Source organism: Lactuca saligna, chromosome 3 (assembly GCF_052625555.1).
Source record: "Lactuca saligna cultivar CGN05327 chromosome 3, ASM5262555v1, whole genome shotgun sequence".
Taxonomy (NCBI): Eukaryota; Viridiplantae; Streptophyta; class Magnoliopsida; order Asterales; family Asteraceae; genus Lactuca; species Lactuca saligna.
In genome coordinates this window covers 218,431,785-218,503,873 of record NC_136419.1, presented here as the reverse complement: position 1 = coordinate 218,503,873, position 72,089 = coordinate 218,431,785, and the positions used below count along the sequence as shown (strand labels likewise).

Sequence of the window (72,089 nt, the reverse complement as noted above, 5' to 3'; positions counted from 1 at the left end):
TTTATAGGGCCACAATTGCAAGGATCCTCACTCACATTTCTAGAGTATACCTTCGTATATAACATGATCATCTTCATGAAAATGGCTGCCACCGTTGCTTGATTCGGCTCAAGCTACGATCGACAATCGGAGCTCAAAGCTTTCGACCAAACAAAAACCAGCGTCAAAGGCCTCGTCGATGCCGGAATCCGAAAAATCCCTCCCATCTTCTTCCACCCACGGGACACCACTCCCAAAATAGCCACCGTTGCTGTCAAGATTTAAGTCATAGACCTTCAATCGAACCATAGAGCATTGATGGTGGAGATGATTCGTAAAGCCTCCACGAACCTAGGTATTTTTCAAGTGGTGAATCATGGGATTCTTGTGAGTGTTATGGATGAGGCAGTTCAAGGAGTTCGTAGATTTCACGAACAAGATGACGAGGTGAAGAAAGGGTTTTACACGAGGGATCTTTTGAGTACATTAGTGTATAATAGCAATTACAATATGTATTGTTCCCATGCCTTGAACTAGAGAGACACCTTCTTTTCATTTATGGCTCTGTCACCTCCGCCGCCTGAGGAATTACCGAAGGTTTGCAGAGACATTCAAATCGAGTACTCAAATCAAGTCATGAAATTCGGAGGCATACTTTTCAGATTATTCTCAGAGGCATTGGGGTTGAACATGAATCAGCGGAGGTTTGCAGAGACATTCAAATCGACTAGGGTTTTTTTCATACATCTGGTTCGAGATCAATTTCTCCATTTCCCTCTCTCTCTCTCTCTCTCTCAAAACATCAAACAATTTCTCAATTTCTCTTAGGTTTCCATCTTTCATCTTGTTTTCATTTGTGACTCCTTGATCACCTCCTTCTCTCCTCAGCGTTTCATCTGCCACCATCTGGGAAATTTTTACTTTTCTTGTTCCCTTTAATTTTAGTTTTAGCTTAAGTGATGTACTATTCATTAACTTGTGCTATTTCATGCAACTTGATATGCTACAAGAAGAGAATGACAATGTCCTTGAGAATGTGGGTTCTAATTATGGTATTCTTTATATATATATATGGTTTTTATTGTTGAATTTATATTGTGCAGCTCAGGTTTGCTGAAGAAAGTTGTCATGATACAGAGATGAGGGTTAAGGAGCTTGAGAAGCAGGTGCTCACCCATTTTCTTCTTATTTTGTGTCTGTCATATATTGGGATCTAAAAGGTTACATACTTTCTATTCCCACTAAAATAATAAATATGATCTAATCTATTCGTTTCACTATTTTGAACTTAAGAGTTATGACACTCATATCCCAATTTGTTATTTAAATCTAAGCCCATTCTTTTATTCACTTCACTAGCTATTAGTTTTTCTGTTCCATTTTCAACTATTTTTTTTGGAGATCCATGTGAGTTGTAATTGGAATCTGGAGATCTTGTTGTGTGTAGGTTATAGGCTTGCTGAAGTGAGTGCGATTTGTTAAATTTGGGAGATGATGGTTCTTGTAAGGTGGAATCTTTTTCAATTTGGAATGTTGAGGTCTCGTTGTGGGTTCTTGAAGGCATACTAAAATGATATGAAATAAACTCATTAATTGTTTTTTCATAAATTAAAAATTACTCATAAGAAGTAAACTATAACTTTGTAATTTACTTGCTCTAATATAAGAGTTTAAGAGCATCTCGATTTACCTTTTTGGTAGCTTAGCTGCTTCTTCACATCTTAAAAGCTCTGCATACAACCCATCTGAAGTCATAAGTTCATCATGTGTCCCAATCTCCATTAACTGACCTTCCTCCATCACAGCTATAAAATCAACATTTTTAATTAACAAAAGCCTTCTACAATTATAATGGTTGAACGACCCAACATTAACAAATCCAAAGCCTCTTGTGTTCTTTCAGCTTCAAAATCAAGTCCACCTGTCACCTCATCAAGAAGAAGAATACAAGGATTCGAAAGCACTGCCCTTGCAACCGAAAGTCTTATCTTTTGTTCTTCTGTTAAAGATAAACCAGCCCTACCTACCTGAAAGCAACACATGTTTTCTCATTAGGTTAAAAGGGTAAAACTGTAATTTCATATACTCTTTTGGTTTTTAGTTACTTGTGTATCGTATCCTTTTTCAAGTGAGCTGATGAATGTATGTGCATGAGTTGTTTTAGCTGCATCTTCAATTTGAAGTGATGTGGCATCTCTCCCAAAGGCGATATTGTCCCTAATACTTAAGGTTAGTAATGAAGGCTCTTGAGTGACTAAACCAATTTGGCTCATTAGCCATTCCAGTTTCAGGTTCTTGATGTTCTCTCCATCTAGAAGAACTTCCCCTGAAAAAGAAAACAATAAAGAAAAAGAATATAAAGAAAACAATAGATGATTAGGGAGTTAAACTGCAGAATGGTGATATTTCATTAATCCAAAGAAATAGTGTGAAGATAGAAAGAAGTAACATATTACATACCTGATGTAGGATCATAAAAACTTTTCCATAAGTGGAATAATGCTTGTTGATTCTGCTGGTTTGTATTCTCGGAAAGCATCAAACTGGATTGTAGAAGATTCATGTCTTGATTACATGTTGAAGGTATATTCCATTATTGCCACTCCTCTTGGTTATAATTAATGTTGTTGGTATAGGGGATGTTCCTTTTTTTCCATTAAGAACTGTATTTCCATTATGGTTATTAATTACAATAAAAACTTTTATATACATAAATTGTCTAACTTTTAAAGGATGTTAAAAGCAAGGTTGTCAAGATCGGGATCCTACCTAGGATCGATTTTGGGTTTGCAAGATCGGGATCGAGATACTAAGATCCCACAAAATAGAATATAATTTTAATTTATAATATTTAATCATAAAAACTATTTCAAACATTTAGTTTTTCATTCAAAAGTTATAAAAACTTCAAAATATTAGTCATAAGTCATAATAAAAAATGATAAATGGTAGATTGGTAAAGGGTAAAAGGCATAAAGTGGTAAAAAAATTTTATTTGTAAAAAAAAAAAAAAAAAAAAAAAAAAAAAAAAAAAAAAAAAAATCAAAGGAAGGTAGGATCGGATCGGATCTCGATCCTACGATCCTACCTACGATCTTACGATCTTACCTGCGATCCTACCCCAAATACGATCCTTTTACGATCCGGATCGTTTTTCATACCTAGGATCGTAGGATCGTACGATCCTACGATCAGGATCGCGATTTTGACAACTATGGTTAAAAGGGTTAAAAAGACCACCCTGTCCCTATACATTAATCACTTTTTTTGCTTTTTTGTAGGTTGTTTGACTTCAACATGTGGGTATATGTTCTAACTCGGGTAAAAACCTTTATGAATTAGTTTAATTTCTTCCTTTAAAAAATCAACTGGTCATAAGCCACATAGGTTACCGGTTTTCGATTATTGTTGAGTAACTAACTTGAAGGAGAAATATTGACAGCAATGAAAAGACTTCAAGGGATGGGTGTCTCGTTCTTCTTTCTTGATCTTAGAGATAATCTTGGTGGATTAGTGCAGGTAAACTTGCATAAATCTAATGAATTTTTGTTTGTAAATCATCTGGTTGTATTGTTATTTCTTTTAGTAATGCTCATTGTTCGGTTTGAAACCGTGAAACCGGTCAAACCGGACATCGGTTTGGTTTCACGGTTTGTATTTATATTTACGGTTTGGCTCGTGATTTCAAACTTTTGAAATCGTAGTGAACGGTTTGGCTTGCGGTTTCAAAAGTTTTAAACCGTATAAAAACCGGACCGGATCGTGTGTATATATATATATATATATATATATATATATATATATATATATATATATATATATATAATTTTTCTTATATGTTTTTGTATATAGTTTTATTATATATAAAATTCAAAAACCCACATATCTTATGATTCATGACTTGAGAATAAGAACAATTAAGCATTGTGTTATTTTTAATGTTAAAAATATGGTATATACATGGAATAGTGAGCACTAATATTACCATACTATGTGTTCAATTTTTTTTTTTCATTAAAGTAGTGATAAGAGTCTAATCGGTGATAGTTTGAATAAGTTGCTACTGCACTACATGACAACTGTAGAGCCATTCTTGTTGGTGAAAAGTCCTATGGAAAGGTTTGTATAACATTGTTATCAATTAAAAAAATGAAATGTTATTGTGGGTTCTTTTTATTCATTAATTAATCTGGATAACTTTCTTGATTATTACTGTAGGGTTTGATATAGTCTGTATTTAAACTTCATGATGGATCGGGGGTAGTGGTGATTGTTGCGAAATATGTCACACCAAATCATTTGGACATAAATGGAAATGGAATTGATCCTGATTATAAACAAGCAAATATCACCATTCCTGAAAATCAACTTTGGTTTTGCTAAAGCCATGGGATTGGTATGTATGGAATTACCAAAATACCTCTGTGAAGTAAACTAAGTCCATTTCAATTTCTTTTCAAGTTGCAGCATCCCACTTGGATACTGTGTTAGACAAACTTAAAGACATTCTTGACAACATTGGAAAAAGTGTTCTCCGGAGGTATATATTTATAATATATAATTTTTATTTATTGTTTATGCTTATTTTATGTTTAGTCTTCTTGACAACAAAAGACTGTTTGAAATGCAGATTTCTATCCTTCTTCTCAGATAAAACTAAGATTAAAGATTCTGATGACATTCATGCTGCATTAGCTCTCATGTATGGATATGCTTCAAGATATGCTCCTTCAACTGTAATTGAAGCCAAAAGATGGAAGAAGTCGTGCAGAGCAACTGTTACATATCTTGAAACAAATCGATCACATTGTTTCTACACAAGTAATAAAGATCCATATTTCCAAAATAGTTTGTGTTTTTTTTGTTGTTATTTGGATTAGGAAGATTTGTTTTTCTACTTTGACTCATGTTAATAAAATAACAATTAAATGTGATTTATTTTGAATATTAGTACAATTATTTCATGATACGCAATGCAAGTCATAAAATTCGTAATGTTACAACACGCAAATGTGTGTCGTGTTCTTTATGACACGGCCTTCCCTGTCACGCATTGCGTGTCATAAGCGCGCGTCGTAAATGCGCATCGTAAAGAGACAACGCGCAAATGTGTGGCCTTCCTTGACACGCATTTGTGCGTCATCTAAGCGTTTTACAACACGCATTGCGCATCGTAAAAGGCTATTTTTCTAGTAGTGGTTGTCCTTTCAGACGTTTTGAGGTGCTTAAAAGAATAAAAATGTGGTCTTGATCATTTATTCCCTTCCATACATGTGTTACAAGGTCTTAATGGGTTAAGTAGTTAAGGTTTTTAGTGTTAAACACTTTTTTGCCATGCAAGACCTTAAAGTTGGAAACTTTATGGTCAAGGACGTCTTGGGGATTAGATTTGACTTTATACGTCAGGACTTCATGTATTAATGTAACAACCCGAAGATTCGTATCATTGCTTGTAAACCTTTTCGTAACTCATTTCGATAATCCAAACGTTGTTTCCAATTTCGTTTCCGATTTCGTCATTTAATTAGGTCATAATTGTGGTACTTCTATTATGAATTAATGAGTGTCTAAACATGTATAGAACTCACATTAGCACTTCATTTTAAAAATCGGAAACATTTTAGAATCGACCATATCGGGTTACGGTAACTCAATCGGGTGCGACCAAAAGCACCGTATAATGCAGGTATCGGGTAGAATTCCACCGTGTCCAAAACTTAGACACTATTTAAAGATGTTTAAGCTTCCATTTGAAGCTTTTGCTTCATCTCACTACTCTCTCTCTCTAACCTCTCTCCTCAACCAAAGATTCAAGGTCCAAAACATTGATTTAAGGCTCCAAATCTTTGAGGTAACATCCCTAGCTTGTTGTATAACCTCTTAGGCCTTCAAATTCGTGTTTAAGCTATCATTTTGGACCTGGAACATGTGTTTATGGCCAAGGAGCATGCTTGGGCCGTAAACACATAATAATGAGGTTTTTAAGCACTTTAACCCTTCCAAACCATCATTGGGACTTAGATATGACCTTAAGGCTTACAAACCCGGACTTAGAACACCCTAGACATGGATTTGAGGGACAAATAAGAGTTTACTGCCAAGGAATGTGCTTGGCCCGTAAACCCCTCAAGCATGGGGAGTAAACTCATTTAAACATGTTAGAAAGCCATGTAACTTCACCAAAAGCCTTGGAATAAATCCTAGAATCATCTAAAAATAGTTTAAGGACCTTAAACATGTTAAACACCCTCCAATTAGGTGTTTACGGCCAAGACACCCCCAAGAACATATTCATGGGCCGTAAACTCCTTTATACATGTCAAATGGTACCCTAAATTCATACCAAGGCTTGGAAAATTAGTTTGAATCACATGTGATTGTCCTTAGCATCACAAAATAATTATGGAATGAGCTTGGGGGAGTTTACAGCCATAAACTCCATGTTTACAGCCGTGAACTCCCATAAATGGTATATATGTTGATACAATACATTCCAAGGCATTAGAAAAATCCATTGTAGCATTCCCCATGTCCATTTAAGCCATTTAGCACTCAAAATCATCCAATCATGAGTTCACGGCCGTGAACTCATGTATGTAGGGGATATATGGCCAATAACTCATTAGGGAGTTTACTCTTGAGGAGTAAACTCAATTCCCAAGTCCCTCGCATCATTACACGTCCGTAGATGTCACCAGGGTCACTCCAAACACTCGTTTTGAAGTGTTTTCGCTCATTGGAGTGTAATATCATATCTAATTAGAGTTTATAAATCTAATTAGATATATTTGTACATCATTTCATAATCCATAGGAATCTTGTGCGTTCGCGAATCCAGAACTGACGTTTAGGATCCAAACTGACACGCTTCTCGACCGGTGAGTTCATACCCTTACCCTTTTGCAATGGTTTTTAAATGTTTTCAGGGGGAAATACAAGCAAAAGTACAAGAAATACTTGTACTCAAAACTTGTTTTACATACATTGTGTTTTATATATATGCTTTTGAAACTGACAGTCATAACAAACAACAGTTTGAGCCTACAGAACACATTATCATGTTATTTGTGAAGCACATTATAAATTGTTATATTTATATTTTCACAAATGTTTTCCCACAATATACCAATTAAAAGCATAACATTTAAACATGATTTTGTCCTCGGTGAACACTCCACAGACATCAGAAAACATAAAACATTTGTAATGTCCTTAATAAAACACCCTAGGCTCGAGTGTAAAGGACAGACACCATTAGAAAACATAAAACATTTGTAATGTCCTTGATAAAACACCCTAGGCTCGAGTGTAAAGGACAGGACCCATTAGAACTTAGATAGTCATAGACACTACTTCCCGTAGGCACGAGAAGTAAAGGGAAATCTTAAAGATTGGAGACACGCCCTCTGTAACACTTCCTTGGTACGAGAGAGTGGAGGACTACCCCTGTCACCAGAATCTCCGAGCAGAGGAGAGCGTGACTTGAGTGTATAGATCTATACAGGACTGACAATCCCGCACCTGGCTGCTAGCTATAGCCGAACCGAAAGATTCAAGGGTGACGAAAGTCATAAAAAGGATACTGGCCATGACCAGAGTCATATCTAGTCTAAAGTATGGTTAAGGACTCGCAATCAAGATTATTAACACTTTACACTTATTTATTAGTTTTATGTACGTAATAAAACTAATGTACTTTAAGGATAATCGGACTTTCAGGAGACTTCAAACACATTCAGGGAAACATGGGGTTTTCCTGGGGATAACATTGAACATAATAGGAATCGGTAACAGTTCGCACACACAGAATCGGTAACAGTTCACACACACACACACACATGTAGGAAAATATAGGATTTTCCTGAGTAACAATAGTACGTAACCAGAAAAGTGTAACAAGTTAGATAATTAAACTTTTCAATTCACAAGAACAATTATGATTTCAGTATACATCTTTTACATTACATTTTGGATTTGGTAAACATTACGTTTAAGAAAATATGAGATTTTCTTGGATAAACGCTTTTTCAGGAAACCAAAGGAACTCATACATTTTCAGAAAACTAACCGCTTATGAACTCACCAGCTTTATGCTGATTTTCAAACCGCTTGTATTCTCAGGTCCGCATTAGATAGGTACCCGACGATCACTTTTGGTGAAGATGGAGTGCGTAGAAGACTCATCTCATTTTGTTCATATATACTATGTATCACAAATATACAACTTTTCTTTCAAACAGATGTAAACAATTCTATGTAATGGAATGTTTTGTGTTTACTGTGTTACTATGTACAATGGATTTGATACTCAACGTGGAGTCCGCTCCGGGAACGTTTATGCCTTCGATTTTCGGGGTGTGACAGATTGGTATCAGAGCCCTTGTTTATAGTGAACTAAGTATACCAAAACTTACATGGTATAAAACTATAAACACTAAAGGGCCTAAGTGCTCTGAACTAAAAGTATCCTTCAAAGTATAAGTATTTTTAAAAGTATACAAGTATACCTAACCATCGAGATCTGGAACTACAAGTAGAACAAAACATAAGTAAATGTGTCACACCCCCGAACCAGACGGCGGAAACGTCCGGGGGCTGTCGTGACTCAATTGAATACCATCACAATGAATATACATGAAACATAACATTATACATCACCAACATTTGGAATGATACAACTGGTAGCGTTTACATCCATTACATTGTTCCAAAACATTACATTCTCAAAAGTAATTGTTCGATACTAAATTAAACCACAGCAAAACGTCATAGAGTACAATTCATCCTTCACTTTATCTTTTACCTGAGAATACAAGTATTTTAAAAAAAACGTCAACATATGAAATGTTGGTGAGTTCATAAGTAATGTTTGAAATCCAATGTTTGTAATGTTTTGAAAAAAAAATCACCAGAAAATCCGATATTTTCTGAAAATAGAATAACGTAAAAATATGTGAAGATCCGTGAGTATGCTTGTTTGAATTCTATAGATGTAAGCGTAAGAGTTGTGAAATTCGACATGTAGTTCGTAAGTGTACTTGTTGAAAACCCTAGGAAAACCCGACGTTTTCCTATCACTTTGCTTTAGTTATTTTGGGTACTGTTATTTCGTTACGTTAGAGGTATTCGTTGAGCTCCGGAGGCATTGAGTATACAGAGGGTGGTGAATTGTTGTATCGTACGTTAATGAAAACGTCCAATTGGCAACCGTGCTAGTGATCCCTTAGGCGTCACTCGCACTTATTCACACAACTCAATCCTCCCGGACTTGTGTAGTCCCACGACCGGAGAGAAAAAGTGAAGGTGCGAAACCCTCGGTATTTCCCTGCGTCGTTCAAGACCATTGCAATTGCGAAGGGCCCGAAGCCCAACCCGCAATCGTGAGTTACCGACTTTACTAGCAGCACTGAAGGACCCTTGGGGACCAGCAGCATGTTTGCCATTGAAAGTCCTTTTACACGCGGTCGAGTCGCATTAGACCCAACTACATGTAAGCAAGTGTCCTTTGGGCCTAAAGATCATGTCATCGGGCTAGCTAGGCTCGACAAGCATGATTTGAAACTTTTGGGCCTAAGGAGTGTACGTGGACGTATTGAGTAATTCCACGAGAGTAAAGAGTTCCAAGAGTTTCATATGTGTATTGAGCGTTATAGTGTTAGTAGTTTTGGATTTGTTATTGATTCGAGACTGAATCAATTCGTTTGATAACGATTGTTGGTGATATTGTGTATTGTAATTTATCGAGAGTCGTAGTGTCAATCTTTGTTCACAACGAGTGTATTGAATTACCCTTGAAAATTTTATGTTTACAACCCCCCTTAATTTTGTAAATTTACTTTTTCACCCCTTTAGGTAAAATAATTTCCGGTTTAGTCCTTAAACCATTTTTCTTGACATTTTACCACCAAATATTATTGAAATTAATATTTTTCAGCATATTTTTCATTTAAAACAGTTTAAGTCCCTGAAATTGCAGTTTTCTCGGTTATAACCCCTCTTTTTCGCAATTTTTACATTTTTGGCCCAATTTGGAAAATTTTTGCAACTTTGGTCCTTTTTAAATTTGAAAAGCGTTTTAAACCTTTGAAAAGTACATGTAACACTAATAGTCCACTGTTTTACAGGAAAACACAGTTTTGGCCCTCCAAAACAGAAAATTTCGCATAATGGGCCCTATTGGGCCGAAATTGTCATTTTTAGCCCATTAAGCTTGAAATTTATGTTTTTGATCTTCCAAAAGAGTATATTTTCAGAAAATACATTATGGAATCTGTTTTGACTCATCTCACCCATCAGATTTCGAAATATTTCATTTTGGGCCCTTTAACTTTGTATTTTTAACATTTATGTCAAAAAAATGAGTTTTTAGCCCAAAGTATGTATTGTTAAGCCAATTAGCTATTTTTCCTGGTATACTTTGTATGTAGTAGTATATTTCATGCTAGTATAAGATATATCTCGGTTTTTAGCAATTCATAACTAGATCTAGCATCAAAATCATACAAAACATACATATAAGCATAGAAACCAACCAAAACATACACATAATGATGGATCTACACCTTTACTTGTATTCTCCCCCACAAAAACTTATAAAAACCGAAAATAAGGGGGTATGAAGCTCACCTTGAGTTGTAGTTTCGGTTTTGAAGAGAGAAAAGAAGAAAATTTCGATCCTAGCAAGTCTCCTTGGTAGATCTCGAGTTTAGTGACTTCTAAGGTGCATGATCACGAGTTGGAATAGATTTAGAAGAGATTTTTGATGAAATGAAGTAGCTAGATCATGGATTAGTCATCAACTTACCTTAGATGATGTGTTTGTGGGAAAAACCTCCTTGAAAAGCTCTTGATTCTCGAAATTTTTGAAGAAGGAGGAAGGAGATGTCCTTCAAGACTTAGAGAGAATGAAATGAATTTTTGTGAGTGTGTGTGTGTTGTGTTCGACCGAGAGCAAGAAGAAAGAGGAGAGGAGTGTGGTTCTTGAATTGATTTGCATGAAAACATGAGATGGTGCATGGGAGTCCTATGGATAATTATGAGGTGGCATAGGAAAGTCAACTCTCTTTCTTTGGTTGGGCTTGGGCCGAGATTTGGAGAGAAAAAGATGAGTATTGGGCCTTGTATGCTTAAGCCCATTTCATGGTTATGTTAAGTGATGTTTGGCCCCAATTAATTATAAATGTGATTTTTATGAGCTATTAAGGCTAAATTAGGTTAATTATGGTCCAAAATAGTTCATAATATTTGATTTATTTCATTCTAGGCCCAATATGGCCCAATATGTTGAAATAAATGAAAGTGGGTCCAATTAGAGCCCATTTAAGAGTTCTAAACCCAAGATAGTCAAATTGGAAGTTTATTGGTCCATTAGGCCCAATAAGGAAGTTCTAGTCCAAAATGGACCTAAATAAGAACTTCTAGGGTTTCCAATTGCTTGTTGACTATTTGTAATGCTTGTATGGTGTATTTGATTGCAATTTTGTTGTCACAGAGTAAGCATCATACATGCCCTTATGTTTTTGGATTCATAATCCGACTTAAGTGTTGTAGTTACAAGGCACAAAATTTCTAGTTGTGACAAAATGGGTGTTGTATGCTGCGATTAAACCTGGGCAGTTATATAGTCGTGTCTAGGATCAATATAGTCTGGCCAAATATATTCATTCGATACATGGCCAACATGTGCTTGGGAGTGACTGTGGTATGCGGCATGCCTAAAACTTACCCTGATGCCACAAACGTCGAGCCAGTGTCGTAAGAAAACCATGAAATACTATAGGAGTATTTATCGAGCCAATCCTTAGTAGAAATCCTCATTCAAGCGATGTTCCGCGATCATTCCCTAGCGATAAAATTTTGTGTTTTGATAACTCTTTCCTGCTTTATCGCTTATTCAGAATATATCTGTCATATCTCTTGATTCAATCCAGAGGACTTACCATCCTCTCTTTCCTGATCTTATTAGATCAAGATGCCTCCAAGAAAGAGACCTAGCTCAAAGACCAATAACCCTCCGCCACAACCTTCTCTTCAAATCGATCTTACAACACTTCAGGCAGCTGTTACTGCAGCAATGACGGTCGCCATGTCACAAAGAAACCCCGGTAGTTCAGGAGGTGGTCCCCAGCTCCAAAACCTAGAAGATAGTCAGGGACACCAAAGAGGGGGTTCCTATAAAGACTTCATGAACGCAAAACCTACATCCTTTGATGGCACTGGAGGTGTCATTTACTCACTTGATGGTTCAAGAAGATCGAATCCATCTTTGAAATTTGCACCTGCTCCGAATCTGACAAGGTGAAGTTTGCCTCCTGCACCTTTATCAACAAAGCCCTGACTTGGTGGAACAGCCGAGTCAAATCCCTAACTTTACCCGTAGCCAATGCCATGGGTTGGGAGGCCATGAAGGAACTTCTGCTGGCTGAGCACTGCCCTCGGGGTGAAATGCAGAAGTTAGAACACGAACTATGGAACTTGAAGATGAAGGGTTCCGATATTGTCGCTTACACTTCCAGGTTCGATGACCTGGCACTACTCTGTTCGGGAATGGTTACCCCAGAGAGTAAAAAGATAGAGAGATTCATCTGGGGGCTGACCCAGCCAACAAAAGGGAATGTCATAGCAGCGAGACCAGACACATACGACAGCGCAAAATGTTTAGCACGAATCCTAATCGACCATAGTGATGACTTTGAAGAAGCAGCTACCACTCCTGAACCGACAGAGAGGAGTGGTGAGAAAAGAAAAATTGGGAAGAAGAAGGGAAGTCAGATATCGCAGGAGTCTTCGAAGAGACAACAAACTGTGGCAGTTCGTGCTGCCACTTCCCCTGCCGCCATTTCTGTTGTTGGATCCTCAACTCGAAAACCCGCCAGTAGGTATGTTGGAACCCTTCCTAATTGTGATAAGTGCAACTATCATCACCTTCCTTCCGGTCCATGTATAGAAGTATTTTGCAACAGTTGTGGCGTAAAGGGTCACATGGCGAAAAACTGTAAGACACCAACCCAATCAACCAGTCAAGCTTCCGGAGCGGGCATCGGTCGGGCCTGCTATGGATGTGGAGAAGTCGGACATTACAAGCAAAACTTCCCCAAGGCATTAACATCTGGAAACACCGGAAGAGTTCTATCGATAGGACAAGAGGAGACAGCCACCGATCCCACCGTTGCCACAGGTATATTTCCCCTCGATAAATTTTATGCCTGTGATTCTTTCCAGCTCTAATGCTGAAAGAAATTTGTCAACCACCCATTCAAACATCTTTTTAAATTCTGTTGTTCGTTAGTAATCGAAAACATGTACCGTCGAAATGATTAACAAGTGAGAAGGAGAACGCTAACTCCATATCCATAGATTGTACCCTCAATTCGGACAATTACTCTTTTCCATTCAATATAATGCAAAACTTTTCATGAAATGCTTTAATGCCATCTTTGGCATGAAATGACCGAGCCTCATTCATGCTGTTATTCTTGGTTTCGAGAAAGCCATTCATCTTAACTTTTCTCTGACCCGAATCTCATGATCTTCATGCATCAAAGTTTAGAAAGTTTCCCATGTATTTCTCGTCCGTGTGATCAATGAGAAACGAGAAGTCTACAACTCTTTCTCCGATGGCTTTTCCGAAGAATTCTTGAGAATTCTTTCCGAACGTGTAGTCAAGTCTCGCATCGACCTAATCTCTGCAATTATCTCGTAGCCAAAATCTTAGTGAAGATGATGTGTCTAAGACAGCAACAGGGCCTTGATATGATCTATGAGGTAGTAGTGGTGCCCTTCAGTCAAACCATTTTCCTGGTCATGTAGATAAGCAAAGCAGTCATACTCATGGACCTTTCCAAAAGTGAAGGTAATAAAGAATTAGTCGGCACCGGGGGTACCCATAGAAACCCGTCAACTCTTGGGTCCCGCCGACTATTATTGCAAAACCTCCTAGAAATTTCCTTTAGGACCATCGGACCCTTAGCTACTATGCTGTGTGAAAATGTACCCACTTGTTGTAAGTTTTACTCTGGAAAGACATATTACACCTTTGAGAAATGCGGAAAACTTAACTCGTGGAACATTAGACCCTTCGAGATCCTCGTTAGGAATCGATTCCATAGCCCTCTCCGAGTTATCTTCAGAACTCAACAACAACCGTTTGGAAATTTCACGTCGTTATTCGTAAGGAGTGCCGACCTAACGAAAACCTAGTAATCCTTTTGATGAGATCAAAATCATCGGAAGGCCAAACCTACATGAATAAAACAATTGGAATCATGGATTGATAGGTTGACCATACGAAACAAAGCCGCATCCCGACAGTGAGGGTTCACTGGAATGTCAAGCGGAGACCCGATTCCACTTGGAAACATGAAGACCCGTAGCAGTAGATTCATCCTCATATCTCTTTACACTTCGCGATCTGTGTTCAAATATTAGAATTTCGGGACGAAATTCCCTCTAACGGGGGGATAATGTAACAACCCGAAGATTCGTATCATTGCTTGTAAACCTTTTCGTAACTCATTTCGATAATCCAAACGCCGTTTCCAATTTCATTTCCGATTTCGTCATTTAATTAGGTCATAATTGTGGGACTTCTATTATGACTTAATGAGTGTCTAAACATGTATAGAACTCATATTAGCACTTCATTTTAATAATCGGAAACATTTTAGAATCGACCATATCGGGTTACGGTAACTCAATCGGGTGCGACCAAAAGCACCGTATAACGTCGGTATCGGGTAGAATTCCACCGTGTCCAAAACTTAGACACTATTTAAAGATGTTTAAGCTTCCATTTGAAGCTTTTTCTTCATCTCACTACTCTCTCTCTCTCTCTCTTTAACCTCTCTCCTCAACCAAAGATTCAAGGTCCAAAACATTGATTTAAGGCTCCAAATCTTTGAGGTAACATCCCTAGCTTGTTGTATAACCTCTTAGGCCTTCAAATTCGTGTTTAAGCTATCATTTTGGACCTGGAACATGTGTTTATGGGCAAGGAGCATGCTTGGGCCGTAAACACATAATAATGGAGTTTTTAAGCACTTTAACCCTTCCAAACCATCATTGGGACTTAGATATGACCTTAAGGCTTACAAACCCGGACTTAGAACACCCTAGACATGGATTTGAGGGAAAAATAAGAGTTTACTACCAAGGAATGTGCTTGGCCCGTAAACCCCTCAAGCATGGGGAGTAAACTCATTTAAACATGTTAGAAAGCCATGTAACTTCACCAAAAGCCTTGGAATAAATCCTAGAATCATCTAAAAATAGTTTAATGACCTTAAACATGTTAAACACCCTCCAATTAGGTGTTTACGGCCAAGACACCCACGAGAACATATTCATGGGCCGTAAACTCCTTTATACATGTCAAATGGTACCCTAAATTCATACCAAGGCTTGGAAAATTAGTTAGAATCACATGTGATTGTCCTTAGCATCACAAAATAATTATGGAATGAGCTTGGGGGAGTTTACGGCCGTAAACTCCATGTTTACAGCCGTGAACTCCCATAAATTGTATATATGTTGATACAATACATTCCAAGGCATTAGAAAAATCCATTGTAGCATTCCCCATGTCCATTTAAGCCATTTAGCACTCAAAATCACCCAATCATGAGTTCACGGCCGTGAACTCATGTATGTAGGGGATATATGGCCAATAACTCATTAGGGAGTTTACTCTTGAGGAGTAAACTCAATTCCCAAGTCCCTCGCATCATTACACGTCCGTAGATGTCACCAGGGTCACTCCAAACACTCGTTTTGAAGTGTTTTCGCTCATTGGAGTGTAATATCATATCTAATTAGAGTTTATAAATCTAATTAGATATATTTGTACATCATTTCATAATCCATAGGAATCTTGTGCGTTTGCGAATCCAGAACTGACGTTTAGGATCCAAACTGACACGCTTCTCGACCGGTGAGTTCATACCCCTACCCTATTGCAATGGTTTTTAAATGTTTTCAGGGGGAAATACAAGCAAAAGTACAAGAAATACTTGTACTCAAAACTTGTTTTACATACATTGTGTTATTTATATATATATATATATATATATATATATATATATATATATGCTTTTGAAACTGACAGTCATAACAAACAACAGTTTGAGCCTACAGAACACATTATCATGTTATTTGTGAAGCACATTATAAATTGTTATATTTATATTTTCACAAATGTTTTCCCACAATATACCAGTTAAAAGCATAACATTTAAACATGGTTTTGTCCTCGGTGAACACTCCACAGACATCAAAAAACATAAAACATTTGTAATGTCCTTAATAAAACACCCTAGGCTCGAGTTTAAAGGATAGACACCATTAGAGAACATAAAACATTTGTAATGTCCTTGATAAAACACCCTAGGATCGAGTGTAAAGGACAGGACCCATTAGAACTTAGATAGTCATAAATACTACTTCCCGTAGGCACGAGAAGTAAAGGGAAATCTTAAAGATTGGAGACACGTCCTCTGTAACACTTCCTTGGCACGAGAGAGTGGAGGACTACCCCTGTAACCAGAATCTCCGAGCAGAGGAGAGCATGACTTGAGTGTATAGATCTATAAGGGACTGACAATCCCGCACCTGGCTGCTAGCTACAGCCAAACCGAAAGGTTCAAGGGTGACGAAAGTCATAAAAAGGATACTGGCCACGACCCGAGTCATATCTAGTCTGAAGTATGGTTAAGGACTCGTAATCTAGATTATTAACACTTTACACTTATTTATTAGTTTTATGTATGTAATAAAACTAATGTACTTTAAGGATAAACGGACTTTCAGGAGACTTCACACACATTCAGGGAAACATGGGGTTTTCCTGGGGATAACATTGAACATAATCGGAATCGGTAACAGTTCGCACACACTGAATCGGTAACAATTCACACACACACACATGTAGGAAAATATAGGATTTTCCTGAGTAACAATAGTACGTAACCAGAAAAGTGTAACAAGTTAGATAACTAAACTTTGCAATTCACAAGAACAATTATGATTTCAGTATACATCTTTTACATTACATTTTGGATTTGGTAAACATTACTTTTAAGAAAAGATGAGATTTTCTTGGATAACCGCTTTTTCAGGAAACCAAAGGAACTCATACATTTTCAGAAAACTAACCGCTTATGAACCCACCAGCTTTATGTTGATTTTCAAACCGCTTGTATTCTCAGGTCCGCATTAGACAAGTACCCGACGATCACTTTTGGCGAAGACGGAGTGCGTAGAAGAGTCGTCTCATTTTGTTCATATATACTATGTATCACAAATGTACAACTTTTCTTTCAAACAGATGTAAACAATTCTATGTAATGTAATGTTTTGTGTTTACTGTGTTACTATGTACAATGGATTTGATACTCAACATGGAGTCCTCCCCGGGAACGTTTCTGCCTTCGGTTTTTGGGGTGTGACAATTAAGCTCTTAATGGGAAGAAGGATTGACCATGTGGTTACGTTGGTTGTACCAAGTGGTACGCTGCGTGTACGCGGTCAAGGGCCCGACTTCTAGGTCAATCGGAGTACGCCCACGTACAAATAAGTACGTCCAACATACTCAGCTAGGTTGACTCAATTAGGTTGACTCGGCTGGTTTGTTGACTTTGACCTTTGAACAAGTTTGACCTAAGGGTATTTTAGGTAATTTGAGTGGTTTTAAGATTGGTCATTATTTGGTGTTTAGGTGACTAGTGGAGTCATCATTTGGAGTTGTGTTTGGTCAGATACCTTTTTCAGACTGAGATGTGACTTTTCCTTACCGTACACGTGGGTCGAAGGCACCAATATCGGCTCATTGGAGTATGTATATTGGTTATAGGATAATACTATGATAGTATATGACTGATTAGTAGATATGTATGATTATCTATATTTTTTGGTTATGTGTTTATGTTTATATGTTACATATGTTGACATATTGTGTTTGGGTTGAGGTGGTCCGGCTTTGTGCTGAAGGCCAGGACACCCAGGGACGTCTAAATAGGCTACAGGCCATGCGAGGCGGTCCAGTCAGACCGATAGCTCGTAGAGCGGTCCGGATAGGCTGTATATCCTGCGAGGCAGTCCAGTCAGGCCGGCAGCCCGTAAAGCGGTATGGATAGGCTATAGGCCCTACAAGGTGGTCCAGTCATATCAAAGGCTCGTAGAGTGTTCCAGATAGGTTGTAGGTCCTATGAGGTGGTCAATTCAGGTTGAAGGCTCATTTGTGCATCCTTTGTTTGTTATATATTGTGTTGGTACTTTGTGGGAACTCACTAAGCTTTGGCTTACAATTTTAGTTTATTGTTTCTAATACTTCTAAGGATTGTGGGAAAGCAAAGGTGTGATTGTGCACATCTTCCTGTTTTATGTTTCTTGGTCTTGGGAAAAGCTGATATTGAATAATGGTTTGGAAACAATGACACTTTTTGTAAACAATGTTGGTTAATGTTTGATTTAAAATTTTTAAATTTCTTTGAGTTTTGGATTATTACAAGTTAGTATCAGAGCCTTGGTTTGAGAGAATTGGATGAACATTCGTGTGAATCCAGACTCAAACTAGGGAACTGCAAAAGTTTTCTTAAACTATTTTCAAAATAGTTTTCAAAAGTAACCAAGGAAGGGTGTGATGATGTGTATGATCAGGCAGATCAAGAAATTATACCCCAAGTTACCCACACTCTTATTGATATTTGTTTATATTAGAGCAACATGCTAGTGGTAGGCTAGGGATCTTCTAGAATTGCATGATAGAATTGCCTGCTATGTGATACATGATAGCCTAGTATTATTTTTGTACAGAATTGACATCATTACTATAGTTGCTTAGTTTATGCATCATAGTTGTACATAACTAAGATTCTATAGCTTAAGAATGTTTGGTCTAGCCTTATTTCTTGTTCTTATTTGATGAAGGACTTAGGGTAGAATCAAGTATTCAACTATCTATAGGATCCAATGTTATGTATGATTAACATATGCAAGTATTGCAGGGTTAGTGGAAGTTTCATGGATGGGTTATGTGTGACCAGTCGGCCAATTGAGGAATGTCTAGCCTTTCTTTAGGGACTGAGAATAGGATGTTTGCATATTCTAGTGTGTGTTGTTAGGGTTGTTGTGATGATCTTCTAAGACAACTAGGGTAGGTGTGGAAGGTAGTATGGGCCCATACAACCGGAAGCACATGATCCGTACGCGTAGCAGGGAAGTCACAACCCGCAGGGTTTCGTTATTTAGAATAGCTCGTGTGGTATGAAATGCATCTTGTTTGATATTTTTTGGTTTATTTTCAGTATGGTGCTCACGAGGGGATCAGGTTAAGGAGCTGGAGCGGGCTGTCAGGATAGGCCAAGGTTGATTGAGGATCAAATTAGGGAGTTGATTTCTGCTAAGGTTGTTACTGTTGTCTGGGGATCGATACCGAAGTTGTTTGAGTCTATCAGGATCACCATAAATGAGCTTTTCGATGATAGTTATGCGGCACTTTATGAGGTTATTGTTGCTGTAGCTATAACGGCTTTTTTAACCGTTGGGGTTCGTGGAGAGAGAGCCTTCCAGTACCTGGAATTCGATAATACGAAGGCTTAGGTTTTTGATGGAGTTCAGGATCTGATGATTGCGATGAGGTGTTTAGCCGATGTCAAGGGGTGTTTCTTTATGTTCTCCTGCCATGCTTACCAGAAGGTCAAGTGCGCCCTTAACCTTCTTCGGTCAGGATCAAAGGACTAGTGGAGATTGGTGATCAGTTCGTACTCCCCTGAGCAGAGGGCTATTGTGACACGGGAGCAGTTTTCTGAGATGTTTCGCATAAGATATGTTCCATTAGTGTAGAGGGAAAGGATGGCCCAAGAGTATTTGGATTTGATTTAGGGGACTGATTTGGTGACTGAGATCACCAAGATGTTTACTTAGAGGGCTATGTTTTATCTTGAGTTTGTTGCTTCTGAGCAAGCTCAGATGACCCAGTACTTGAGCATGCTCAATATGGACATCCGCCAGTTTGTGTCCACTCAGCTCTATGGTACACTTGTGGAGCTTCAGAATGATGCGAGGAGGCAGGAGATTTAGATGGAGCTCCAAGCTAGGAAGAGGAGGCAGGCTACAGTGAAGGCGTATCCTGTAGTAAAGCGATTCAAGGTCACTGATGTGAGACCTGGGGGTCAGAGGGGCCTCACTTGTGGCAAGTGCGGAAAGGTTCATGATGGTTCTTGTTGATCTTCTTATGGGTTCCACAAATGTGGGAAGGAAGGGAATTATGCCAAGGATTATCGCCAGCAGGTTCCAGTACCGAGCACTAGGATCTGTTATCACTGTGATCAGGTTGGCCATATTAAGGCCAACTGTCCTTTGCTCACTGTGGGATCATCATAGGCTCCAGTTCCAGCTACGATGAGGATCACATATGGGTGCCAAGGTAGGGCGGAGCCCCCGAGGGCTCGAGGTTGCGCTTTCAAGCTCACAGCAGAAGCGGCAAGGGCAGCTTCAGATGTCGTTACTGGTATGTTTACATTTATCATTATGTCGATTATTTTATGTCATGCTTATATTTATGCTTCTAATAGATACCTTCTTAGTGAATTCTTTGCCTTCTCTTGTGTTATTTGACTCGGGTACGAGTCGGTCCTTTGTATCTCAATCTTTTAGTAGGGTTTTGATATGACACTTGGAGAGATGGAGCATCCGTTGCAAGTTTCTATTTCCAACGAACACAAGATTTTTGCATCAAGTGTTTTTCGGGATTGTGTTTTGGAGATTTTTGGGGTGCCTTACTCGATTGATTTGATCCTTATTCCCATGGGAAATGTGTTTGTAATATTAGGGATGGACTGGTTGGGTATATTTGGGGATTTGATCGATTATGAGGGTCAGCGGGTGATAGTTCAAACCTCAAGTGGGGAGAACTGGTTATTTATGGAAAGGGTACTAGATTGGGATCAACCTTTTTTCTGTTCCCATAGGTTGATAGTATATTCAACACGGGTGTATGGGTTATCTTGCTTATGTGGTTGATGCTTATGTGGGGAAGCAGGTTTTGATTTCAGAGGTGCCAATAGTTAGAGACTTCGTTGATATGTTCCTGAAGGAGTTGCCCAGCATGCCTCCGGAGAGGCAGGTCGAGTTCAGGATTGATTTAGTTTCGGGTGCAGCTATTATTGTTAAGGAGTCGTACCGTTTGGCACCACATGAGATTAAAGAGTTTTTCTCTCAAATGTAGGAGCTACTAGGCAAGAAGTTTATTAGATGGAGCAATTAGTCATGGGGAACGCTGCTTTCATTCGTTAAGAAGAAGGATGGTTCATACCGGATGTGCATTGATTACCAGGAGTTGAACAAGTTAATGGTGAAGAACGGTTATCCCCTTCCACGGATTGATGACCTCTTCGATCAGTTGCAGGGTGCATCTTGGTTCTCCAAGATCGTCTTGAGGTCAGGGTATCATCAGATGACAGTCAGAGCGGAGGATGTGGAGAAGACCGAATTCTGGACTCTTTATTGTCATTTCAAGTTCATGGTGATGCCATTTAGGCTCACCAATGTTCCTTGTCTTCTTCATCTCCTCATCTGCGGAATACTGCAGAACCAAAAGAGCTCTCTTCCTAAACTTGGTAATGATCCCTGCTACAGTCTCAATCGTCTGGCGAAGGTCCTGAAACTCCCTCGCCAACTGTTGCACCTGGATAGCTAGTGCAAACTCTACCCTAAAACAGGTCACAAACTCATCCTAAGTCATCGCCTCAATGGATTCACCTCCCAAAGCGAAATCTATCTCCTCACACTGATCTCGAGCTTTTCCTTTCAAAAGACAAGAAGCAAATCTGACCTTCGACCCCTCGGGGCAGAAACACGTCCAGAAGGCATTGACCATATCTGCTAACACCTCCTACTAGCAATGGATTCCTTCTCCCCAAAGAACTTCGGAGTTCCACAAGAACGGAACTCACAGAAGGAAAGAGTGTGAGCCCCCCACAATAGCCATAATCTCAGTGCGGAATGTGCCCGGATGCTTTACGGTCATACCCTCAGGCTCCAAAGTACCAACCGAACTCTCAGATAACCTAATCCAAATTACCCACATCCAAATGGGACTAAATCTCTCTTTAGCCCAAGGCACGAAGCCTTATGATAACTAATCTTCGGACATGGCCCCGAATTATGAAATGTTCAAAACAGGGTGTTGCATGAGAAGAAAGACTGGTGCAAAGTCCTAGTAGAAAATGAGATGACCTTATGTAATATAGAGATGATAAGTTATAAAAATTGGGAGTGTGATTTGTCAATGTAAGAAAAGAGTATGTATATGAAAATGCATCTTTTAGATATATCAAGTATAGAGTAAGTAAGAAGAAATGAGAAAGTTATAGCAGCTGGCTTGCGAGCAGTTGAGGACTAAGGAAGATGAATACCCAAGAAATTTTCATAATTGAAACTTTTGGGTCGTCGGAAAGAAGATAGAGTAATTGTAAATCAGGTGATGAAGTGGTAATATTAAAACAGGTTTAGTATGATGTGCATGTAGTGTATGGGCACTGCAAACAAATGGTATTTATTGTGATTCAATGGAACCATCAAGTTGTCTGAGGATCAAGTGGCATGGTAAGTTAAGAATAATTTACCATGTAAGAGATAGAAAATATACTTTTGAACCAGGGAGTATAATTGTAAGCTTAAAACTATGTAAGTATAGTGTGCATGTAGAAGTATGGGCTATGCATACACATTGCACTTATTGTGATTTAATTGAATCATTAATGTAACATCCATAAAATTTGAGCCAATTTGAAACTTTTTAACCAATTAAAAACCATTAATTATTACAAAGTGTTTTCAAAATAGATTGGGTCGACAGCTCTACAAACTAGATTACCCCTCAGCCTACAGTATAATTATGGCTTGCCCTACAGGCCCACAACTCATATCTGGCTTTCTCCCTCAATCATTGGACTGTAACAAAATGACTAGCCCTCAGTTCGAGTCTGGTATGCTCTCCTGGCCCTCAGCTTGCATCTGGAATGCTTAGGACTCCTCAGTATGAGTCTGGCAGTATGAGTCTGGCATACTCTCCCTAGCCCTAACTCATATCTGGCATACTCCAGGGTTTGTTGGTCACCGTCGGAGCAGTGCAACCTCAACCCTACCCACATAACATGTCGACATATAATAATAACTATGCATACAGATAATCAGGCCATATCATAGGTAGTCCTCAAGATCTACCAAACTATTATAACAACTAGCGTGCATAACCACTCTTAGACTATCATAACAACTAGCATGCAATACTAACTCATACCCGACATATCATCAACTACTAGAATATCAAATCTAATGGTCCGTCCTTGGTGCCTTAGACCCCTTAGTATAGTGAGGAGAACTCACCTCACAAATGCCGAACTGAAGTGATAAGCTCAAACTATCGAATCACAGCCACGAACTCCACTACCTATATTTACCATAAGACCACTTCCATAAATTTCCAATTTAATAAAATACCCCTCTAGAAGTCTAACTGGTCAAAGTCAAAGTCAAAGTCAACGGTCAAGGTCAACAGTATATGTTGACCCTGTTGGGTTTTGAGCAATCTAACACTTCCTAAGTGTGCATGCAAGCCTAATAAACCTTGGATCTATGTTTTCTTCTAAAATTCATGCAAATAATAACTTCCAAGGTTTCTTCCTAACTAGCATAGCATAAGGATTATTAATCATAAAACTACTAGTAGAAATACATACCTTTTGATGATGGTTGATTGTTTGGAGTTTAAGAGCCAAGCACCAATAGTGTGAATGCCTCAAATGGAATCACAAATCACCACAAACGTTTGGAAAACTTTGAGAGAGTAGTATACTTTCTTGTGGAATCGTCCACCACTAAGTCTCACACAACTTGTGTCTACCCCTAGAGCCATATTTCTTGCATCATATGCTTCTTTATATAGTGTGCATGGTTAGGGTGAAACCCTAATAACCCATGTCTTTTCCTTTCCAAGGATCCATGGGTTAAAAGCTCCATGGATCATCCATGGACTTCCATATTAGCTTAGCCCATTAACAAATGAGTATTAGCCCACACTATATAAAATATAATAGCCCATAATTTAATCAGTCTTCTTTTTAATCTCTAAATTAATTCATAATTAATTTAAGACTAAAACTAATTAAATAACATGACTTCATATTAATATATTATAACTTATAATATATTAATAAATCGTAAGTATACAATTCTCATAAAATTACCCATAAATCGTTTGGATGAAATGCAACCCAAATGGACCATGCCGGGTCGGGTCAAGTATGTACCAAATAAGTTATGGACTTAGACACCTTATCCAACAGACCCAACTCATCTAGTGCAGCTTACTGACTCGTCGAGTCTTTCCAGAACTCTAGAAATCCTAAAAACTCTAGTTGACTCACTGAGTTTCCTGACAACTCATCGAGTCCATGCGCATCCAAAAGTCGGGAAAACCCTAACTGACTCATTGAGTCATCTTACTGACTCTCCGAGTCCATGCAGAAACTAACCACGATCAATCTTTATCATATTCATCAATTCATCTGTGCAACTCATCGAGTTCATGCAGTCCATTTCTTATCCAAACGTTTTAAGCCACCCTAAAGCTCCATATTGCAAATCTAACCTCCTATGGCGTGGTTTCCACATAAATTTGCAATGCATCATGGTCCTAAATGCCAAACCAAGCTAAAGGAATGGTTTAACCCAAGGAGAAATACCCAAGCTTGCTAAATTAGATAACTTTATGGCTATAGGGACCAAGAGGAGTCCAGATCTGAAGTTAAAACTTCAGATCATGCCCAATACACGAAATGACTCCCAAAAATGTTAAAGATGGCCCTAAACCTAAACATAAAAAGATCTAGCTAAAGATAAGACAAGGTAACAACTTGTTACCTTCAAAATGACTCCAAGATGAAGTAGAGTCAGATCCACAAGATCCTCTTTGCTCTAAGCTTCTTATACTTCACACCTTCTTCACAAAATGCACCAAAATCTCTCTGTAAGCCTCACAAACACTCAAGAACAAGGTTAATAGCGATTAGGGTTTCTTCTGGACGCCAAGAGGTGGTAAGGGACTGGAGGTAAGGACTTAAGGTCCTTTAAATAGGGTGCAAACCCTAAAAATTAGGGTTTCATCTTCCAATTCCTACTCGTCGAGTATGGGTCCTCCGACTCATCGAGTAGGTCCAATAATCCATGTGGGCTAACCCACCTCTACACGACGAGTTGGGGAAACCAACTCGTTGAGTAGGTCCATAAACGTGTACATAATGCTTTAAAAATTATACCTGGGAGTCAGGGTGTTACAATTAAGCTACTAGGAATCAAGTGGTTGAATAAGAAAATATATATAATACTTATGAATCGGGGAATGTAATGGTGAGGTTGAATTTATATACGTATAGTGTGTATGTAGTGTATGGGCACTGCAAACACATTACACTTATGGCAATTTAATGGAACCATTAAGTTACTTGAGGATCGAGTGGTAGGACAAGAAGATGAAAATAGTACTTAGAAGAAATTCCCATGTATAGATTGAGACTCAGAAAGAAAGTCAAGTGATTCTATGTAATACTTCACTAAGAGTTAGAAGAGAGTTAGAAAAGTGGTGAGAAGTTACCTATATAGAGTGAGAATATCACGGTAGAAGCGGATGGGAAATGGTAACTTACCTAGGAGTAAAAGATTAAGAAGTGTGTTGTTACACTTATGAGAAAAATAATGAAAGATGATAAATTCATGCATACGGTTGAGAAAAAATAGGACAAAAGATAAGAAATGGTGCTAAGTATACAATGTGATTGGATAAGAGTAGATAGAGTAGTATATGTCCTAAAACAACCATTTTGAGTAAAAAAATGAAAAGAGTTTGGCCATTGCATTAAAAATGCAAAGAATTCGAAAGTACAATGATAATTTGGGTTAAGAGGTTAAAGAAGGGAATAACCTCAAAAATGAGTCATTAAGTGAGAAATTGACCAATATAGTAAGAAAATATTTTGAGGATGAAATATCTTTAAGGAGGGTAGATTGTAAGAACCCAAAAATTAGAGAGATTTGACTTTTAGTTAAATAATGAACAAAATGGCAAAATGGTCATTTATGAGAATTGTGTAGATTTAAAAAGTTGTGACTTCATGAAAATGGCCAAGATGAGTTTAATTCACTTAGATGAGTAAGTTCAAGAGAAGAAATGCATGAGAATATGAATTTTGGTCAAAAATGTAAAATGGTTAATTTTATGCTTTTTGGGCCAACTTTGTGAATTAATAGATTAAGACCCGCATTAATTCAGTGAGAAGTGACATAATGCAATTGTAGAACTTATCCTCCCCTTTTTTTGGATATAAGATTTGTGGAAAATGGAGATAAGATGAAGAAAATATGTATATATATGTATGAATATGCCTATGAGTAAGAAGATGGATCAACAATGCATCATTTGAAGAAAGGAGCCAAGAAGGGTAGTTGGTCCTCGCTAACTAACAAGGTGAATTATTACTCTCTCTCTCTCTCTCTCTCTCTCTCTTTCTGTCTCTAGATTATGTTACATATTTAATTATATATTTGTATGTACATTGAATTTGGGGTGCTAAGTGAAGAGAAGAAGAAAGATTATGGATCCATAAGGGATGATAAGAGAGCGAGAGAAGTAAGACTTGGAGATAGTATCCGGTAATGATATTGGTTTTTTGTTACCCTTAGAGTATAGCGTGAGATGTGAACGTTGAGTCTAGATGAGAACATGATGTTGAGGCATTAGAGTAGAGAAGAGATAAAGTAGAGAAGAGACAAAGTAGAGAAGAGATGGAGTAGAGAAGATAAGAGACAGAGTAGAGAATGGATAAAGGTAGAGACAAAGATAGAGTATGTGTAGAGTATGATAAGATCCTGAGAAAAGGCTAAGGAGAGTATGAGAAACAGAGTAGATGACATAGAAAGAGATAGATAACATGGGAAAGAGTAGAAAGGAAGATTAAAGAAGAGAAGAAGAGATAGATGAAAGAAGAAAGAATAGCATCGCATGTTATTCGAGAAAGATCTAGATGATAAAGTATAGGAAAGAGAAGGAAAAGAAATATAAGAAAAGTAGAAAGTATAACCCACCAGACACATAGTGTATGATGTTGTAGATATATTTTATTTTTCGCAGGTTCATGTAGCAGCAGGCGTGGTACCAGAGGAGAAGATAGAGGCACAAGGACATTACTTAGATAGTAGGATGCTATTTATTGTATATCCTTATTGTTCATGTAAATAGATAGATTTTTATTGTAAAACCGTGATTTGTCCTGGGAAGTAAAGTGTTTTAATTTTAGTAGAATTTCGCATTTGTTAGATAAATCTCTGATATTTCCCATAGATATTTGTATCAAAAATCTGGGTCGTTACATATCGGTTCCAAGTTTCAAAGACAAGTGCAAAGTTCAACATAAAGGATCTAACAATCAAAATATCATAACATAGTTTAATAACCACACATGACGTGTTATTCTTAAAGTCCTTGCTACTCCAATCCTCGTTTCTAAAGTATTCTATCTAAGAACAAGTAAAAATAAGTTAGGCAATGGAATGCCTAGTGAGAATATCCAAGGTTATTCATTTTCAGTAATAAGATAGCAATCTACTTGCTCAAATCAAACATCCAAAATCAAGAAAACCTCATAAATATATTTAGGGTTCTTATGACGCAAAACAACCGAAAAGGGGTAATATGTAACCCTAATTTCTAAATATAATCAAGGTGTAACACTCAATTCTAGGTAAGCATTGCTTTTGAGTTATTAATTAAATTTCCAAGATTTAAACCTTAGTCACAATGTGAGTAATTTGTGTCACGACGTGACCTTGCTTGAGAAGATGCTTATCCTATTTGATTGTCATGACGTGACCACTTGTGGGTCACGAGGTGACTGCCCCTGCATGCCAAAACCCTAATTTCGGGGATCATCCCCCTATTTAAGGGAAGTGAGGGATAGGGTTTGCTTACCCTTAGCCTCCATCACCTCCCTTCACCCTCTAAAAACTCTAATCTTCCATTATTGATCGTTGAGCTCCATTTTTGGTGATTTAAAGCCTTAAAGAAGATATAATGCATTTGGTGCATCATTTCAGCTTGCTAGCCACTCCCTCGTCATCTTGAGTTGCATTAGGACTCTTGTAAGTCCTCAACTTCCTACCTTTTTAGTTCAAGCTTATTAGATCTAGTGTTTGGTTCACTTTTCTCATTATTTATGGAGGTTTTAGTGTTGGGATATCATAAAGTTGGCAACTTTATGAGTTCTCAAACTTCTTTGATACAATTTGTCCCAGATTTGGAATATTATTGAGTTTTGGGTTTCATGCATAGGAATGGAGCTCATTTTCCATTCATATTTACCTAGCTTGTGTTTGGGACATGCATGTCTAAAAAGCTATGATGTTTATGATATTCTGATATGGATAAAGCCTTATCAAAGTTTTGGTTGTGTAGCTTAAAGGGTTAAGAGCTTAAGGTATTAGTCTGCCCATAGCATTCGTCACAACGTGATACTTTGGTGTCATGACGCGACGAGGGCTCACCCCGTGATTATTTTTTCATCAGTATGCCACAATGTGACCAATGGGTGATCACGACGTGGCAACCAACCGGATGACTCTTGGATTGTTGACTTTGACTTGACCGTTGACTTTTTGACCAAATTTGATTTTAGGTTAAATTTAGGGTTTTAAGCTACAGTTTGACTTTGAGATTTGGTCTCTGTTTGTTGTATAGGTGATTTGTAGTACTGGTTATTGGATCTGTGATCAATGTTGTTATATTCTAGACTGCGAGGTGAGTTTCGTCACTATACTTTGTATTGCAGTATGTGACCTTGTATGTGGGATGGTAGTATATTGTAGTGATCTGTTAGATTTGGTAGATCTGTATGATTACCTATACTTGCTGGTATTAATTATTGTTTTCATATGTCGACATGGTATGGTTGGGTTGAGATGATACTGCTTTGTGTTATAGGCCAAAAAACCCAGAAATGGTCCACCTTTATGTTACAGGCTCGGGAGCGATCCAGCTTTATGATGTAGGCTCGAGGGCAGTTCAGTCTTGTGATATAGGCCCAATGTCCATGCATTGTATATATATTGTTGTATGGGGTATTTTGGGGAAACTCATTAGGCGTTGGCTTATAGTTGTTGATTTCAATGTTTTCAGGTACAATAGATCATCGAGGCAAGGCGAAGGCATGATCATACACATGAAAAGGTTAGGAAAAAATGATCTTTCGGGGTCAGAGAAGTACATGGCTCGTGTGAATTAAGCCTTCAGATTCACACAGTATGTATGCATCCTGCACACAACCCAAACATGCTAATTGTTTTCGTTAGCCTATTATTCTTTCGTATGGATGCTTTTGGTCCTTTGTTTATCAACTTGTACCAACTTTTATGGACAATAACATGTTTACTATGCATTAAGGACTTAATCATTCCATTCTCTTTATACATTAAGTCCATTTAAAACCAATCCAAATGTTTAATTTTTTACTAAAATCTTTGTTAGAGAGTCATGAATCTTTTTGCACAAGTGTTCATATTTGGCTAAGTGAATCATTGTGAAATAAATTAGAACCATGTGAAGCACAATGAAATAGACTAGAAAAAAACCAAAACTGAAACTACTCAATAAAATTGGATTTAGGGTTTGACACCCAAACACTAATTCAAATCTAAGCAGTTTTAGGGGAGAGAATTACCTTGAAATCACTAGAAAACTTCCAGTCTAATTTTGATTTGACCAAAACTCCTTGAATCCAAGCTTAATGGATGAATTCCTTCAAAACCGCCATCATTCTCTCCTTTAGCTCCCAAATACGTGATAAGGAAGAAATAGGAAGGAGGATGGAGAGTTGAGGTCTTAATACAAGTATCTCGTATTCTAAATTAGCCACCAAGCTTCTAGTTTTTGCAATTTTGCCAAAATTTTCTTGCAACTAGACTTTTGTTATTTATACATTTTGTCCTTCTCCACCATTTTTATGACATTACTAGTACCAAGTTCCACTTAAGTGAGTCAACTCTTGGTTAAACTAAACTTTTTCCACTTTATCAAATTTCAGCCTTATTTATAAGATATGTTAATTTTGACTTTTAACTTCTATTTACTAATGATATGATTTCAATTTTATTATTTATTTATTTATTAAAGTTTTAGTTATCTTTATTTACTTAATTAAAGTGAAATTTTCCAGCCATAAAAATAGGATATTACAGATTTTGGTCAATAGAACCCTAGAGAGAATATTGCTCTTTCTATTACTTTGGAGCATTTGAAAGGGAATGTTTGGAAATTTGGGTTATCTAAACACCCTTTGAGTTGATTTGGGTCATCACTTCCACCCTAGGTAGACAGGTTGCTACCTTCGTATGTCAAACTCAAGTATTTTGATGTGTACTTAGATTAAATACCTTAGCTTGGGTTAGAGGTTAGTTTGGACATTTAAAAGACCATAGATTTTGTGGATTTGGTGAACTCTGTTATGATATTTGAATTGTTACAACCTCGACGATTCTAAAACTACAACTTTTAGAGTAGCAATTGGGACTGTTATCTCCGCTTTTAAACTTTGAACTTTTTCATGGTAATTGAAAATTATTTTTAAAGCGTTAATCCAAATTACCTTGGCCATGGGTGATTCACAATAGGGGTGAAACTCCTTCCGTACACCATAGACCATGAACAAGATAACGTCGAAGATGATTTTCACTCACCCAATCTTCAGGGTCTGAAATTTCGAAGCGCAAACTCTTGACTTTCAAAAAAAATCTCCTATTGAATATTTTCATTAGGTAGTAGCAACTAGTTCATTTTCAAGGTATTATAGCCTAGGCCTGTCGAAAAAAACCGAAACTTGTTCTACGCATCCGACCCGTTCCGAATTCGGGTAGAATGGGTCAGGTAGAGCGGGTAATGGGTATGAACACCCGGGTAATAGGTTAACCCGATAATAGTATAGGTCGGGTTTAAGGTATGAATATTTATTTTCGGGTATACCCGAATACCCAAATTCGTTTTTTAAATAATACTAATATGTATATTATATACATGACTTGGGTGGTAATAGGCACGCTTAAAAAAACCTTCAATATCTTCTTATGATCGATGCATACGACGCAAAGCTAAACCTCGAAGACGCAAAGCTAAACAGACGACACAATCGTTAAACCCTCACCAACTCTAGTTTCTTATTCCGGTCCTCAAACACGCAATTCTCAACCTCCATCTTCATTAATCGTTATACCAGTCTCCTTGATCGATCAAAATCCCAAGTCTCCTGCCTTAAACAGTTTTGTTCGAGTATGCAATCACAATCACAAGTTAAAAATTATGCATCCTCTTTGATTTCTTTGTTGTGTTTTTGTTAATCACAGGTTAAAATATGTTGGTTTTGATTCACACTTTGTTTAGCTTAGGCATAACTCTAGAGAAAATTATGCTGGCTTTGATTTCTTTGTTGTCTAGCTTGTTGAATCTGTTTAGAAAAATCAAAAATATAAGTTGATTTGTTGTAGAAAAATCAAAAAAATAGATGTTTGATGTATAAAGTTGTCAAATGTTTGATGTATAAAGTTGTCAAATGTTTGATGTATATGTTCTGGAATTAAGTTTACAAAAAATGGAATGTAATTGAATTCCTTTGTATAGATGTTTGTTGTATAAAGCTCTCAAATGATTTAGAATTTAGATATTGACAATGAGAAGTGTTATTTGTTACTTTCTTGTCCATGAAGAGATTTAGAAATTGACATATTACATGTTTGTTTTTTTTATAACTTTTTTTTTGTTGTTTTCTTTTTGTTAACTGTTTTTGTTTATATTTTCTTAACTTTTTTTATATATACTTTTGGGTAAATTACACCAATCATCCCTCATGCTTATGCTAGAAAGCGTGTTTAGTCCTTATTTTCAAAAATTAACTCGGGTGGTCCCTTGTTTGTTTTAAATTTGCACAATTCATCCCTATTGACTTGAAATGACTATTTTGCCCTTAATAACTTCTTTTTCCTTTTTCTTTTATTTGTTTATTAGATTTAAATTAAAATAAAAAAACAACTAATCCCCACTCTTCCCCAAATCCTAGCTCCTTCTACCTAAATTCGTCTCCCTCTTTCTCACCTTCCCTTCACCAACGCCGGCAAAAACCCCAACACAAATAGACAAGATCATCAAGTCGTATGAAATCAAACTCATGCAAAAACCCATCAAAATCAAACTCAAATGAAATCAGCTTAATTTTCTGAAATCGGCTTAACCTAAGAACAGATTCTTCGTCGGAAGTGGAAAGGAGATAACAGAGATCGAAAATGCTTCTTTGGATGCACAGATGAAAACGAAACCAACACATATTTTAGAACACCTGAAACATCAAAAGGCATTACAGATGAAGAAAGTGAAAACGATTGGAAGTTTATAAATTTAGAAGTCAGAAAGTGTAAAGAATCGATCTTAGAAGAATGGGTGGAACCTTTAATCGGGAAAACTTCATTTAAAAGACCTAAATAAAAGAAAATGAAAATCAGTAATACAAAATCTTTAGAAGAAGCATTGTGTGCATCAATAGCGAACCAAGAATTAGGAAAATGGAGGTCGCATTAGAGCTTGCTCACAAATATTATCAAAGACACAAGATGGTTTTATGGGTCGGAGGGGAAGCTTGTTATTTCTAATCGTCGTGAACCCACCACCGATATCCTTCTCCGGCTCTCTTTTCTAATTTTCATAACCCACCACAACCTATCTCCTCCTAGAAAACCCATCCTAAACCACAACCATCGATCTACAACTAGTGTATTTCTGGTTTTCTCAATAAGTAACACAATAAAAAGTGGTGGGGAAGTTTCATCAGAGGATGGTCATCGGTGATTGGACGATGAGTTGAATGTCTCCGTTTTCCCTTTGATCGTCGATTATGTATGTGTGGTTGTATCTCTCCGATTGTGGATGAGTTGGGGGGATGAAGGGGAGGGTCCTTTTATTATTTAGTTTTTAATTAAAAATCATAATAAAAGCATTAAATTAATTTAAAATAAAAATACAAGGGTATTTTGGTCATTTCAAATTTGGTATGGACTAAGTTTGCAACAAAATCGTCTTTCATGGACGAAGTGTGCAAGTTTTAAGAAAAAGAGGGACGATCCGAGTTAATTTTTGAAAATAGGGACTAAACACACTTTCTGGCATATGTACGAGTGACGACTAGTGTAATTTACCCTATACTTTTAGATGTCTGAAATGAATGAGTATATTAAAGATGAGATGATTAACCTTGAAAACCCAACCAGTGATTTAGTTTCGGTAGTAAATGAGACACAACCAAAAAAGTACAAACCAAGATCCAAAGTTTGGGATGAATTCGAAAGATTTACGGACAAAGAGGATGTTGAAAGATCGAAATGTACGCATTGTGGTTCTGGGCGATACAAGTGTGAAGGGAAAGGGTATGGTATCAAAAATCTTTGAACTCATTTAAACAAATGTGTGCCTTACTTAGCTAAAGTAAATGTCGGTCAAACACAAATAGCTTTTGGTGATGAAAACAAATTAACATCTTGGAAATTTGATAAAAAAAAAGAGAGTAGGAAGGCTTTGGCACACATGTTAGTTGTTGATGAACTTCCATTTAGTTTTGTGGAAGGCACGGGCTTTAAATATTACAATAGTATTACTCAACCAATGTTTAAAATTTCATGTAGAAGTACAAGTACAACAGATACCTACTAATTGTTTCAAGAAGAAAAAGAAAAACTTCGAAGTTTTATTAAAACACATTGGTAGAATTTGTTTGACCACCAATACTTGGACTTCTACACAGAAATCAAGTTATATGTATCTCACCGCCCACTTTGTAGACAATGAATGGAAATTGAAAAAAAAAATGTTGAGTTTTTGTCCTCAGGAGAGTCATCATGGGGTTGATATTGGATTAATGGTTGAGAAATGTTTAATAAATTGTGGAATAAAAAATGTTTTAATAATTTCCATTAACAACGCAAGTGTTAATGACGTGGCAATTGAGTTTTTTTTTTAAAATCTTTCAAAATGTCAACAAGTGTCTCTTAAATGGGAAATGGACACACATGAGATGTGTTGCCCACATTTTAAACTTGGTGGTACAAGATGGTATTAAAAAGGTTGATAAGCCGGTTGAGATAATTAGATGGGCGGTAAAGTGGATTAGACAATCACCTTCAAGAATTGGCAAATTCACCAAGTTTGTTAAGCTTGTTAATTCGGGTACAACGAAACACTTGGTAAGAGATGTTCCAACAAGATGGAACTCTACTTATCGTATGTTAAATATTTCTCAAGCTTATGAAAAAACTTTTGAGAGATACGATCCGGAGGAATATGAGTTTCGTTCCGACATTGAAAACGCGGGTTTATCGATTCCTTCACCGAGAAATTGGCAACATGTTAGGCATTTGTGTCATTTTTTAAAACCGTTTTGTGATGTTACTGAAAGGATTTCCGGGACACTATACGTGAAATCAAACACGTGCATTGAAGATATTTATTCCATTCGTACTCTCTTGGATGATGCTATTTCCGATGCTAGCCTTTGTGATATTGCATTGGCAATGAGAGTAAAGTTTGATAAGTATTTTGGCGACGTGGAAAAAATGAATTTATTGCTCTACTTTGCTTTGATTTTTGACCCGATGAATAAAGTAAAGTATTTGGTTATACTACTTGAGGATCGTTATGGAAAAGAAAAGATGGAGGAGAAAAAGAAATATATTATGGATTCTATGTATGAATTATATAATGATTACATTAGAATTCATTCTCCAAGTACTACTGGGTCTAGTAATTCATCGTCGAGTTTAGGGAAACGCCAAAATCCGGATGCTACGACACCAAAACCACCATTGAGAAATAAAATAAGAGAAAAGATGAAAACAAACATAGTTGAATCAATTGGCGAGTTAGAAAAGTATTTGAAAGAAAGTTTTGAAGAAGATTCGTCAATGTTTAACATTTTAGAGTGGTGGAAAGTGAATAGTCTAAGATTTCTGATTCTATCCTTGATGGCTAAAGATTTGTTTGCCATTCACGTCTCAATTGTGGCTTCAGAATCTGTTTTTAGCACTAGCGGGAGGGTTTTGGATCCGTATTGGAGTTCTTTGACTCCTAAGATTGGCTTCAGGATGGTATAAGTGACAACATCGATTTTGAACAAGATTGAAAAAACCTACAAGAAATTGATAAAGATGGTTGTTTATCTTAAATATTTTTTAATATTTTGACATGTTATGTTTTATCCTTTTAATGCTTATACTATTTGTATAGGATTCGGAGAAGTTGATACGTATAATTAGAATTTGGATTGGATATGGAAATGAATATGACAACGTGAAGATGCAAGACTTTTTTTGTTATGTTTAGATTTTTATGTTTTGAGTTGGGTTATGACTTTTGAATTTTACTCTTTTGTTATGTTTAGACTTTTATTGTTTAGTTGGGTTATGTTTAGACTTTTTTTGTTGTGTTTAGACTTCAATTATTTAGATTTTTTTTGTTGTGTTTAGACCTATTATTCCATGCTAATCATATTCATGGCTTTTCCTTTTCTTTTTTTATCAAAATTTGGAATGGAATTAAAAAATTACATAACATATTATAATGACTTGTATTGTTATTATATATGTACTTGTTAATTGTATTTGTTAATTGTATGAAGTATTTTCCTACCCAATTCTTTATTAATCCAACCAACATGTAAAAAAAAAATCTATCAATAAGTGACACTTAATAAGTTTTCGAGTATACCCGATAATTACCCGACCCAACCTCAAACCCGAATACCCGAAACCTGAAAACCTGAATTACAATATAGGTCGGGTATCATGTATTATTTTCTTAAGGAGATACCAGTTCTACCCGACCCGTTCTACTCGAAACCCGAAAATTTTACCCGATGGACACCCCTAATAAGCCGAGGGGTATTCTTCTTAGTAAATAGCACCGGTTAGCTTGTCTACTGTGGCACAAGAAAAGGGCACCTCAATCGTTCATCTTTGTTTGGTAGTAAAATCAAACCTCAGTTTGATACCTTGCAACAATTTATGGTAAATGAAGATGACAGGATATCAAGCAAAAGAGGATATTATTAGTCAGTAGAATGGCAAAAGAAACAAACGTGAATAAGTGTTGCTTAACAAGCTAATGGAAGCTACTATTTATAGTAAAGAAAAAATCTCTAAAAGTAATCAACTGAACTTGACTCTGAGAAGCTATCAAAGCTCCTACAGTAGTTTTTATGGATGGAACGAGAGTTAGGTTAAAAGGAAATGCGTGGAAGTGTTTAAACTTGCTCCAAGTATTAGTCAGCTGTTTACAATATGCTAAATCGTTATATTCAAAAAGAAAAAATATATGCATGATTAGAGTAATAGTAGTTTTTGTAAGGCAAACATTGTCATTAGCTAGAAACCATCGATGCATATGAAGGAAGGTTCAAGGGGTCGGTGTTTCCTGTACGGACGTTATATCCTTGAAGTACTCATGCTCCAGTGCAGCCTTTGCTGAAATTCTTCTGTTGGGGTCCACGTACAGCATTTTCTGAAACAAAATGCCAATAAAATAGAGCTTTTAATTATATGAAAAAAAAAAAATACAATACAAAATAGAGAATAAATAAAAATGAAAATATTGTGTAGCTAACCTAACCCTAGCCCTAGTTAAACCAAATGAGAATTCATTGACTGACGAACATAGTAACTAGTGTGAACTTACACGCAGGAGATCCAGGCCTGATTTATCAAGCTTCGGAACTATGGTTACAAGGTCCTGAAAATAATCAATGCTCGGTCAGTTCTTTTGCGACTGATGTCAATTGTAATTTTTTGTCCTTATCCAAAAGGATAGAAGGAAAAAGACGTAAATGTCCCCGTCATCCTCATCATCAAAAATAGGCCTAGAGTACGTGTGTGGTCGTATATAGTCGTGTCCCATCCTAGGTAACGCAGTGCATTTGTTACACAAGACAGGATTAGACCAGACTGCACAAGCTTTGTAAGGCTATTTTTTATAATGAGGATAGGAGGGCGTTCACGTCTTTTGCACTGACAAGATGAATCTCGGTCAGACCTTGTTCCACCTTTGTGAGTGGGACAAAAAATTGCAATTTTTATGTGAAACACAGTGCAACTTGTCATGTCATGTGTAATAAAAACAAACTGTAAAAAGTAATTACCTTTGGTTGCCACTTTGGAAAAGTGGACTTAAAGTCAGGCAGAGAAGTGACTCCAGGCCATGTAAATTCTGTTGGAGTTCCCATTATTCTATATATATGAAAAAAGAAAATTATTATATATTATATGTTAATGGAAAAACTAATTAATATTAGGAATTTATTACTTGAAAATCTTGAACAACTGGTCAATCTCAGAGTCTCCACGAAAGAGAGGAAGTCGATTCACCATCTCAGCAAATATGCAACCAACCGCCCATACATCAAGAGGAGTAGAATACTGCTCACATCCAAGAAGAAGTTCTGGTGCCCTATACCACAATGTCACCACCTAAAAAGAAAAAAATATATTTTTTTTTTTAGTTGATGCAAAATAAAACGATTTAATAGTATAAATTATTGAGAGAATTTAAGTTACCTCATGTGTCAATGTGGTGACAGGAACAGCAAAGGCCCTTGCCAATCCGAAGTCTGCAAGCTTGACAACATTTTTAGTGAGATCTATCAACAGGTTCTGAGGCTTTAAGTCTCTATGGAGAATTCGACGAGAATGACAATATGAAAGGCCACTTAGTATTTGATAAACGAACATCTGAAAGTATAAAAAGATAACAAAAAGTTATAAAATGCAGGCTTTAAATATCTAAAGTAGTCTGATGGAATCACGGCAGCTGGAATGGAATGGAATGAAAAAGTTTGTTTGTTTTGCAAGATGACATGGAACAGACCATGATGATGATTCCTTTCATTTTGTTGATTTTCATTCCATTCCTACAAGTCTACCAAACATGATCATGGAATGTAATGACTCATTCCTTTATCTTTTGCTTGTATCCATTCTATTCCTTCATCACTCCATTCCAGTCCATCCAACCAAAGTACCAAACAGAGTTGTGGTATGATGGAATGGAATCACAAAGGAATGGAAGGAGCACCAGCCTCTAAAAGGCAAAAAGATATTTACTCACTTTTACAAGATCTTGTGAGAACTCGGGACAAGATTCCATGTGTTTCATCAAGTCTAAGTCTAGATACTCAAAAACCATATACAAGCTTTTCTCAGTATGCACCACATCATATAACCTGTCACCAAACAGTTATCGTTCAATAGATAATCTAATTGAAGCACATTAACCAAAAAAAATGCATGATGTATAGTTGTGTACAATTAATCATCAACTAAGTTACATCTCCAAAAGATTGAGTAGTCCTCAATATAAACAAGTAAAATACTCAAAATGAGAGCAGATGAAGAAAGGAACAAAAAGTAAGAGGTACATATTGTACAAAAGACACAGACAGATAACAAAGAACTTCAAATTACCTTGATCATAAGCCTCCACACTCTTTAAGTTATTACTGTTAAAGACAAAAAAAAATGGCAAAGTGCTTCCACTGATTTCTTTATAATAGCATTCTATTTTTATTTCTACATAATATAGCATCCAAACATAATGCCCTAATAAGAAAAAAGATGGGTTACAATGCTATAATCGGGTGGATATTTCAAAGTACAATATCTTAATAAGAAATAATTAAAAGTACAATGTTGTAATTAAAAGAAACAGAAGTGTCATGCTAAATTACACAAATAAATGGAAGTATGTTGTTATTTCTTGCATTTAACCATACGTAATTAAGCAAAACTAACAGAAACATTGGTCCTCAATCTATATAATCAGGTAAAGTATAATTAAATTCATACAGAGTGTTGTAAAATTGAAATTTACCTGACAATATTTTCATGATTCATCTCTTTCAACAGGGAGATTTCTCTTATAGCTGTGCTAGGCACTCCCTCATCTGGTTTCTCTAAAGGAATCTTTTTCAAAGCAATAGTTTCATTGGTCATTTTGTCAAGAGCCTTGTAGACCACACCATATGTTCCTTCACCAATCTTTTCAATTTTTTCATACTACAAGGGTAGAAAATAACAAATTTAGTAGAAGAAAATTTCACTTTAAAGGTCCTGAAATGTCTTTTACTCATACCTGCTCCATTATGTCAACTGGAAAGGAACTCCTTGCTCATGAAATGGTCTACATCAGTGCAACACACGCAAAGAAGACTAAAGTCAGAGATGAAATCATACATAGATGCAAGGAATATGATATAACTATGTCAGAGTGCCCTAATTAATCAAGGGATAAACACCTTAGACCCCAGAGCAATTTAATTTTAATAACTCTTTCCAACATTTGGTGTTGTTTTGGGAATTGGAATTGGAACTAAACTTGTTGAGTTCATAAATTGGACTTGCTCTGCTGAATTCTGATTCCAATTTGTTGAATTAGTGTCAAAACAAACCCTTACATAACAACCATGATAAATCTGTAAAATTAAGGACTCTTTTAACTAATATTATCAATTAAATTGGTGGAATTATGTGAGTGTAGGAAACTACCTAGAATCTAATCACTTGCATATATCACAATCAAGTTAAACCGAAGTCAAACATCATAGATAACAATTTGCATATGTACATCGTACCTACAGCTTTTGCTGTTACGATTATTGAAGCAAAGTAAAACGTAATGTGGTGCAAGTTTTATCAGTAAGGTCGTCTCTATTAGAAGAATCAGTTAAAACTAGATTGCAATTCATGATCATGCATGTTATTGAAGAAGCAAATCCGGAGCACCGACATACTATACTACAATCTCGAAAATCCAGCATCATAAAAGTTTCAAAAACCTCATCAATTACAGCATAAAGTTCTTCAGCAATGAAATCTAAGCTTATCACACGTCAATTGCAGTTCTAACAGCATTTCTCTATATTCATTAACACAACATTCAACAAATGAAGCGATCCTTGTAGAAATAAAGTACTCGTACAAGCATCTTCCTCAATCACTTGCTTCAATCAACAGTACCAGTAAAAAATCTCTCAATTAAACGATCTCGAAGTTACAGAAATAGAACACGTACAATCTACATAACTCAAACTACTAATCTACATAACTCAGTTACTCAAACTACTCTATAATCAAGTGAAACGCGTTATAAACTAACACTTTTGCTGGCATTTTCAACGTAAGATGAAACGAGATGTATTCGGTCAATGCAAGTTCTGTACCTAATGTTTTAGCTAAAAAATTATCTACAAATAGAATGATGATGAGCTTAGATTGAAGTAAAACATGGAAACCCTAATTTGCAGAAACTAAAGTGAGAATCGGTGTAGCATACTGACCTGTGGGGAGGAACGAAAGCTTTTTGCAGGGAGGGAAGAGAAGTTACATTTATAGAGGTGTGATATGATTATTAATCTAAGAAGAAGGGCAAAATGGTAAAATGGAAAAGTAAGTCGATTTGAATGAATACCTATTGGTCATCAAGGAGCCTAGAAAGGTGCTCATGGTCAAAACAAGGTCAAAGACAGCTTCAGAAATGCGTGATCCGAGCGTCCCATTTTCGCAGAAGGGAAAGAAAAAACAAGGAAATTTTATCTAGACAAAAAAAAAATGAAATTAAATATCATTTTATATATTTTTTTTCTACTCATCTTATCTTCCTAACTATTGATAACTGTCATGTTTTCATAGAAACTAATTATATTTTATGTCATCATTTCAATGTGTAGCAATATAATATTTTATAATTAATAAAAAAATAGTTTTACTTCAATACATATCATTCTCCTAAAACTCCTATTTAATGTTTGTCATGTATCAATATATCAGAGCTTTTCTAAGAGTGTATCGTCTACCAATATATTTAATGCAATTCTTTAATATGAAATCTTTTAATTTTATAAAACATCGAATTATCATTATATCTTCTGTTCATATCATAATTGCTTCAAGCTATATTTTACAATTTAGCTTCTTATTTATATAATCTCTGCATATAACACATAATTAGTTCCATATGATATCAATTTTCAAAAATTAAACATACAACATAAATATATCTTTATCTTCCTTTTTAAATCATGGTTCCTATTTTCTATATAATATATTATACAAATGAGGAGATTTTGATTTCCATTACATTGTTTATCCAGTTAAATAAGAAGATTTTTATTTGTACGATAATATAAATCATCAAACACTGAATCTCTTAATTAATAATTCATTGAAAATAATTGATTGATAATTATAAGTTTTTACTATAAATATTTAAATATTTTTGTAACTGTGGTTCTCCATTGGTTATAAGCTAGTTATGAATAAGATATGAATAAAAGTAGAAGGATATTTAATTTACCTTATATATATATATATATATATATATATATATATATATATATATATATATATATATATATATATATATATATATATATATATATATTCTTCATTTTTTTATCTTATTTTTTGGTGAGAACTCATCATTTAAAACTCAATTTTGTTGTGGAAATGTTTTTTAAAGATTTTTACCATAATTTTTTTTAAATTTTCCACATATTAGATATGAGAAACTAAGAACTTCGCATACCTGATCCAAGCAATTTCTTGAATTTTTTTCTATTTTTGCAGATTAAAATTACAATATAAAGCTCTTTTTTGTTATGGAAATGGCCTTTGAAGATTTATCACAATTTAATAAAATAAAAAATAAAAAAAAGGTCCAAAAAATTGTTTTTTTATTTTTATTTTTGCAGGTAAAACCTGTACACTATGTACACCATATGATTCCATTGGACCCTATGAAAGTTATGAACATTAAATAGTGATTCTCATGGAATTTACTATCGAAATGGAATGAAATAGTTTTTTAATGGGGTGTTTGAGATTGTTTTTTGAGCTCCAAAAATGTTTATTAATTTATACTGGTGGTAAAAATTAGTTTTGTTTTTTTTTTTAAATGTTTGGATTAGTTTTGTTATAACAAAAGTCAATAAATCAATAAATTAAAAAATCATCTGGCTTAAAATCTCATTTTTTAAGCTATTATGGTTAAAATTCTAAAAAGAGTTCTAAAAAGTCATGTTTTGCATGTTTTTCACATCTCAATTTTAAGGTTTTTTAAAGCTAATGGAAAACTTGTTTTAAAAAGTGTTTTTGAGATTGTCAAACCTTTTTTTATTGGCTTTCAAAAAGCTAATAAGACAATTACTTGTTTTGAAAAGCAATATCAAACAACCATAAGTTGTTATATATGTGTTTTGGATCCAATCAAATGAAACATTGGGAAATGAAAATATAAATATTTGGGAAGACGAAATAGACTAATCATTGAACTGAGTCAATAATCACCATAAGTGTCTAAATGTCTCATAATCACCATAAGTGTGTTCAAATGTCTCGATTTCATGTTTTGAGGTTCCAGTCATCATCCCGCATCATGATAACTGATGGTGAGAAAAATGATCATGTTAAAAAACTTCATTCAACGCATCATTAAAGAAAGATAGTTGTGATTGACCTAATTTCTTGATGGTAGATTAATTTCGTTAATCGTAAACCTTGAACAATTATGAAGCGATGATTAAAATAAACTCACTTAGACTAAAGTATACAAACTTTGGTGATAAAAAATAAAGCGATGTCGGAGTATGAAAAGAAGACAATGTTTAACATGTATTTTAAAGAAGACTTCAAGAGTGTTGATCAGTTTTCATTAAGCCAACATCACCTCTTAGTCATCAAAAGACTAGCATAATATTTATATGTCAAAAACTGATTCAAGGCAAACATCTATATACAATACGCAGTGTTTGAAAGAAGACTTCAAGAGCATTGATGGTTGTTTATAAGTCAAAAATATCATCTTGACCTCTTATTCATCAAAAGTCTGACACGATTTTAGTATGTCACTACTAGGAAAAAATTGGTGTACAATAGAGCATTAAATGCAAGATATCTTCTGTATAAGTTATTGCAGACAAAGAGCACAGACGAAGAGTAAAAACATACAAAACAGTTGATTGTATATAATTTATTGTGCTTATCATGCACAATGATCTTCTCTTCATCATAAATAACTTTGAAATACATTTTTCAAAGAATTGTGTAGCAATTGTGTTTTCGTTTTTTCTGAGCTATTTCTTATAAGTGAGGATTTAACAATAGATCATATCAAATTAATCTTTTTTATGCGCATTAGAGTATTTGTCCACTTATTTAAGGAATCTAATGGAACTGTATTTCATCCACTTGTCAACCAAACAAACCATGGAATGGAATCTCGAATTCCAATCCCATCCAAAACCAAAATCATATGAATAAAAACTTGCAACCACATTTATCTTGATTTAAAATGCATTGTAAAATATTAGGTTCAAGAAATATTAATGTCAACTAGTTTTGGTCAACATCATTTGTCAACTTCCATTGCTTGAGCAACTTTAGCTTTTGCCAATGGTGTCATTCTTGTCTTCAACTTCTTCTTCCCTACTGTAAATCCACCACTACCCTTCTTTTTCTTGCTTGCACTTCCATCAACCTGATAACAAGTACATTAAATGAGTTAACAAAACTCATAATTACACAGGTCAAGATTGATAAAAGCAATATACTTACATGTCATTACCTATAATAGCAACGTTTTAAATATGAAATTTTTTATTCTAAACTGTCAAACACTGCTTGAAAGCTTTCAAAAAGAAATATATAACTCAAACTACACTTTAATGTTCTGAATTTCTAAACCTGTGATTACTACCTGTTATAACTTATAACAAAGATCACTACTGAAACATATTATGCAAGAAATAATCAACATATGTTTATGATAAACGAAATAGTTCATAAAAAGTGGCTATTTGTTTAAGAATTAAGTGATCCTAGACTAAACAAAACTCCCAAGTGGAAAGGGTTTTTTTGCATTTATTTCAAGTTTGTGATAAAATTTTAAATAAAACGATTCAAAATGTCGATAACCCAATGAGGTTTCATCACTTCAACAATACAATTAAATAAAAATAATCAAAAGAGATAGTGTATAAACAATGGAAATCACTTACTTTCATCTTGTTCTTCTTAGCTTGTAGCTTCTTCGCCTTCTTTTCTTTCTCTTGCTGCTCTCCTAATTCACAAAAACAGACGAGAGAAAGAATTAGATCCCAACACCCCAAACAAAACAACAACTAGAAACTCCCAAAAATTTAAGTCGTTTTGAGAAATGGCTTACTCCGAAGCTCAAATTCATGCTGCTTTTTTCTAAGAGATAAGTTGTTTTTCTTCGACATCCCTGATGAACTGTTTTCCGGTTCCTAGTGTGGTTAACTGATTGTTTTTCCGATCGTAAGTTACGGAGATTGATAATCGACTGCGCTAAAACCCTAACCCTAGCGGATGAATCAAATTGGGGGACTATAAACCGCTATCCCCAGGTTTTAAAACCTTCAACTAATTTATATTGCAGAAATTAAAAGATCGCTTTTTGGCCCATATAGTTTTTATCTTTGTTTTATTGAGACCTTCTTTTCTCTGTATATTACACATTACCACCATCTCTTTTGGATTCGGGTATTTAGAACCATAAATGTGAAAAACCGTTTTAGTTCGACTTGAGTTTGATTTGAAAAATGGCTTGTATTCAAATTAAAAGCAAAAATATATGATTGTTTGTCATTTTATGCTTGAACCAAAAAAAGTGTGTTCGGATGTGTATTATTTATGTTATTTGAAGTTAGTATGGAGATAATCAATAGTTCAATTGTTTGACAAATTGTTTATTATTAATAGAATTGGCCATAAAACGATAAAAAGTATTGGTCGTGTATCAACTTTAGTCCTTAAAGTACAAAATATGTTAAACTATACCTTAAATCTCTATGAAATTTTCGTAATAATTTTGTCATTGTCATTTGTTATAAAAGGTTACACATGTTTCGTTTGAAACTCTGACGCTTGATCAAGTTCTTGTTCTGTTGAATGAAATGGGGTATAATCCTCCTATTACTCTTATCAATGCATTTAGAAAGTCCAACTAACCATCTATGTGGTGTTTCTTATTTGGAGTGTTTATTTGATGTCTAACGGGAAGAAATGATGTGTTATATAGGGCAAAACTTCAATTATATACTCTTTTATGTCACACCCCCGAACCAGAACGGCGGAAATGTCTGGGGATTAGGTGACTTCATCTTCTAATATCATCACAGTGTATATAATTGAATCAAGACAAACATTATCATCATACATACAATAATACAACATACTACATACTGGGTTTACATCATTGTAATTGTTTACAAAAGTTACATCCCCAAAATAATAAGTGTATGATGGAAACAAAATGCAACATAATCCACAAGTTCCTGAAGACCGACATGCTTAACGATTCCCTGAGAATACAAGTTATTTTGAAAATATCAACATATATAATGTTGGTGAGTTCATAAGCATGTTTGTATGAAAATCCTTGTATTACTTTGTAAACATCAGAAAATCCGATATTTTCTGTAAAAATAAATGGTTTGGAAGTTTTGTGTCAAATCTTGTATTAAAGTCTGTGTGTTTTTATTTTGAAAATGTATAAAGAGAGTATTCCAGAAAATCATATATTTTCTATTGTAAGTAGAAGGTAGTGTATAATGTATGTTTCCCGGAAAATCAGATATTTTCTGCTTGTAAAAGTGTTGTGGTCTAAAAACCCTAAGACCGAGTAACAATGTATGTATGATTTTGTATCACCAAAAATGTATATGTATTCCGTAAATTTGTAGTGGAGTTAATCTCTATGTGAGTCGTTATAACCATGCTTTATATGATTGATCTGCCTGTCATGACGTTTTTCAGGTGCCGACTTGTTTAAGGTAAAACATTTGTCACCCTAGACTGGCCTAGTCTAGCTGTAGCGAAAAGCTCAGGTGCGGGGCTGTCAATCCCGTATAGATCTATACACAAACTCTCGCTCTCCCTCTAGGAGACTCTGGTTATAACTACAGGGCTTAAGGTTGTACACTAAGTAGGTACGAATGAAAGAACGTCTCACAAGAAACTTAACTAAATTTACGCGAACAGTGTATCTGTAACGACCCAAAAATCAAAGGTAAAAATTTCATTTTTTTTAATATAGCTAAAACATTGATACCATTTAATCTAAAAATTCAAATCATCATTAAGTAAAACATTTATCAGAGTTCATCCCAAAATCATTCGTTGCGGAAATCATAGGTGTGTGCACTACGACCAATCTGAGCCCTTCCTTTCCAAAAACGAAGATACCTAAAACCATAAAGAAAACCTGTAAGCACGAAGCTTAGTGAGTTTCCCGGAGCATACCATACATAAAAACCACATATCACATATCATGTTGCTATAAAAGCTACCTGTATCACATTACCTGCTAGCTATAGAAGTTATATATAACACATAAGCCATGCATACCAAAACTTGTAAGGATGCCATGGGCTCCCCCCCCCCCCCTAGGGTCTTACACCATTGTGTCATTGGCTACCCCACATGGTCTTATATCTAATTGTCACGGGCTCCCCCCCGAGGTCTTCCATGCAAGTATCACAAAGACAACTAGCATAACACATATCACATAAACATATCATATATCACATAAATATCTACACATAACACAAATAAACTTGTAAGGATGTCGTGGGCTCCCCCCAGGGTCTTCCACCATTGTATCATGGGCTACCCTATATGGTATTTACTTAGGAATGCCATGGGCTACCCCACATGGTCTTACATCCAATGCCACGGGCTCCCTCCCCCCCCCCCCTGGGGGGTCTTCCATGCAATAACACACAATCGCATGACATATCAAATCACAGAATAACTAACACATATACCATAATCACATAATGGGTCGGCCTTGGTGCCTTAGACACATGGGTATGGTGAGAAGACTCACCTCGAATGCAGAAGCTTCCTGAAGAAATCCTTTGTTGCTACCTCGCCAACTTCCTGAGTTGCCTCTACCAAACAATATACCCAATTAGCAATTGGGTCCCAAACCATAATCCTTAATCCATGCATGGGGGTAAAATGACTATTCTACCCCTGGCCTAGTATGATCCAAACTTAGTCCCAATTCCAAAACAAAAGCCCAATACTAGGTACGCTTTCCAATCCCACTCGTGGCCTATTAATGGCCTAATTTGTCAAATTGGGCCCAAATCCTCTAATATGTTTTACCCTAAGCCCGAACATCTCCTTGGCACACATTATCTGACTTTTGCTGGCCCACTAAGGCCCAAAGAACCAAAATCCCTTGCATGGCCCTAACCGAGGCCCAAAAAAGCCCAAACCCATATCTGATGAGTACATTGGGCTGTAATATCCAAAAATTTTACGCCAAATTTAAACTTTTTCAATCACAAATTGTAACGACCGAAAAATACAACCCAAAAATTTTTGTTTTAATATTACTAAAAAACACAACATTAAATGTTATATAATAAAACCATGAATCGTATGTCTCAAAATGCCATAGTAAATGTATAAATTCAAAACTGAAGTCAATATCATATCAAAATATCCGAATAAAACTCCCAGGATGAAACTACAACTGTGGTGTGTGCCATGCCATCAACCCGAGCTCTTCCCCTTCCTAGCGAAAGTACCTGAAACCAAAAATGAAACTGTAAGCACAAAGCTTAGTGAGCTCCCCCAAACTACCATATACCATACAATAAAACATAAAGCACATATTGGGCCTTGTCCACTGCCTCGAACCTAGATCCAGAAACTGCATCGGACCGAAGTTTGGAAACTACATCGGACCGAAGTCCGGAAACTAAATCGGACCTAAGTCCGAAAACTGACCAGGGCCTTGCCCTCTGCATCGGACCGAAGTCTGGAAACTGACTAGGGCATTGCCCTCTGCATCAGACCGAAATCCGGAAACTGCATCGGACCGAAGTCTGAAAACTGACTGAACATAGCATAGCATAATCATAACACATAATGTAACGCCTGTGTTTCCGGGCTTGCCATTTTTAGCAATGTAATGGTCTAGGTTAACCTTTGTAACCCGTTTTGAAATAATATAAGTGTATTATTTGAGTATTATGTGTTTTGTGCTTAATTGCTTAATTATGTGGTTTGATTAATTAAGAATAAAAATAAGCGTCAAAATTTAAGTGTAAAATAAACTTGATATCTTTAGATAATGTTGTAGTAGTTGAAACAAGGTTTCCGAAGATATAAAGAATGCCGAAATCCGAGTTATAACGAGGAAGTTATGACCTGTCGAAGTTTCGCGACAGAACCGGCAACGCTGAATAACGTAAAAAGTGAAATTTACGTTAAAGCGATATTTAGCCTTAGTGATCTAAACGAGAATCAAAGATCTCGTTGTTAGTATCAAATCGATAAAAAGTTAGGCGAGAACGGACGTCAAACGAAGAAGTTATGAATTTATAACGAAATTTTCTGTCCCGGCCTATTAAAAATAAATAATAAAAAAATAAAGTCAAAATTAGCCGACGGAGTCTAAATGAAAGTTGTAGAGCGTAGTCTCACCTTCGCGTGGATATAAAGAACGTTGAAAACGGAGCTCGTATGCAAAAGTTACGCAAGTTTGAAGTTGGCTTAATAGCGCACGCCCCGCGTAATTTGGAGTACGCCCAGCGTACCCGTGAACCGCCTCAGCTACGCATGCAATGACGTCACTCAAACACATACGCATGCAATCACGTTGCGTACGCCCCGCGTACGTGAATTACGCCCCGCGTAACTCGGGCTTCCAGCCTCTATAAAAAGGATCCGAAGGCAGCCGAAAGTTTTGTTCATTTCTTCTCTTCTCTCTCCCGTTTTGCATCGTTTTGCGTGCCAGAAATATCCTGAAGCCCCGGTAATATTCCCGAGTCCCGAAGCGAGTCCCGAGATCCCGAAGATCCCGAGAAGTGCAGTTTCCGAGCCGAATCTCTGCCCGCGAGAAGTTCGATTTTCGTAGAGATCTTCCAGATCTGTTGAGGATTACTACTTCTGCAAGCCATAGTGTTGTCCGATCATCTTCTGATCAAGTGAGTGTATACTACCTTTCATAAACGCAATAATAATACAAGTATGGTTCGAGGGTATTAAGTTTATTGTCGTTTATACGTGTGAGTGTGTAGTTAATTTCTTCTAACGCATAATTATGAAGTATTTTATACGAAATACGTGTTATGTGTATAATTTTGTTGTTATGTGCGTGAATGTATATTCACTCTTTTCAATCTCATAGATCTGAATTGTTTTCTATGAAATACGTGTTATGTGGGTATGCCTCATCTGTTATGTGAAATATGTATTGGATGAAAATGTTATACAGGTTTTAAACTATGTATAAAAATATATATTTTTATCTACTAATATGTTGGGTAGAACATGGGTAGATAGTTGGTGCATAATAAACAAATGAGAGGCCTCGATGTTGTTGTTGTTGACCTAGTTATTCAGCGGAGTATGGATAACGACCACAGACTCCTTCTAGACAGTCTCGTGAAATGCTAGCAGGTTCATAACCTGTAGGTGTTGTGAACGATGTGTTCACCGGTGTACTCTATCCCCCTCATGGTTGCCTTAGGATATCTATTGTTGAGGAAACCCCTTGGCTGTAATGTCCGTCCCGATGAAAATCCTAGATTAGGTCCCTTGAGATAGATGTTGTTTTAGGGACGTAAAGTGAGGATAACGGGAATGGGTAATCGGGATAGTGATTGGTTGGTGAAATTAAATATAATTTATTTATTGTGGGTTGAAAACCCTATATGCTCACCAGGCTCCCAAGCCTGACCCACTCAGTTTTATTTGTATTACAGGAAGTGGCGCAAGGGCGTAAGATGGACGAACCCTCAAGTTGTTTTGTTTACAAGTCTGTATATGTATATATTTGTTGAATGACTTGTAATGTTATTGTTTATGCTTAATGGTCTATATCGGAACATGACACCCCGAGTTTTAATTATATAATGAAAATGCATCTCTTGATGAAATGCTTTGATAAATATTATTTTATCATGTTTTGTTTTGGGAACAAATTCCGCAATTCTTTCAAATCAAAAGGATTTACTCTGAATTTATTTTAAAAGCATAAATGAAAATCGGTCTTTTCTGGCCGTGATTTTGGGGATGTCACAGTTGGTATCAGAGCATTAGTTTAAGCGAACTAGGAATTTGTAGGATTTCTAAACTTAAACTTAGAATGCTAAGTGGAATTTAAGATGTGTGTCTGTTGGATTTTAGACACAAGCACTAGTTTCTTTTAGGAACGTTGCCTAAAATGCTTTTATGTGCTAAACGTTATATGTTGCCATATATGATATTACTTGTTCGGATCTACGGTTTGTTGCCAACCGGATCTGAAGGTTTATGTGTTTAGGATTCTAAGCGTATGTATACGATATTAGAACTAGCATGTAATCGTTTCGGAGTGATAAGGATGATTTGAAATCTATCATGATCGAAGATCTAAATTTCACCTTATTCGGTGTGTAGATCAAAAATGGTGAGAACAAGGAGTGGCGTTGGAAACGCGGATGAAAACAGGAATCAACCGCCAGTGATTGAGCAAATACCTGTTGTAGCAGCAGCACCAGAACAGATCACCATGGCTGGAGTGCAAGCCATGATTCGGGCTATGTTAGCCGAACAAAGGGAGGAGATGCGACAAATGTTGCATAACAATAGGAACGAACCTATCATACCTATAGAGGAACCTGAATTGATTCCCGAGCAGTCGGAGGAAGGGAACAATAGTCGCATTTTGAGTCAAGTTGGGACTCAAGAAGAACGAAGGAACAATCCGGAAAGGAGAAACAACAACGATGGGCGAATGTACAAGAATTTCTTGGGCGCCAAACCGCCAAGTCTTTCTGGGAGCCCAAAGCCTGTTGAAATAATGGATTGGATCTCCGAAATGGAGATGGTATTTGAAAGTTGCGACTGTAGCAACAAACAAAAGACTGTATTTGCAGTCAGACAACTGAAGACTGGAGTATTAAGTTGGTGGAAGTTGTTGGCAGATACTATGCCACAAGGGAAAGCCCTGAAAATGTCAAGGGAAGAGTTTTTGGAACAATTAAGGGTGCAATATTGTTCAGAGATAGATCTGATTGATCTTAACAATGAGTTCCAAAACTTGAAGAAGGGGAGGATGAGCGTAGACGACTACGCTATGGCATTCACTGAGAAAATGAAATTATTTCCGTACCTAGTGCCAACGGAACTCTCCAAGATTGAGAGGTTTGCTAATGGACTGCCTGGCGACTTTGGCCCGACAGTCAAGATGGCAACTACTCTGAAAACGGCTGTACGTGCAGCTAAGAATGTGGAGGCCCAGCAGAAAGAGAAGGGTCTGGAAAGGGTAGAAGTTGGCGAAAAGAGGAAGTTCGATGGAACTTCAGGGTCCAATAAGAAAAACAATTTCTCAAAGTCTGGTTCGAGGGGAAGTGGGGGCGAAGCGAAATGGTGCGACAAATGTAAGAAGAAGCATCATGGAAAGTGTGAGGTAGTGACCACATGCTACAAGTGTGGAAAGCCAGGTCACTATGCCAATGAATGTACCCTCACTAAGAAAGTTTGTTATGGTTGTGGTGAGGAGGGACACATGTCGAGGGACTGCCCAAAGAAGAAGGAGGCAGCTAGACCCAACATTCCGCCAAAGCCAAAGGCGAGAGCATTCCAAATGACACTGGAAGCTGCTAAAGATGAAGCTGATGTCGCTTCAGGTACCTTTCTCGTAAACAAATTGCCTGCCCAAATTTTATTTGATTCTGGAGCCAACTACTCCTTTATATCGCATGAATTTGGTAGAAAACTAGCCTTGCCTGTTGATAGACTAGATAATGCTTTATTAGTCGAAGTTGCTAGTGGCAAGTTTGTACCTGTTAGCCATCGTATGAAAAACATCTTAATCGACCTTAATGGGAATAAGTTCCACGAGGAATTATTGTCTATCGAACTTAATGGTTTCGACATCGTGTTGGGAATGGATTGGCTTAGTGCCAATGATGCCGAGATATTATGCAAGAAGAAGATAGTGAAGGTAAACCCACCAGGGAAGGAATCATTTATGGTGTATGGGGACAAACGCCGAGTGAATTCTGGAATCATTTCCCTAATGAAAGCCAGAAAATGTTTGACCAAAGGATGTACATCATATTTAGCATTCGTGATTGATGCTAAGAAGGAAAAGAAGGTGATGCAGAGTATTCCAGTGGTGTGTGATTATCCGGAAGTATTTCCTGAAGATCTTCCTGGATTACCACCTGATAGACAAGTAGAGTTCAGAATAGACTTGTTACCAGGAACCACGCCAATAGCAAAAGCACCTTATCGATTAGCACCGACGGAGATGAAGGAGCTGATGATGCAACTTCAGGAGTTGTTGGACAAAGGTTTCATTAGACCTAGTTCATCGCCCTGGGGAGCTCCGGTGTTATTCGTGAAGAAGAAAGATGGAAGTATGAGAATGTGCATTGATTACAGAGAGCTGAACAAGGCAACAATAAAGAATAGATATCCATTGCCAAGGATTGATGACCTATTTGATCAATTGCAAGGTTCGAGCTATTTCTCGAAGATCGATCTTAGGTCAGGATATCATCAGCTGAAAGTAAGAGAGCAGGATATAGAGAAGACTGCGTTCAGAACTAGATATGGACACTACGAGTTCTTGGTTATGTCGTTTGGACTAACCAATGCTCCGGCAGCATTCATGGATTTAATGAATAGGGTTTGTAATCCGTTCCTTGATAAATCCGTGATAGTGTTCATCGACGACATTCTGATTTACTCAAAAAGCCAGGAGGAGCATGGCATACACTTGCGAGAAGTGTTAGAAGTCTTGAAGAAGGAGAAGCTGTATGCTAAGTTCTCCAAATGTGATTTTTGGATTCGTGAAGTCCAATTCTTGGGTCACGTGGTCAACCAAGAAGGGATAATGGTTGATCCAGCGAAGATCGAAGCTGTGATGAAGTGGGAACAACCGAAAAGTCCCACGGAGATTCGAAGCTTTTTAGGATTAGCCGGATATTACCGAAGGTTTATCCAAGGCTTTTCTTCGATTGCTACTCCATCGACAGCTTTGACCCACAAAGGAGCTACTTATGCTTGGAGTGAGAAGCATAAAGAAGCATTCGAGAAGCTAAAGAAGAAGCTATGCGAGGCACCGATACTTTCTCTACCCGATGGAGTTGAAGACTTCGCTGTTTATAGCGATGCGTCTGGGGTTGGATTGGGTTGTGTTTTAACCCAAAGAGAAAAGGTGATAGCATATGCGTCTCGACAGTTGAAGGAGCATGAAAAGAATTACCCGACTCATGATTTGGAGTTGGCAGCAGTAGTTTTCGCTCTGAAAATATGGAGGCATTACCTCTATGGCACAAAGTGCAAACTTTTCACTGATCATAAGAGTCTCCAATATCTCTTTAATCAGAAGGAATTGAATATGAGGCAACGACGCTGGCTAGAATTACTCAAGAACTACGATTGTGAGATACTTTACCATCCCGGTAAGGTTAATGTTGTTGCTGATGCTCTCAGTCGGAAAGTCAATCTTGAAAGGAAAAGGCCAAGAGCGTTGAGAATTGAAGTTGTCTCGACCATTGTGGAAAGTATAAAGAAATCTCAAGAGGAAGCTTCTGAGAAAAATGACCGAAAGGAGGAACGTTTGGGTAAAACGTTGGTGTTTGGTACAAACAGTCATGGACTGAAGGTATTCCAAGATCGTATTTGGGTACCTAAGTCAGGAGGAATTAGAGATCTTCTGATGGAAGAAGCTCACAAGACCATGTATTCGATTCATCCCGGTAGCACTAAAATGTATAGGGACCTGAAACCCTACTACTGGTGGCCGACGATGAAGCTTGATGTTGCAAAGTATGTGGCCAAGTGTGTGACTTGTGCGAGAGTCAAGACACAACATTAGAAACCGTATGGGAGTTTAGAACCTTTACATGTGCCTATGGGTAAGTGGGAAGACATTGCTATGGATTTTGTCACCAAACTACCCAGAACAAAGAATGGTCACGACATGATTTGGGTGGTCGTTGATCGATTCACTAAGAGTGCGCATTTCATAGCAGCCAGGGAGAAATGGTCTATGGAAAAGCTTGCGAATTCTTATGTGAAGGAAATTGTGAGACTTCACGGTGTTCCGCTAACGATTGTGTCGGATCGTGATAGCCGTTTCACCTCACGATTTTGGAAAAGTCTACAAGAGGAATTAGGTACCAAGTTATGTTTAAGTACAGCTTACCATCCGCAGATTGATGGTCAGAGTGAAAGAACGATACAAACACTTGAAGATATGCTGAGAGCATGTACCTTGGAATTCCTAGGTAATTGGGATGAACATTTACCTTTGGTAGAATTTTCCTATAACAATAGTTTTCACTCGAGCATTAAGATGGCACCCTACCAAGCTTTGTATGGACAAAAGTGTCGTACGCCGTCTTGTTGGCTTGAGGCTGGGGAAAAGCAGTTTATGGGACCGGAGATGGTTCATCAAACTGCTGAAAAGTTGAAAATAATTAGGGAAAGAATGTTGGCAGCTCAAGATCGTCAAAAGAGCTATGCTGACAAAAAGCAAAGACCGATGACTTTTGAGGTTGGAGATTCGGTTTTGCTTAAAGTCTCGCCGTGCAAGGGACTTATAATATTTGGTAAAAGGGGAAAGTTGAGTCCAAGGTTTATTGGACCGTTTAAAGTTCTTCAGAGGATTGGGAACCAAGCTTACAAGCTCGAATTACCCGAAGAACTGAATGGAATTCACAACACTTTTCATGTGTGTTATTTGAGGAAGTTCACGGGAGAAGTTCCCGATATAATTCCAATTTCCGAATTGAGAATTGATGAGAACAAAAGGTTGATTGAAGAACCAGAGGCAATCGTTGACCGAAAGACTAAGAAGTTGCGACACAAGATGGTCGAGTTAGTGCTTGTCCGATGGAAACACACGAATGGGCCGAATCTCACCTGGGAGACGGAGAGTGACATGTTGAGTCGCTATCCGCATTTGTTTGTTGATGTGTGATTCCGAGGGCGGATCATTCTAAGGTGGAGAGAATTGTAACGCCTATATTTCCGGGCTTGCCATTTTTAGCAATGTAATGGTCTAGGTTAACCTTTGTAACCCGTTTTGAAATAATATAAGTGTATTATTTGAGTATTATGTGTTTTGTGCTTAATTGCTTAATTATGTGGTTTGATTAATTAAGAATAAAAATAAGCGTCAAAATTTAAGTGTAAAATAAACTTGATATCTTTAGATAATGTTGTAGTAGTTGAAACAAGGTTTCCGAAGATATAAAGAATGCCGAAATCCGAGTTATAACGAGGAAGTTATGACCTGTCGAAGTTTCGCGACAGAACCAGCAACGCTGAATAACGTAAAAAGTGAAATTTACGTTAAAGCGATATTTAGCCTTAGTGATCTAAACGAGAATCGAAGATCTCGTTGTTAGTATCAAATCGATAAAAAGTTAGGCGAGAACGGACGTCAAACGAAGAAGTTATGAATTTATAACGAAATTTTCTGTCCCGGCCTATTAAAAATAAATAATAAAAAAATAAAGTCAAAATTAGCCAACGGAGTCTAAACAAAAGTTGTAGAGCGTAGTCTCACCTTCGCGTGGATATAAAGAACGTCGAAAACGGAGCTCGTATGCAAAAGTTACGCAAGTTTGAAGTTGGCTTAATATCGTACGCCCCGCGTAATTTGGAGTACGCCCAGCGTACCCGTGAACCGCCTCAGCTACGCATGCAATGACGTCACTCGAACACATACGCATGCAATGACGTTGCGTACGCCCCGCGTACGTGAATTATGCCCCGCGTAACTCGGGCTTCCAGCCTCTATAAAAAGGATCCGAAGGCAGCCGAAAGTTTTGTTCATTTCTTCTCTTCTCTCTCCCGTTTTGCATCGTTTTGCGTGCTAGAAATACCCCGAAGCCCCGGTAATATTCCCGAGTCCCGAAGCGAGTCCCGAGATCCCGAAGATCCCGAGAAGTGCGGTTTCCGAGCCGAAGCTCTGCCCGCGAGAAGTTCGATTTTCGTAGAGATCTTCCAGATCTGTTGAGGATTACTACTTCTGCAAGCCATAGTGTTGTCCGATCATCTTCTGATCAAGTGAGTGTATACTACCTTTCATAAACGCAATAATAATACAAGTATGGTTCGAGGGTATTAATTTATTGTCGTTTATACGTGTGAGTGTGTAGTTAATTTCTTCTAACGCATAATTATGAAGTATTTTATACGAAATACGTGTTATGTGTATAATTTTGTTGTTATGTGCGTGAATGTATATTCACTCTTTTCAATCTCATAGATCTGAATTGTTTTCTATGAAATACGTGTTATGTGGGTATGCCTCATCTGTTATGTGAAATATGTATTCGATGAAAATGCTATACAGGTTTTAAACTATGTATAAAAATAGATATTTTTATCTACTAATATGTTGGGTAGAACATGGGTAGATAGTTGGTGCGTAATAAACAGATGAGAGGCCTCGATGTTGTTGTTGTTGACCTAGTTATTCAGCGGAGTATGGATAACGACCACGGACTCCTTCTAGACAGTCTCGTGGAACGCTAGCAGGTTCATAACCTGTAGGTGTTGTGAACGATGTGTTCACCGGTGTACTCTATCCCCCTCATGGTTGCCTTAGGATATCTATTGTTGAGGAAACCCGTAGGCTGTAATGTCCGTCCCGATGAAAATCCTAGATTAGGTCCCTTGAGATAGATGTTGTTTTAGGGACGTAAAGTGAGGATAACGGGAATGGGTAATCGGGATAGTGATTGGTTGGTGAAATTAAATATAATTTATTTATTGTGGGTTGAAAACCCTATATGCTCACCAGGCTCCCAAGCCTGACCCACTCAGTTTTATTTGTATTACAGGAAGTGGCGCAAGGGCGTAAGATGGACGAACCATCAAGTTGTTTTGTTTACAAGTCTGTATATGTATATATTTGTTGAATGACTTGTAATGTTATTGTTTATGCTTAATGGTCTGTATCGGAACATGACACCCCGAGTTTTAATTATATAATGAAAATGCATCTCTTGATGAAATGCTTTGATAAATATTATTTTATCATGTTTTGTTTTGGGAACAAATTCCGCAACTCTTTATAATCAAAAGGATTTACTCTGAATTTATTTTAAAAGCATAAATGAAAATCGGTCTTTTTTGGCCGTGATTTTGGGGATGTCACACATATACTGTATACTGCATCGGACCGAAGTCTGGAACACATAACATAAAGACATGCTTGAATCACAAAGATATCAAGCACACTAACTACTGTACCAGACCAAAGTTCGGAACTACTGTTAACTAAACGGGTCGCCATTGTGGTCGTAGACCCGTTCCTACTAGAAGGAAACTCACCTCGTAATGCTGGCTGCTGAGATGCTAATTCGGAAATTGGTTGACTGCTGCTCCAGAACTCCCCGGCTACAATCCCATAAACACTAAATCAGATACTAATAACTGCTTTCATGGTAAAATGACTATTTTACCCCTGGTCAAAGTCAAATTTCAGTTGACCGGACTCGTCGAGTCCCTAACACCTTTTCTAATCCTTTACTCGCTTCAACTCCTCAAGTTTTGCAAAGACTCGACGAGTTCTTCTTCGATACAAACATCGAGTCCATCTTCATCTGACTCACTGAGTTGTATGAACACTCGTCGAGTCCTCCTTCATCTTATGAATGTGTCTAGTCTACGACTCATCGAGTTGTATGAACAACTTGTCGAGTCTGTTTTTGAGGCAAGAAGATTGCCTTGGACTCGCTGAGTCAGGGCGTAGACTCACCGAGTCCCTCCATTTCTAGATCTGAGCTCTAACTCACCGAGTCCATTTCCCACTCACTGATTCCACCTCTCAAACGGGGAAAAATTAGGGACTCGCGACTCGCCTCGTCGAGTCTGAAGAACAACTCGCCGATTACTAAGCATGCCATTACTATATAGTCGATTTTACTCGATTCCAATGCATCCAATTCATAGATCTGGGTTCCTAGGACTGCTTTCACACGTAAAGTTTCTAACTTTACGTGCATGCATGGTCATAAGAAACTCAAATACCCAATAATGAGCTAAAAGAGGAGATCTAGGTTTGGAAAGGGAATTTAGCTCAATAAAGGTGGCAACCTTGAGCTTAAGGAGTTCTGAAATGCTTAGATCTGAAGCCTATTCATCTTAACTACTCTTAAATTGACATCAAAGTCTAGAACTGGCTCAAAAACAACACTAGCAAGCTTTTAAGGAGATCTACATGATAATAAGCAAAGATTCGAGCTTTATACCTCAATGGGAACTGGAATGAAACAAGAAACTTGGATCTTCTTTGCTCTTCTTGAAAACCCCTCTCCTTTCTTCTTCTTCTAACTCCAAAATGCACCAAAATCCTTCACAAGATGAGAAATACTCCAAGAATGCTTAAAGGAAAGCTAGGGTTTATTAAGGGATGTTATGAGGGTGATGGAGGCTGATTTTGGGTGCATAAAGTTGTTTAAATAGGGTGCAACCCTTGAAATTAGGGTTTTATCCCGACTGTAAGACTCCCTGAGTCCAATAATATGGACTTGTCGAGTAGCCAACTTAAACCGCGTGTAAATCCCGTCTCTACTCGACAAGTCGGGCTACTGACTCGTCGAGTACCCCTTAATAATTGAAAATTACTTTATTTAAATCACATACCATAAATGGGGAATTACAAAAATAAAACCAAATATTATTTGTTTACAAAAATGTTTTCAAATCATTATTCATCAGAGTGTCCCAATAACTAGATCAAAAGGATGAGGAGCGGTACGGTCACACCTTCGCCTTGCCATGATCTCCTGAAGTACCTAAAACAATAAACTGAAAACTGTAACTTCGAGAGCTTAGTGAGCTACCCCCAAAATACAAATATCACGCTGATAATACCATATCAGTAACAGACAATCAATAACATGCATACTGGGCCATCGACCTGACTGGACCTCCCTGCAGGGTCTTCAGTTTATCTGATCTTATCTCAAGCCTTCGGCATGACTGGACCACTATGTGGGCCTACAGTCTCCTCGGACAGCTCATAGGGTATGTTGGCCTTCAGCACAAAGCAGGACCGCCTCAACCCAACTGACAAGCAAATAACCATGTGTGCATAACTATCATATATTGGCATATACAAACATCAAACATATGTACATCTCACCGATCATCAATCATAGAAATCTCTTGTAACTAGAGTATCGACCTATCAGATCCCTAACATACCAATCCCTACGGATCATAAGAGCATAATATAATGTCTATCTTGATTCCGATCTAACAGATCATAACAACATGTAGCACATCATAACAATAACAACTTAAGGGTCGGCCTTGGTGTCGTAGACCCTATGGATATAGTAAGGATAACTCACCTTGCAGATCTCGACTTGGTAGATGAACTCTAACTCTCGGAAAACTATCAAAAGCTCCACCACCTATTACCATAATATAATTATACCCATAAGTTCCCAACCTTTCAAGGTATCCCAAGAACCAACTAATCAGACCCTGATCCAAGTCAAAGTCCCCAGTCAAGGTCAACAGTCCTTGTTGACCCTACTCGTCGAGTCGCCCCGACTACTCGTCGAGTTCCTTGAAGTACTTGTCCACTCCCCGAGTCACGGAGTGACTCATCGAGTTCCTTTGGTTTACGATCGAACTCTAAGGCCACTCGTTGAGTTTTCCTCCTTGCAACTCGACGGTTATACACGCATACATAATTTGGGGAAAACTTAACCGACTCGCCGAGTTGTTCATACACTCGTTGAGTCCTAAGGCAATCTTCATCGGACGCACCGAGTTGTTCATCCAACTCGTCGAGTCCAGGCATATCTTCATACGACTCGCCGAGTCGTCCTTGCGACTTGCCGAGTTCCTTCAGTCCATAACCCATACAGACTCTTTTTAAGCCATGCAGTAGCTCCAAATTACATATCCAAGCTTCTAAGGCATGCATTTCACGTAAAGTTGCAAACTTTACGTGCATGCATGGCTACAAATGCCCTAAATGTCATGTAACGACCCAATTTTCACGACCAAAAATTTCATTTTTAATTAAGTGATTTTCACAACATTTGTATCAAAATATCAACCGTTCATATCATTTAATAAAAAAGCATGTCTCGTATCTGAAAACCAAATCGTAAAAACATAATAATGTCAGAGTACAAATCCCAGAATAACTCATAGTATGGAAAACAAAGAGTGTGTGTATGATGTGCCGCTACCGTGCCAACTCCTTCCCCTTCGCTGAAGAGGTACCTGAAACCAAAACTGTAAACTGTAAGCACGAAGCTTAGTGAGTTCCCCCATCGTACCACACACCATACAATCACATAGCATACATACTGCCGGGCAATTCTGGGGTGCCAACCTACCCGTACGACCATTCTGGGGTGTCGACCTACTCGTGTCAAGCTATTTTGGGGTGCTGACCTACCCATGTCAAGCCATTTTGGGGTGCTAACCAACCCATGTCGAGCCATTCTGGGGTGCTGACCTACCCGTCGTTCCTAACAACCGACCCTCGAGGACTAATCGACCCCTACTGCTGCTATCACATATATCATAACATAAACATACTATCAAACATATCTAGGGTGTGACAACCCAATATTTCGAGACAATGTAATGTAAAACCAATCAAATTTAGGTCAAAATATAAATTTCCTAAAATCTTATTTGGGTTAAATAAAGTAGTAGGAATCGTATCAAGGTTTTCGTACATATAAAGAACCCTAAAATCCGAGTTATAACGAAGAAGTTATGACCAACCGAAGATTCTCGGCAAAACCGGCAACACCGATTAAACGAAAAACGCGAAGTTTCAATACAATAGTTTTTAGCCTTAAGTATCTAAATGAAATTTATAGATAACCTCAAATCGTGAGCGTACATAAAAAGAATGTCCAAATCTGACTTCGTATGAGAAAGTTATGATTTTCCAAGATTCGGGTATAGCAGTAGACAGCTAAAAACTCGAAATAGAGCTCGAGATACTTTTGACCAAAACAAACTAAATGAGAATCTAAGGTCTCAACATTAGTAGCGCAACGATTAAAAGTCTAACGAAAACGGATATCGGATAAAGAAGTTATGGATTTTTAACGGAATTATCGCGTCCCGGCCCTTTAAAAATAAATAATTAAAAATAAAGTCAGAATTTGCCAATGAAGTCTAAACAAGAGTTGTAGATCATGTTTTTAGCTACGCGTTCATATAAAGAACGTCGAAAACGGAGCTCGTACGCGAAAGTTATGGATTTTACAAGTTCGAGGTCCGAAATCCGAGGCTGTCAGGCTTGCCACGACGTGGCACAAGTTTGTCGCGACCCAGCAAGTGACTGAGGGCGTCCAATCAATGGAAGAGGATAATTTTGACTCCCCACGACGTGGCCATCACTTGCCACGACGTGGCACACCCCAAAAACGCCCCTATAAGTAGATTTCAAGGGTTCCGAGCTCCATTGCTCAGTTCCTTTCTTTCTCGCGCCGAAACTCTGCGTTTAAGCCCCCGAGACCCTCCCAAAGCCCCGGTTTTTCACCTTAAAATCCTGAAGGAAGGTTTTGTGTTCCCGAGATTCCCGAGATTTTCCCGCGTTTTCAACACTTCCTGTCGAAGTTCTGCTCGATTCTTCTCTCGACTACTTCAAATCGACCACTTCAATCAAGTGAGTTCATACCCCTTAACTAATGTTTTAAACTCTTTTTAAATGTTTTATGGGGGGGGGGGGATACAAGTAGAATCATGCTACTTATTACATCAATCACATTTGATTAATATACAACATTCAAAAGATTTGGCTACTCATTAGCCATTTTACCAAATAGTTTACTTCAAATGATTTTTATAAACATTTTATATGTTTTAAACTACTTATTACACTGTACATCCTACTCGGTACATTACCTTTCAAACTTATTTACAACTGTGTTTCAATCAAATGTTTCCTTATACTCAAAACTGTTTTATCATACTTATGCCTTCAAATTGTTTTATAAATCGACATCAAGTCGATCTTTTCTTAAAATAATATTTATGTTTCAAATGTCTTACAAAATTTATTTATGCTTTTATATTATAAATAGCATGCCTCTATATGTATAGTTATATAAGAAATGTTTAAAAGACTTAGGAAGGCTATCCACCCTATTTCCTTTTCGCGCCTTGAGATGTGGTCTGGTGGGATATTGGGTATTCGTCCGAAGGTCGTTTCAATATTAATTATATATCAAATATACATATATAGACATAAAAGTACTTCCATATTCATACTTATCAGTGCATCATCAGTAAGTTACCATCGGGGTAACATAGGATCATACTACTACAATTTCTAGATAAATGAGTCAGTTAATTCATGAGTTAATACTTATTACTACGAGTACATATACAACTATACTAGAAAGAGAACATATACAACTATACTAGAAAGAAAACATACACAACTATACTAGAAAGAGAACATATACAACTATACTAGACAAAGAACATATACAACTATACTAGACAGAGAACATATACAACTATACTAGAGGAATAACATATACAACTATACTAGAACTATCATTTCATTACATATACATGAATACGTTAACAATTGTGATCCACTGTATCGGAGCATGTCTTAATTGTCATGGCCCGAGTTGTAGCCAGAATTCTCTTGGAGGGAGAGCCTGAGTTTGCGTATAGATCTATACTGGACTGACAATCCTACACCTTTCTGCTAGCTACAGCCGGACCTGTAGGTCTGCGGGTGCCAAACGTCATTCCGTTATTACGACCGTTCTTTATGTCGTTGTTATCAGTCGATAGTATGGTGCAATTATCACATTATACCTTAATATAAATCCGATTTAAGGTAGTTAGTACAGCAGTAGTTCCTATAATACAAAACTACAGTACTACAATGATTTACCCATTACATTTTTAGTGATAACCTCACTTAAACTTTAATGTACAAAATATATTTTGTTAAAAGATAGTTACACTTGGGAAATTACACACTCTTACATCAAACGAGCATACAAAACAGTTAAGCCTTGGTAGAAGGCTACTTTAATAGAAAATTTAGGTTTTTCTGAGAGATTCAAACTTTTTCAAACACTTACAATTCATATACACTTTCAAATTCTTACAATACATAGACTTACAAATTCTTACATACAAATTAAGACACTAAATACTTATGATCTCACTAGCTTCAAAGCTGATACTCGCTTTCAAAATTACTTGTATCCTCAGGTCATCATAGACAGGTACCGATGCAAGGAGAAAGGAAGATGGAGCTTGTTCAAGACTTATCTTTCATTTTGATTTATGCTTTAGTGTTTATCAAAATTTGACAGAATACAATTGTATAATAGTTATTTTATTAATGCAATGGATGATGTTGTTGCTTGTTTACTACTTTACATTGTTGCTGATATTATACATGACGTCCTCCGCCCCAGAACGTTTCCGCCGTTCTCGGTTTTGGGGTGTGACATAGGGTGTCTGAACTACCCTTCGGTTTCCTAACAACCGAACTTGGGGACTATTCCCCTCCTACTACCGCTATCACATATAACATATCATGCCAGCATACAACATATAATCGCATAATGTCAGACATATCTGAGGTGCCTGACCTACCCTTCGGTCCTAACAACCGAACTCTACTACTATCACATATAATATATCATGCCAGCATATAACCTATCAGGTAGTAGCAAACCTAGATGATATCACAAAGACAATCATCTAACATACAACTCCTACTGGTGGGTCGGCATTATGGCCGTAGACCCACCGCTACTGGAAGGTAACTCACCTCGTACTAGCTAATGAACTGCGCGGGAATCCTCTAACTACTGCCGCTACTGCTCCGGAAATGCTCTGGCTATAATTCCCACAAACCACTTAGTCATACACTGCTAACTGTTCTTAGGGTAAAAATGACCATTTTACCCCTGACCAAGTCAAAGTCAAAGTCAACTTCCAGTTGACCTGACTCGCCGAGTTGGCTCGCCAACTCGCCGAGTCCCTATCCTTCCATTTGTCCTTGTACCTGTCTCTACTCATCGAGTTAGGCGATAACTTAATGAGTTTTCCTTCTAATTGAACATCGATTGAATCTTCATCTGACTCGCCGAGTTGTAAGAACAGCTCGTCGAGTTCAACTTCAACTGATACACAGGTCTTGTCCTTGACTCACCGAGTTTTATGAATAACTCATCGAGTTCATCTTCATCCCTAAGAATACTGCCTTGGACTCACCGAGTCTGCTCATGCACTTGCCGAGTCCCATGAATTTCCAGAACAATGGTTTAGTCCAGAACGTTGGGTCACTCCCTGGGACCCCCTAAAACCTTTCCACACTCAACGGGGTCCTTTTGACCCTCAACTGATATGGGACAGAAACCTTGGACTCGCCGAGTCCAAGAATGGACTCGTCGATTCGGTCACATCCTCCTACTAAATCTTAGATTTTTGATGTACACCCCTTGATCAAAAGATAGATCTATGCTTATACAATCGATCTAGCATGTAAAGTTACAACCTTTACATGCTTGCATAGGACTTTGAGCTCAAAAGGTCCTGAAACAGGCTCTTTCAATGCATGGGGCCTTCTTTGAGTGCAAGAGCCACTCCTTTCTGCCTTGTAACCCCTCTAAGGACCTACATCTGAAACATCAACCCCCTAACCATGCTTGCAATCATGGTTGGTGACCAAAATAGCTTAGAAAAGCCCTAGAAAATCATGCTTGCAATTTTCTTTTATTGCCAAGAGAAGGGGCATTGGAGACGAAGCTGTCCTGTCTACCTAAAAGATCTAAGAGATGGGAGAGTCAAGACGTATGTGGAGATTCTGAGTCTGATAGCGAAGAAATGTGTTGTAGGATCGAAGAAAAGATTGCATTTTAATGTGTTGTAGGATCGAAGAAAATAAAGGAAACTTAAATGAAGAAGCGTGTTGAGTCTGATCGCAAAGAAATGGATTTCGATCGCATGGTTCGATGATCGGATTTTTGTAGCTGCTACTTTTAGAGTTATGATAGATTGCTTAGGAATATGTAATAGCATAGTTTTCATTTGATTTGCATTGTAAGGACAAGTTTTTTCGCACCTTTTATAAATAAAATAAATTTTGGTTGTCTTATTTATATATTTCCTTGCAATATCATGTATGAAAAATTGATGTTTGTATATTTCTAGTTTTAGCAATGTTGAAATGGATGTGATTCTTAGTTATGTTATTTGTGGAAATATCGAGAAGGATTCTCATCGCCCGAGTTTCAGTTGGATAGAAACTTGGAATCATACAACTTGTATTGTATGATGAATGAGAACCTTCGTATTTGGAAAGTTAAGACTAATTCCTTGACAAAGAGTCAAGTGAAGGACTAGGAGAAACGGTACACAATGTTGTGCACTAGTCAAGTCCACTACAAAGAACAATAATATTATTTGTTGTGATTTACTAAAAGTCTAGTAAATGTGGTTATGCTTACAAGATTAAGTGTAATTCTGAATCATTGAAAAGTTTCAATATATGGCAAAACGAATAAGAAGAATCAATTAGGCAGAAAGATAAAAGTTTCTCCAATTTAAGAAGAAGGGAGAGTACTTTTGTACTGTGTTTTATGATTGTCTTGCTGATTATGAGACCATATCAAAATTAATCCTCTAAGGACACCTTAGTGCACTAGTATGGCTAAGAAGAGGAATCAGAAATTGTAGAAATGGTTAAATCAAAATGATGAATCATACTTCGTTCCAAAATAAAGTCATAGAGTCATACTCCAAGATTGCGAATTGAGTGACACATCTTAAGAAGTTCTAACACACCCATCAAATGTGAAGTAGAAAAATTGTTTTTTTTACTTTTTACACGTTTGAAATTGGTAAATTGTGATGTATTGAATAAGACAAAGACCAACTAGTACCAATTGTGTGTAGTGTTTGTCTTTACAAGAATCCTCACTAACTCTTGAATATTTGTTTGTCAATAAATGTTTTCTTCAAAAGAGAATCTTATATGTCAAGAGGTCAGTGGGAGTCCTAAAGGTCTTGAAAAGTTTCAAGAACTAATCAAGAGTAAACCTATTATTAAACACTAGCACACGACTTGAGGTTTGTAACCTATCGTGTTTACATATTCTTGTTTTTGTGCCATTCCGGTTTAGTCAACTATGTATATGAGCTCTACGAGTTCTCAATAGACTGCATAAAGGCAAGCACCTTGTTCAATGAAAGTACATTGACTAGTGTTGGTGAGCCGCTAAATAACTTGGAAGCAATGGTGGGACCCTTGATGGCAAGAAATCAAGAATGAACAAGTTCTGTCCATAAGAGTTTGGATTTGTCACAAACATTATCTTATGATTATGATTATGGCAAATTAACATGGATAGGAACACATACACTATAAAATCTAAGTGTCATAATGTTTCTCTCTTTCATGATAATGATTGTGAGGAAACACTTTCACTAAGAGAGATTTAAGGAGATAGTGATTATGTAAATTGCATTCTCAAATTCGATTATGATTACGACATCCCACTTCATAGTTCGAATTGTGAGATTTGGCGATTAGTCTGAACATTTGGGACTTAGTAATATAAGTTCTGAAATAGTTTAGACACACATGTGAGCTATCTAAGGGAAGTTGTATGAGTTCTATCTAAGGGAAGGTGTATGAGTTTGAGAACCTTAGATAAAAGCTTATCAAAGCATATCGTATTAGAAACAATGAACTTTGGAAGTCAATAGGTATTGTTTTCTAGAAGTTTAGTTGGTTTCTGAATACGTGTCAAAGCTAGTGGGAGCATAAATGTTATGTTGGAATGGATATAATCATCATGTTAGTGGGAGCATGATTATTATTTTAAGTGTTGCAAGTTGGTAATATTAATTATAGAAAAACAAAACTTTCACTTTGCAAAGTTGCAAGGGTTGAGAATTTGTTTTGCTATAATTAAGGGAGAGAATGTTATACTTCGTTTCCAATCTAAAAGCTTAGATCGAGAAATTTTAATCAAATTTAGTCAAGGATATATTAACTGCGTTCTCAAATTCGATTATGATTACGACATCCCTCTTCATAGTTCGAATTGTGAGAACGTGGAAAGTAGAAATATTATGGCAAATGGCTGATAAAATATCATGCCTTTATGTAAGACATTATGCTGTAATATTTGACTGTTATAAAAATTTCCAAATGCCTAGGGCATTAAGAGGGAAAAGGAACTAGAACCGAGATTGACTAAAATAGTTAAACAACTGTCAAAGAACGATCTGAGGTTCCCTAAGGATTGATCGTTTGTGAGTAGTTGGAAGTATAGTAACGAATGGACCATAATGAAATTATTATGAATAGATAAGACTCTATTTAGAATGAGTTGTCATATGGAAAATGTGGAAATGTTTCCATATTGGGAGTTGGACGTTAAGAATTTATGTCTAGATTAGAAACTTTTATGCAAAAGTATGTTCAAAGGAATGTACTTTGAATGCGAGACTTCGCATCTATGGAGTTATCTTGTAACAATCCCAATAGAGCACTTTGTAATTTCATTGGCAAAGTCTTGGTGACTTTGGCACTATGATATTACGAAAGGACCGTTGCATAAAATGTTAGAATCTAACCTATTCTAGTAGTGGGGAAAATTTTGTATTCTTACACTAATTGATTATGATTAGGAATTGTGAAATGAGCATCATTGGAAATGTGTTCATTTGATCTATTTCACAAAGTAAGGACCATAGGTAAACATAGTGTGCATGCTTGGTGAGTGGGACAACTATTGTTATAATTCAAGTAAGAAGTTGATTACCCGAAACAACAAATAATGTGTAATAAATATGGTGATTAAATAAAAGGTGTTTTATTTATACTCAAAAGTTTGGGGCCATATAGGATTAGTATTATTCTTGTGTTTCACTTTGCATGTTTTGACTTCCCGAATAATAAGATTATTCAAACCCTCCACGGTCGTTCATACTTTGGAAGTAGGTATGAAAGAAGACTGTCATGAATCCGTCTGTAGATTGTCTAAAGCGTTTAGACATAACACAAGTTTGCTGTAGAGTTCATGAGTGCTGCTATAAGATTAGATTATTGGATTAAACCCACGCTCACTTGGATCGCTTCATGGATTTTATTGCGAGTGATTGGTGAGACGATAATATCTTATATTCTTGAAACCGAGATGTGTGAGTTGTATTCTTCAAGTCAGTTGCACATTGATAATATGTAAATGCACCAGTAACGTGTTATAAAACATATTGTTGTGTGTGATTTGATGAGTAGGTACAAGCAAGCATTCAAGTCAAAGTTTATCCATTCCTTTTACCCAAAGTAGGATAAAAGCGATATTTGTGGGCCCCTCGATGATTTAGTGATGACACCCTAAGCGCTTGGCCAAGTCAAAATATTATATTTCAGAAAAAGAATCATGAAATGTTGTTAAGAAATGAGTGAGATATGGCAGTTTAAAGTCAAGTAAAGAAATCTGGCAGATTGCATGCATGATGATTGGTTAGAAAAGTGAGTTTTCATCATTTCCTTGAGTAAATCTTTTGAAATATTTTAAAAGATATCATGATAAACTTATATTCTAGTTATGTTTCCAGAGATCAAAAGATTAAAACTTATCAAAATGTATACATTCATTTATGAACAAAATTTGTTTCTCAAAAACTCTTAACTTGAGTTTGATGTTTTAATCCTTAAAATCGATTTTTGCACTAAGATCATGAACATGCAACCTTGTTTATCATACATGCATGGTGTTAAAACACATCCATGATGTTCTAAAAAAAACATTTTAACACAAAGAAAACAAGTTTGAAGAAGATGAAGAAGGAGAAAGTGTAAGAAAAAGAGCAAAATTTGAAGGAAAAGTGAAGTAGAAATCGATTTTACCTTCAAGAATACCACATTATGATGAAGATTTCGAGTTTGAGGAGTGTTCTTGGGTTTTTTTTCTGGAAAATTTCTGGGTTCTTAGAGGGAGGAAGAGAGAATGGAGTGGTGTTTGGAGAGAAAAAGTAGAGAAAAAGGTAGAGAGAGTTTTCTAGAGAGAGAAAGGAGAGAGATGTGTGTGTGTGTGTGTTGGGGAATGAGAGTGTGAGAGAGAGATATGGGGAGGAGGAATCCGATTTTAGGGGAGGAGAGGCTCCCTCTCTCTTGTTTCTTTTATAAAAATTCAAATCTTTTATAAAGATATCCAACTTTTTATAAAATGTGCACCTTAACCTAGTTTTTATGCATAAAACTCTTGATTTTTGACTTATAAATCAAGGGTAAATGAAAATAAATAAATCTTTATTTTTCATTGAATTGTATTTCATAATAATTATTATGATAAGATAAAATTATAAGGTTCATAATTGTTTTTATCGGACTTTTAAGGTTAAAGTTTATAAATATGAGTTTTTAGGGCTTTTAGGGTTTTGGGGTTTAATAAACTTTGAATATCAAAATAAATTGAATATTTGAGACTTCAAATTATCTTATGGTATTATAACTCTTTTATAGTTATAAATAATGTTTATAATTTATTTTTATCGGTTTATTAGCATTCTATGTAGTGATTCCGAGATTCAAGCGAAATTTAGGAATAAAGTATACTAGTCCTAGTCTTCAACTTTGACTTAAGTTTCTATGAGACTTTGAACTCACTTCTACTTCTAGGTCAAGTGCATGATGTGTGTATATGATTAATGAAATGTTGTTCGAGTCAAAGAGTAACCTGAATATGGATAGTCACTACAGTTAAGTAGTCGTAGAATTCACATACCAATGTGAAATCCAAGCACATTATCCATTGTCTCTATTTGTTTCCAAGATTCCACTAGGTTATAACTTAGCTTCTAGTTACTAAGTCTAATATGTGTAGTGCCTATATGTGTAACTAAGTTTATTCAAATCTAGAACTAACTCAAATTTCGACGGTTGTCACAAACCCCGACATCGGACTTAAGTCCGACATATGCTAACTGTAACACCCCCAAACCAGAACGGCGGAAACGTTCGGGGACGGATGACTTCATGTGGTAACGTAACAAATGAATACATAGTAAAGAAAGCAATACAACCATCATATATATAATTGAAAGTTTACATTGTTTAAAAGAGTACATGTTCAAAACCAATTACAATATGATGTCAAAATATGAAATTAAACTAGCGCCACAGCGTCCCTTCTCCAAAACCTGTTTGCTACCTATAATTACTGAATCCCTGGGACATACAAGTAGTTTTGAAAAAGTAGGTCAGCATTTAAGCTGGTAAGTTTCATAAGTATTTAATGACAATGTTTGTATGAAATGAAATGTTTTTGTTCTTGTTTGTTTGTTCCTAGAAAATCCTATATTTTCTACTAGTATAAATGTAGCCTTCTTTCAAGACCAATGTTTGTTTCTAGTAAATGTATGTACGTATAAAATTTCCAATACGTCTGAAAAACCCCGTAAATCATTGTGTTTTTAATACTCTATGTGAGTTTTATAACCATACTATTGACAAGGAATGCCTATACACAATGTTCTTCAGGTGTTGGAATGTTCTGACGTTTGTCACCCCAAATGGTGGACTGTAGCAAATAGTCAGGGTGCGGGTTGTCAAGCCCGTATAGATCTATACACAAACACCATGCTCCCCCTCCAAGGGATTCTGGTATATAATACAGGACTTGAAATGTGTACTCGAACGTACGTGAAGTTAATGTCTCACAAAACTTAGTATAAAATAGATTTACGTGTGAAAACGTTCGTTCGTTATTGTATATGAAAGTAGCTTCTTGAAATAGTATTTCCATGTATGTAAAAGTTCGTAGTATTCTCGTAAAACTATACCTATTATAGTTTCCTAAAAGTGTGTTTCGTTTGTATAATAAACCCTTAGTGAAAATGTTCACTTGTTATGAAAAGTGTAGTTTTTGTAGTGCCAAAACCGACACACAGAAATGTAGTATAAGCAAAGTATCTGATTTATATAAATACATAAATCGTTTCTCATTTCAAAAGATAAAATGTTGTCGTGGTATAATTTGCATATGAAAGTTTCCCTTTAATAGTTTTAAATCACATATGATTCCTTTGATAAAAAGCGTATAGTGAAAGTTTATATAACACACGATAATAATCGAGTGTTTTACTTGTATCCCCCCCACCCTTAAAATCATGTAAAAGTACTCATAAAACATTTAAAAGTGTGAATTATAGGGGTATGAACTCACTTGAAAGATCGAAGGTTGCGGGATGAAAACCGGACATAATTTCGGCTCGAGAAAGTGGATTTCCTCGGGATTCTCGGGAGCACAAACGACCTTCGGGACTTGAGCAAAGTGATCGGGGCTTCGGGGTAGCACGGGCACGGAAAACAAGGCAAGAACGTAAGAGAAATGAGAGAAATGGTATCATTTTTCCGGAACTCTCGCATCCCTTTTATAGGGGCTGGGAACCGACCTCGTACGTTGGGCGTACGCGTGCGTCATGCGTGACCGAGTCCTCGACTGCCTCGGAGCTTGGATGGGACACGTCATAGCCTTGCACAGGCGCGACGTGGACGATCCGAGGCCAAGGCCTTGCGTACGCTGGGCGTAACTCGACCCTATCTAGTGACTCCCCTTCGGATAATACCAAAGGTTTTTAATTAAATTTATATTTTAATTATTTAATAAACTTCAAAAATTCATATCTTTTTCATACGAACTCCGTTTTCGACGTTCTCTATATCCACGCGAAGGTGAGACCATACTCTACAACTTTCGTTTAGATCCCGTCAGCAAATTCCGAAATTATTTTTATTATTTATTTTTAAAAGGTCGCGGTTAGAAAGTTTCTTTAGAAATTCTTAACTTCTTTATCTGACATCGGTTTTTGCCAGACTTTTTACCGCTGAAATACCATTGTTGAGACCTTCGATTCTCGTTTAGGTCATTCCGGCCAAAAGTCACTCGATCTCC

General features: G+C 36.9%; 3 protein-coding genes across 3 annotated transcripts; 1 reads left to right on the top strand and 2 right to left on the bottom strand.

Moving 5' to 3' along the window:
- Positions 1–34,122: 34,122 nt before the first annotated feature.
- Positions 34,123–35,431, top strand: LOC145036385 (zinc finger BED domain-containing protein RICESLEEPER 2-like). The gene is made up of 2 exons (XM_078984830.1): positions 34,123–35,196; positions 35,336–35,431. The coding sequence occupies exons 1-2, from the start codon at positions 34,123–34,125 to the stop codon at positions 35,429–35,431; spliced, it is 1,170 nt and encodes a 389-aa protein (XP_078840956.1).
- Positions 35,432–36,321: 890 nt separating this feature from the next.
- LOC145037838 (cell division control protein 2 homolog A-like) lies at positions 36,322–40,563 on the bottom strand. Its single transcript, XM_078986578.1, has 9 exons — positions 40,434–40,563; positions 39,230–39,277; positions 38,969–39,153; positions 38,207–38,321; positions 37,657–37,830; positions 37,406–37,569; positions 37,242–37,329; positions 36,782–36,835; positions 36,322–36,607 (listed from the first exon to the last, which is right to left on the bottom strand). The coding sequence occupies exons 2-9, from the start codon at positions 39,236–39,238 to the stop codon at positions 36,503–36,505; spliced, it is 894 nt and encodes a 297-aa protein (XP_078842704.1). The 5' UTR covers positions 39,239–39,277; positions 40,434–40,563; the 3' UTR covers positions 36,322–36,502.
- A 2,843-nt stretch (positions 40,564–43,406) lies between these two features.
- Positions 43,407–44,517, bottom strand: LOC145034156 (uncharacterized). Its single transcript, XM_078982528.1, has 3 exons — positions 44,318–44,517; positions 44,151–44,212; positions 43,407–43,630 (listed from the first exon to the last, which is right to left on the bottom strand). The coding sequence occupies exons 1-3, from the start codon at positions 44,373–44,375 to the stop codon at positions 43,502–43,504; spliced, it is 249 nt and encodes an 82-aa protein (XP_078838654.1). The 5' UTR covers positions 44,376–44,517; the 3' UTR covers positions 43,407–43,501.
- Positions 44,518–72,089: the final 27,572 nt, after the last annotated feature.

Bases quoted from the DNA above. Each gene is read 5' to 3' on its own strand.
- LOC145036385 (XM_078984830.1), top strand. From the start codon at position 34,123: ATGAGATGTGTTGCCCACATTTTAAACTTGGTGGTACAAGATGGTATT. The intron at 35,197-35,335 runs GTATAAGTGACA...CTATTTGTATAG, and splicing joins CTAAGATTGGCTTCAGGATG to GATTCGGAGAAGTTGATACG.
- LOC145037838 (XM_078986578.1), bottom strand. The intron at 38,322-38,968 runs GTAAATTTCAAT...GTTTGGTGACAG, and splicing joins AATCATGAAAATATTGTCAG to GTTATATGATGTGGTGCATA. The intron at 37,330-37,405 runs GTAATAAATTCC...TCATATATATAG, and splicing joins CAGTTGTTCAAGATTTTCAA to AATAATGGGAACTCCAACAG.
- LOC145034156 (XM_078982528.1), bottom strand. From the start codon at position 44,375: ATGTCGAAGAAAAACAACTTATCTCTTAGAAAAAAGCAGCATGAATTT. The intron at 44,213-44,317 runs GTAAGCCATTTC...TTTGTGAATTAG, and splicing joins GCATGAATTTGAGCTTCGGA to GAGAGCAGCAAGAGAAAGAA. The intron at 43,631-44,150 runs GTAAGTGATTTC...ACTTGTTATCAG, and splicing joins CTAAGAAGAACAAGATGAAA to GTTGATGGAAGTGCAAGCAA.